This window comes from Lytechinus variegatus, chromosome 13, assembly GCF_018143015.1.
Source record: "Lytechinus variegatus isolate NC3 chromosome 13, Lvar_3.0, whole genome shotgun sequence".
Taxonomy (NCBI): domain Eukaryota; kingdom Metazoa; phylum Echinodermata; class Echinoidea; order Temnopleuroida; family Toxopneustidae; genus Lytechinus; species Lytechinus variegatus.
This window is the reverse complement of record NC_054752.1, coordinates 4,691,759-4,763,847: the sequence shown is the minus strand read 5'-3', so window position 1 is coordinate 4,763,847 and position 72,089 is coordinate 4,691,759. Positions and strand designations below refer to the sequence as shown.

Genomic DNA, 72,089 nt, shown 5'->3' with positions numbered 1-72,089 from the left:
AATGTTCCCCTTTTATTTAATCATGCCGGTTAGAAAAATCCTTTTAATAGTATTGTTTAACTTTGTGAGCAGCCGATTTAAAAAATTCTCAAACCAAGATGAAACATGTGTACAAGTGCATGTATTAGAACTAATAAACCCTGAAAACAACCATTATTGAGAATGAAAGGCTAAAACTACAAGGCAAACCCCGATTTTGTAAATGGGCGTCTTATAGACGCCTAAATAGTACACGTAAGTGTATGGGATGAAATTAAGATGGTGTTTCCGGTCACTTTATATTTCAATTTTTGAAGCACTAAATAATTATTTTTGAACACAATTTTTTCTGGGCTTCATTTTTGCAACATATCACAGACACAGGTGACAAGTGTGACCTTCTAGCTCAGATTTTTTAAAAGTCAAACCAATGTTAACCAATCACTTTAATAGTCCATCGCGTGTATTATAGCTACCAAGATATTATCATGCTAATGAAACAGTAGTTTTTACTCTAAATAAATGTTCAGTGGTATCTTGATTCATTAATCAAAATTAAAATTACAGGAAGCGCTATATTCCTTTATAGATTGAAACTGTGTACTTTTGACTCATTTGAAAACACGATATATTAACCATGTAAAATCATTATTATTCTCATAATATTGTTGCGATTTTAGAGAGGGTCGCGGTCTCGTTTGCTGTTACTCGATGCGCATTACATCTAAAAATTGCTTGCTTGTTTGTATATTTTCACTTCCAACATCAGATCAGCATAAACCAATAAAGTATTTCGATGCGACTACTTACGAAACAGCCCCTTGAATGATCTCGACCACGACATGATATAAAACTGAATTTACCGATAGAGGGGGCTGTTACAATGATTACGATACGTTTTGGTAAATTGCATTTTGTGCTCTTGCCCACCCCCCCCCCCCAAAAAAAAATGCATTACACATAATATGAAAGCAGAGGGACTTGGCAACCAAAATGAACCAGTATAGTGCACATTTACCAAACGGGATCTGCTGTTACCGTAGTGCGCATTTGAAAGTGGTTTATCACATTTTGGTCACGTATAGCTATGTTATATTTTCTTAGGTCCATTTACAGGATAATGTTTTGCTTATTGCTTTTAAATCGAATTACTATATTAATAGGTGATTCTGCAAGAGTGAAACAGAAAAAATTAATAAAATATGATGGCTGGTTTGATTTCGTATGTCCATGTTCATAAAGATTGCTTTTAATTAACAGTTGCGTATTGTGATAATTTTTTAACACGTTTCATTCAAGTAGGCCTATGCCAGCAACTGTTTTGCTTGCAAGAATGTTCATAAAATTTATGTTCAATCATGATTTAGTTGCCGACGCATTAGAAGAATAACTGCAATTTGTTGGATATCTGAAATTTCTATTCTAGCGAAAATGGCTTTAATATTGCCTTGTGTAATCGAGACCGTTTTGAATACATCTTTTCTTCTTAAGAATCTAAATGAATATATGCAAAAGTTTAACAAAAAATGTTTCGCTGATGTCTTGTCGGTTTTTACATCAACACATTCAGATAAAGATTGATTCATTCGCTTTAAAAACATGATCAGTTAGATGTTTGTGGTAGACTGATGTAAATACGATTATTTCAATACTATATCAGGCAGTGACTGTTTTGATGGAAATTTATGTTCAATTATGTATAAATGACACGGACGGAGGAAATTGTGTATTCGCAGGCGCATTTATTATAATCACCTATAAGATCTAAAATCGGTTAGATTTCTTTCATTTTTCATGCGTACTGAAGTTATTTCTATCAATGATTTGTTTATTCAACATTGTTGTGACTACAACTTTTCATCTATAAAGAATGTAAATTAACTTGATTGGGAAAGACGATTAAAACTTAATGGGGAATATGGGATGTTTGCCAAATTTGTTGTTTTATACACGATTTGTTGTTTTCATGTATCACATTTTACTATTAACCAAAAATTATAGAAAATCAATTGTACATACTACAACTATATCATTTGAATATCTAAATCTACTGTAAAAAAAGCCATGGAAACATTTTTAGAGTTATGTATGATTTGGTTCTTTACACGGATAATGCTTTACTAATATTTAATCCAACTTGGTAGATTTAACAGGTGATTTTGCTTTAATATATAGTCTAAAAATATATTGATTGCTGCTATATTTTTTTTTTAACATGGACATAATTTTTTTAACATAATATTGTAGATGCATTTTCTTAAAGGAGATTATTTTGCCGCAATTGTTGCATATTTTTTTTTGCAAATAAGATAAAAATGCAAAGAAACATAAAATGTGAGTAGATACACAATCAAATGCGTGGCTTTCCATGAGGTTATGAAAAAATCTGTAAGGCTGTGTCGCCAAAACATGACAGTATGAAATATTGTGTATGAAATTTCAATTTTCAAATATGTATAAACCAATAAGAAAATGATATAGTATTTTTATACTGTGATTATGATGATCATACATGTAATCACATAGGGGTCCTGAAAAGGTTCGTTTGTAATCGATTAAATTCGTTTCATGTTTCGTACTAACAGGTGGGTGTTTCATAAACATGTTCGTAAATTAAGAGCGACTGTAAGAACGACTGGTGATCCTTTCTTTTGGTAAATGTTATTCACCATTGGCGATGGTCTAGCGCGTAAGAAAGGTTCACCAGTCGTTCTTAGAGTCACTCTTAACTTACCTTACATACGAACAGCTTTATGAAACGGCCCCCTGTAATGATTTTGTATTAATACTTAGGAGTATAAAATGAAAATAGGATGTTAGCGCTATCATGGCTATAGTCTGCTAAAGGGGTTGTAAACGCTTTCTGAGATCGCATATTGTTGTTTTTATGAATTATATTTTTCTATTAACCATGAGTTAGCAAAATATTTGCATATACGTTATACTAAATCATTTCAATACAAACATGTATATTTGTATTACCAAAGGAGATTTTTAAAGTAAATTTGGGATGTTAGCTATAATTGGAATATATTTTTTCAAACACAAATCCAAACACCTTTTTTATTATTATTTTCATAAATTATCTTTACTATTAACCAGGAGGTAACCGATTTACTGATCATTAGCATATTCTTCACACTACTTAACTTTAACATCTTTTTGATCTGCTTTCAACAGATTTTCTAAATAAAGTTAGAATATTAGTGAAGGTTGGAAAATAATTTTTTGAACGTATTATCCGATATTCTTTCCTTTTTTTGCTGTTTGAAATATATCTTTTTCATAAACTTTATATTAGATAATTATAACATCTAAATTTGCTTAAAGGAAAAGTTCACCCCAACAAAAAAGTGGATTTACGTAAAATAAGAAAAAATAAACAAGGCAATTGCGTTCAAGCTGGGTATTGTCAAATCTGTGACCATTGAAAATTGTAAAATGTCAAACGATAATAAAAGAGAACAAGTGGGTGAGGGATATCATTGACTCTCTCATTTGCATATCACTGAGTTATTATTTTACATGTAAGCATATGACTGTCTTCGGAAAAACTGAGAAACTGTAACATGTCATACCTTTTTTTTATTTTTTATCCGATTTTGATAAAATTTGTAAGCGTCATGCTTGCTTGACTTTTTTATAATGATTCAAATTATTATTTTGGGTGGGCTTCACCTTTAAAAACAATTGATAAAATGAAAATGGGTGTCTATCATTGCCATGCTTGGGTTTCCGCCTTAATAAATTTCATCGCTCCTCAAAGAATCCTGTACTGCTGTAAGACTAATTATTTCAGAAGTTAATATGTGACCAATAAGAATCAGCAAGAAAAGAGATGTGCAGAGAGAGCTAAAGAGAGGGAGAGAGAGGCGGGGAAACAAAGACACAAGCAGTGAAAGAGACAGGAAAGGAAGGGAAACAGGGCAGGAGGGGACGAGAGAGAGATACAGAAATAGAGACATATGAAGCAAAATAGAGGGGAGACGGAAGGGAGACACAGAGAGAGAGATGAAGAATCGGACGAAATTAATTCAAAGAACGAGGCAGAAATAAAGTAAAATAGGGAAAGGGGAGATGGCAAATGAACATTCAGAGACAGAGAAGGAACACCAGAGAGAGGGGGGGGGGGGGGGGTAGTGAGAGAATGTGACAAGCAGAAAGGGGAGAGAGACGGGAGAGGGGGGTTGTAGTGAAGTTGACGTATTTTTATTCTCGGATCATCATCAAACCAACTTGGTCTACCATTAATGTGGTCTGGTATTAGTTTGGTACAACCATCCCTTGGTCTTAAATGTCATCTAGTATAATGCCCAGATTGTACTTACATAATGGAAATGTGATCCATAATTAATTCATATAATGATATACCATAAATGCTGTTAGATCAAGTGGATATATAAGACGATATGGGAATGGTCAAACTCGACATTACACAAAGTGCTCGATTTTCTAAATAATAACTCAGCCCAGAATGGTTATTTATACGGACTAGTGATAACACATTGAAGTATGAAACGCCTTGCAACTTGATTATGTGCTAAAATGATAGCGAAACCCATTGCTTTTTTTTTTCTTTCACGAATTTCGTAAACAGTAGCGGAAACCCCAAACAAGAATACATTTTGGGAAAGCAAGGTAAAACCCCATGATTCTTCATACTGTATTGTGACAAAGTCTAACCTGAATAGGATAGTCTGTGACGTGAGTAATGTTTGTATAAGAAAAATTAGATCACATATTCCAGGGTATTTATTCTCTTCATGCTAGATGATTTTCATGTTTCAATAAAAGCATTCATCTTTCACAATAGAAGCCGCACAATCTCGTGATTTCAAGAGTAAAAATACTGTGAATGATTTGAGACGATGAGAGAGGGAGAGAGGATGGGAGAGAGATCAGTGAAGAGAGGGAGAGAAAGGGGGAGTGAGGGGGCAGAGTAGTCCAGTTTGGACCTTGCTGTTTGGAAGTGCCCTTTCCTCAAAGCTAACATAGAGGGCACATGTCTCCCAATCTCTAATCAGCGCCAAACCACTCATCTTCCCTCCCCACCAAGGTGGGGAGGGAAGATGAGGGGCAGAGTGGCAAAGGGTCAGAAAATGCGAGAGGCAAAAGGAGAGAGGGGGAGGTGAGACACATACAGAGAGGCGAAGACAGAGGGGGAAATGAGATAGCAATCAGTAAAATAAAAATAACAACAGATGGGAAAACAACACACAAATAGAGGCAGAGTGGGTTGGAGCGAGAGTGAAATTAAAGGGATAATCCAAGCTGAAGATATAAATCTTCATTTAAATAGAGTCAAATTCACAAAGCAAAATGCTGAAAATATGATCAAAATCGGATTACAAATAACGAAGTTATTGAATTCTAACGATTTGCATTAGTCGGGGGAAACGGGCATGTCTTCATGAATATTCATTAGGTGGGGTGATTATCCCCATTTGTTCTTTTGTTTAAGATTAGGATTGTGTGGTCTAGTGGTTAGAGCATTGAACCCATAACCGCAAGTTTGTGAGTTCGAATCCCAACTCTGCCACTGTTTCCACTTTGATAAAAAGGCCCGAGAGTGATATCTGTCAGCCTATATAGACGTAAAATGTTTCATAGGTTTATTCAAATACTTTCTACCAGGAACTAAAACAATTGAGTTGACAACTGATCAAGTGCTTTAGATTTATTGTTGCAACTTATTTCAGCATTATGGAGACATGCACGTCATGCAATTTATGGCAACATTTATGATGTGACATCATCAGTCTTGTGGGTTCAGCACCCCCCCCCCCCCACCCCATCCGACCTTCTTTTTTTTCCAAATCAATATTCATGTACAAATTAAGTAAAAGTGACCATGTTATTATTAATAAAGAACATAAACTGAAACAAAAAAAACATGTTATTTTATATTTGCATAGCCAGCTCGCCCCTCCCCCACAAAATCTTTTGGCGGCCCCTGCAATTTCCATGTATTCACAAATCTTTTTCAGATTTCCCGTGAATGGTGGCATCACAGGTCGCCAACAAAGGCTACATTTTACTTGTGTATTTCGTTTAAACTTCTTTAGAACTTGGAAGCTATTTGCATGTCGTTGTCACTCCATTCTTGTTATCTCCATGTTTTTACATGAATTGTACTCATTTCTAAATGATCATCAATAACATCGATAGATCATCGCCAACAACATTGCGTTCAAGAGGATATCATGATCGCACTGAAGAACAATAGAGAAGATCTCAGCATCCTAAAGAATAGGGCGATTGATAAATCAGAGTTATGTCGCATCTATGGGAATGAGATTCATAAGACCAGACACGCCAAAGACGAACATCTACAAACTATTCAGAATGATGTTGATTCCGAAATCGAAAACGCGATCGAAAGAGACAGAGCCAGGGAAAAGGAAGATGCTGATAAAATCAATAGCGAGATTGATGGGGAAAATGAAGATTTTCAAGATGAGATTCGAAAGCTCCAGGAGGAGATTCGAAAGCTCGAGGATAAAATTGAAAAGAACAAGGAGAAGAGGGGGAAGCGGCATGAGGAAAATCGTTCGATTGCAGAGAAAAGACGAAAACCGATAATTGATAAACAACGCATTCTTCATGGTGACATTCAGAACATCGCTCAAATGATCGAGAGAAAGATTGGAGAGCTTGAAAAATCATGGCAAGACGACACCAAATCAGCAGAGAAAGCAAAAGAGACACTGGACAGAATTCTTGAAGATGATAAAAATATTGTCATAGATGGACATCGTGTGCATGCATCAGTGAGTGAGGAACTAAAGAAGCAACTGAATGAGGGTGAGGTGAAAGAAATAAATCGTGTTGTATCAGGTGTGAGGTTTGTGAAGGGTGTTGGGAGAGAGAAGTATGATGGAAGAATTGATGGGTATGATGGAGAGTGGAAGCTCATTGATACAATCAACGTCACAGATAAAATCACATACCCGCGTATTGCTGGATGTATAGATGATGATAAGGTGATGATCACAGATTTTACTATTGGTGGAACACATACCTACATGTTAGATTTGAACAGTAAAACCACACAGAGAGTGATCAACGGTAGTGATACATCATGGATAATCTCATGTGCAGTACTGAATGATGACAAGATAGTATGTGGTAGATGCATCACAGGTTGTACAGGAGACAGTCTACCTGGGTGCATCAGTGTATACGACAGACAGTGGAATCACATCAATGACGTCACAATACCAAGAAACACGACGCGTACTGATGCAGGGGTGCGCGTTGCAATCGATCAGGATGGGATGATCATCGCTGTTGAAGGGAGTCAGTCTATGATATACGTCATCAACCCAGCTAATGATGAGATTATCAATACCATCACGTGTAAAGAGAAAATAGTAATGCGCGATGTGCTGTCATCAGGTCACATCATTGCTCTTCCCCATAAAAGAGATCGCAGAGCTCTCATCTTGAATGTGTGTGTTGATTGTATGACAGACGACCTCTACATCGTGACATCAGATGATGAGTACAAGACGTGTGTGATTGATCAGGTGATGAGTGAGGGTGATATGAAGAAGAGAAGAGTAGCATCATTCCCTTTATCAACTAGACCGAATACATATAATAGATTCAATCAACTTGTCTTTTCTCGAGTGATGATGACGTCATCAGGGAATATGATTGCATGTGATGGAGATAATATTCTCATATTCAAAAAGCGATTCATCCTCTAGATTCATGACATGATATTACTGAACAGACAAATGATATGGGGAATGTTGCTACATCTTACCATTATATGCTTTCAAATTGAAAAGAAAAAAAGACGCAATGAAAACGCATGATTCATTGTAATCCATGGTTTCTGTATGGGTAAGCTTCATAGTCATATTGAAAACCTATCAGGGTAATGCTCTTTTATTGTACACGTTGTTTCAGAATATCTTATACCAGACTACGCCGTCGCTTTGTTGGCGTGAGTAAACATTAATATTAAGTGTGTCTGCATAGAAGCTCTAAATTACTGTACCCGTGCATATTTCATTTGAGTTCAGTTCCATATGTTAAATTGAACAGTTAGAATGTTCCTCAATATGTAATCATACCGGTTAAAAAAAATATCCATCGCGTGTATTATAGCTACCACGGTCTTATCATGCCAATGAATCAGTAGTTGTTACTCTAAATAAATGTTCAGTGGTATCTTGATTCAGTAATGAAATTTAAAATTACACGAAGCGCTATATTCCTTTATAGATTGAAACTGTGTACTTTTGACTCCTTTGAAAGCGCGTTATACATGTTATATGAGACCATAATTGTTCTCATAATAATGTTGCGATTTGGATCGTGCTCACGTTTGCTGTATCTCTATGCGCATTACATCTTAGCATTGCTTGCTTGTTTGTATATTTTCACTTCCAACATCAGATCAAGATATCCCAACAAAGTATTTTTATGTGGCTACATACGAAACAGCCCCTGGAATGATCTCGATCATGACATGATATAATCACCTGGATTTACCGAGAGAGGGAGCTGTTACAATTATTACGATACATTTTGGTAAATTGCACTTTGAACTCTTACCAAAAAATTATACATAATTATGATAATATATAAGCATTAGTGTATAACTTCACAATTTGGACTTGGTAGCCAAAATGTACAAGTATAGTGCATATTTACCAAACGGGATCTGTTGTTGCAAGAATGCGCATTTAAAAATGATTTATTACATTTTGGTCACGTATTTAGGATAAGAGTGAACTGGAAATTTAATTAAAATGATGACTGGTTTGATTTTGAATGTCCATGTGTATAAAGATTAAATTGCTTTTAATGAACAGTTGCATATTTATGATATTTTTTAATACGTTCCATTCAAGTAGGCATATGTCAGTGACTGTTTTGCTTGCTAGAATGTTTATTAAATTTATGTTCAATTACTATTTAGTTGCAGGAGCAATAAAATGATAACTGCAATTTGTTGTATTTCTTTAATTTTTATCCCACCGTAAATGGTCTTAATGATGGTTAGTGTAATCGAGACTGTTTTGCCTACATCAGTCTTTTCTTCTTAAGAATCTAAACAAATTCTGCAAAAGTGTAACAGAAAATTTGTCGCTGATTGCTGGACGGTTTTCATGTCAACACATTCAGATATAATGATCAATTAATTCGCTTTAAAAAAAAGATCAGTTAGATGTTTGTGGTAGACTGGTGTAAATACGTTTATTTCAATACTATATCGAGCAGTGACTGTGTTGCTGTAAACATGGTAAAGATATGTTCAATCATATAACAGAGGAAATTATATTTTGTCAGGCGCATTATTACGATCACCTAAAGAACTGATATTGGTTAGATTTGTATCGTTTTCCGTGCTTACAGAAATTATTTCCATCAATTCTTTGTTCATTCCAGATTGTTTAGAATACATCTTTTCATCTCAAGAACCTAAATGAACTTGATGTTAGAAAGATGATCAAAACATTATTCAGAATTTGTTAGCGATGTAAGCGATAGTTTTTTTACGCGATTTATACAATCATATTTTTTTGTTTCATGTATCATATCAATATTAACCAAAAGTTATAGAAGATCATTTTTATATACTACAGCTATATCATTTGAATATCTGAATCTACTGTAAAAAAACACCATGAAAACATTTTCAGAGATGTGTATTTTTGGTTCTTTACAAGGATATTGCTTTACTTATATTTCCATTTACTCTAACCTAGTACATTTAACAGGTGATTCTGCTATAGTCAAAAAATATATTGATTGCTAGTATATTTTTTGAAACACATGGACCATATTGTAGATGAATTTGCTTGAAGGGAATTATTCTGCCGCAAATGGTGTATAAACTGCTGTAAATATGGTTTTTGTTTTCTAAATACCGCCTCAGACTCTTTATCTTGTCTAACTGAATATATGATTTAAATTTATAAACTTCATTCATTTGACACGAATATTTTGTTTTATAATACATACTGGGTCGCCAAAACATGACAGTATGAAATATTATGAATGAAATATGAATTTTCAAATATGTATAAGCCAGTAAGAAAATGATGTAGTATTTTTTATACTGTGACTATGATGAACATACATGTAATCACATAGGGGTCCTGAAAAGTTTCGTTTGTAATCGATTTAATTCGTTTCATGTTTCGTACTAACAGGTGGGTGTTTCATAAAGCTGTTCGTAAATTAAGAGCGACTGTAAGAACGACTAGTGATCCTTTCTTTTGGTAAATGTTATACACCATTGGCGATGGTATAGCGCGTTTCCATACATACGAACAGCTTTATGAAACGGCCCCCTGTAGGAGTATTAAATGAAAATAGGATGTTAGCGCTATAGTCTGCAAAAGGGGTTGTAAACGCTTTCTGAGATCGTCTATTGTTGTTTTTATGAATTATTTTTCACTATTAACCATGAGTTAGCAAAATGTCTGCATATGCGTTACACTAAATCATTTCAATACAAACCTGTATATTTGTATTACCAAAGTAAATTTGGGATTAGCGATAGTTAGAATACATTTTACTCAAACACAAATCCAAACACCTTTTTTTATTATCATTTTCATACATTATATTTACTATTAACCGTGATGTAACCGAGTTACTGATCATTACTTAAGTTTAACATCTTTTTTATCTACTTTCAAAGATTTTCTAAATAAATTTAAAATATTAGTGAAGGTTGAAAATGTTTATTGAACGTATTATCCGGCATTCTTTCTTTTTGCAGCTGTTTTAAATGTATCTTTTTCATAGACTTTATATTAGATAATTTTAATATCTTAATCTGCTTAATCATGTTAAAGGAAAAGTCCACCCGAACAAAAAAGTAGATTTACGTAAAATAAGAAAAAGCAAACAAGTCAATTTCGTTTAAGCTGGTTATTGTCAAATCTGTAAACATTGAAAGTTGTAAAATGTCAAACAATAATAAAAGAGAAAAGTGGGTGAGGGATATCATTGACTCTCTCATTTGCATATCACTGAGTTATTATTTTACATGTAAGCATATGACTGTCTTTGGAAAAACTGTAACATGTCATACCTTTTTTTTTATTTTTTATCCGATTTTGATAAAATTTGTAAGCGTCATGCTTGCTTGACTTTTTTTTATAATGATTCAAATTATTATTTTGGGTGGGCTTGATCTTTAAAAACAATTGATAAAATGAAAATGGGTGTCTATCATTGCCATGCTTGGGTTTCCGCCTTAATAAATTTCATCGCTCCTCAAAGAATCCTGTACTGCTGTAAGACTAATTATTTCAGAAGTTAATATGTGACCAATAAGAATCAGCAAGAAAAGAGATGTGCAGAGAGAGCTAAAGAGAGGGAGAGAGAGACGGGGAAACAAAGACACAAGCAGTGAAAGAGACAGGAAAGGAAGGGAAACAGGGCAGGAGGGGACGAGAGGGAGATACAGAAATAGAGACATATATTATGAAGCAAAATAGAGGGGAGACACAGAGAGAGAGAGAGAGATGAAGAATCGGACGAAATTAATTCAAAGAACGAGACAGAAATAAAGTAAAATAGGGAAAGGGGAGATGGCAAATGAACATTCAGAGACAGAGAAGGAACACCAGAGAGAGAGGGGGGTAGTGAGAGAATGTGACAAGCAGAAAGGGGAGAGAGACGGGAGAGGGGGTTGTTGTGAAGTTGACGTATTTTTATTCTCCGATCATCATCGAACCCACTTGGTCTACCATCAATGTGGTCTGGTATTAGTTTGGTACAACCATCCCTTGGTCTTAAATGTCATCTAGTCTAATGCCCAGATTGTACTTACATAATGGAAATGTGATCCATAACAGGCGCGTAGCCAGGGGGGGGGCGTTGGGGGCGGTCGCCCCCCCCCCCCCAAAAGTCCCCAAAAAGAAAAAAAAAAGGGAAAAAAGAGAGGAGAAAAGGAAAAGGGAAGGGAGGAAAGGGAAGAAAGGTAGCTTTGTGTTTTTTTTTCTTTTTATTCTTTATTTTTTTCTCAAAAGAGAAACTCCTTCACTCTTCTTGCTCTAAATTCATATATGAATTTTGCTTCCGCGCTGTGCGCGGTTAAATGACAATATTGAAGTTCTCCATTGTTCCCCACCTTTTCTCTAACTCTGTTTTTCCACCTCAGCTATGTGTTTCTTGCCAGTTAAAGTTAAAATTGTATACATTAGGGCATGAATTTGAGTAAGGTTAGGCTGAAGTAAATATATGAAGTTATCTTTTTTTTCAATTGATCGCGCAACTTCGGGTCTGGTCGGCTCCGAGCGGGTAAAATCTTTATATCAGTTTCTGCCGTCACCTCCATAAAGTCAGCTTCTCCCGCTTTTCAGCTCATTACTATAAACAACCATAATTTGGGGGCAAACAGGTTCCTAATTTAAAAAGAGGAAGGTATGGAATTCGTGTCGTATTAAATAAAAAAGTACAATATTTTTTATCAAATTGTATTAAACTTCATGTCATTTCCCTGTATACATTCATCTCCTGTCCTGTTTTGCGCCCTCAGTTTGAAATTTTGAATGACACTTAAGTTTCTTTATATTCAAAATGAAGCGCTTCAGGATAAGTCAAAAAAATTAATCATCCTTTATTATATAGATAGATAATTTCAATAAATCACAGAAGTTTCAACTTTATGCGCACTATTTTCCTTGTAATGAAGTTCAATAATCTTAGAAAATCAATTGAATTAGAGACGATTGGGTATTAGAGATATCTACATTTGATGAAACGTCCGCCCTTTGAAATTTCAGAGTTTCATTGCTCTGCACGGGGAGGAATATCTTCCTCTACCAATCTTCTCCTCTGTTTTGGGAGTTAAAAATATGCACTGATGCTGAATTGTTTGTAATCAAATCTGATCTTTCTAAAGAAAGTTTCAATATATCTTTAAGAATACCCTTTTCTCGGGACCCTTTTTATGGCAAGAAAAATTGATAAAACACTTTAGCTTCCGCGCTTCGCGCGGAGTTATCATTTTAATTTCCTCCATTGTATACCTCTTTTGTGCGTTCACAATCACTTTTGAAAACAAGGTTCAAAATCGCAATATAGTCAACCGAATTGGAGGTACCAGAGACAAGAGAAACTGCTCCTTTTCATTTTAATTTATGAAACACTAAAAGCTTCGCGCTTCGCGCGGGAGGGGGAAACTCCCCCTCCCTGCACCCACCCCCTAGGGAGCGCGCTTCGCGCGCTCTGTAAGTGTTGGCACGCTTTGCGTGCATTTACCGCCCCCTCCAAAATGAAATCCTGGCTACGCGGTTGATCCATAATTAATTCATATATATGCCATAAATGCTGTTAGATCTAGTGGATATATATAAGACGATATGGGAATGGTCAAACTCGACATTACACAAAGTGCTCGATTTTCTAAATAATAACTCAGCCCTGAATGGTTATTTATACGGACTAGTGATAACACAATGAAGTATGAAACGCCTTGCAACTTGATTGTGTGCTAAAATGATAGCGAAACCCATTGCTCTTTTTTTCTTTCATGAATTTCGTAAACAGTAGCGGAAACCCCAAACAAGAATACATTTTGGGAAAGCAAGGTAAAACCCCATGATTCTTCATACTGTATTGTGACAAAGTCTAACCTGAATAGGATAGTCTGTGACGTGAGTAATGTTTGTATAAGAAAAATTAGATCACATATTCCAAGGTACCCTCTTCATGCTAGATGATTTCCATGTTTCAATAAAAGCATTCATCTTTCACGATAGAAGCCGCACAATCTCGTGATTTCAAGAGTAAAAATACTGTGAATGATTTGAGAGACGATGAGAGAGAGAGGGTGGGAGAGATGGGAGGTCGAGGTGACTGAGAGAAGAGGGGAGGGAACTAGAAAGCGAGAAATGCATTCATTGAATTATAAGTACTAGATAATAAGTGATTGAAAGAGGATAATTGAAATAGAGAGAATGGGAGAGAGATGGGTGAAGAGAGAGAGAGAGATAGAGAGAAAGGGGGAGTGAGGGGGGCAGAGTGGCAAAGGGTCAGAAAAAGCGAGAGGCAAAGGAGAGAGGGGGAGGTGAGACACATACAGAGAGGCGAAGATAGCAATCAGTAAAATAAAAATAACACACAATACACAAATAGAGGCAGAGTGGGTTGGAGCGAGAGTGAAATTAAAGGGATAATCCAAGCTGAAGATATAAATCTTCATTTAAAGGGGAAGTTCACCCTGAAGAAAACTTTGTTGTAAGAATAGCAGAAAAAATAGTAAAAAATATTGGTGAAGGTTTGAGGAAAATCCGTTAAAAAGTAAGAAAGTTATGAGAGTTCAGAGTTTTGGATTTGTGACGTCATAAACGAGCAGCTTCCCCGTGTGTTATGTAATATAAAATGCATGAATTTCAAATTTTGAGTGGCTCCTGATTCCTTAATTTTGTTTTCTATTCATGATCGGGTGTGAAGTGATTTGTATATTGATATACAAAAGGTACAGTGAAAACCAATTTCAATTTTTTGAGAAAATGACTTTTCATTGATTTTTTTACCATTCGCTATGTAGGAATGCTGCTCGCATATTACGTCACAAATCAAATAAATGAAATTCTAATAACTTTTTAATTATTTGATGAATTTTTCTCAAACCTTCGGCAATATTTTTTATTATTTTTTCTGCTATTTTAACAATAAACTTTTTGTCAGGGTGAACTTTCCCTTTCAATAGAGTCAAAATCACAAAGCAAAATGCTGAAAATATGATCAAAATCGGATCACAAATAACGAAGTTATTGAATCCTAACGATTTGCATTATTCGGGGGAAACGGGCATGTCTTCATGAATATTCATCAGGTGGGCTGATTATCCCCATTTGTTCTTTTGTTTAAGATTAGGATTGTGTGGTCTAGTGGTCAGAGCATTGAACTCATAACCGCAAGTTTGTGAGTTCGAATCCCAACTCTGCCACTGTTTCCACTTTGATAAAAAGGCCCGAGAGTGATATCTATCACTATCTATAGACGTAAAATGTTTCATAGGTTTATTCAAATACTTTCTACCAGGAACTAAAACAATTGAGTTGACAACTGATTAAGTGCTTTAGATTTATTGTTGCAACTTATTTCAGCATTATGGAGACATGCATGTCATGCGATTAATGCCAACATTTATGATGTGACATCATCAGTCTTGTGGGTTCAGCACCTTCCCCCCCCCCCCACCCCATCCGACCTTCTTTTTTTCCAAATCCATGTTCATGTACAAATTAAGTAACAGTGACCATGTTATTATTAATAAAGAACATAAACTGAAACAAAAAAACATGTTATTTTATATTTGCATAGCCAGCTCGCCCCTCCCCCCCAACAAAATCTTTTGGCGGCCCCTGCAAACGCGATGTATTCACAAATCTTTTTCAGATTTCCCGTGAATGGTGGCATCACAGGTCGCCAACAAAGGCTATACATTTTACTTGTGTATTTCGTTTAAACTTCTTTAGAAATTGGAAGTTATTTGCATGTCGTTGTCACTCCATTCTTGTTACCTCCATGTTTTTACATGAATTGTACTCATTTCTAAATGATCATCAATAACAAATATAGGATTCCATGAAATGTATGACTGTGGCCTATTGAAAATGAAAATGGTATGCAAAATAATACGCAAATCAAGTGTCATAACGTGAAGTCACGGGATTGCATTTTAAAATTACAGTGTCTTTGCCTGTCGGTTACGTACGAGTATATAGAGCATACATTTCCGATAGGATTCGATGAAACTTGTGACTGCATGGGACCCACTCTTTGAAATTTAATTTATGCAAACTTTACGCAAATCATGGAGTTGTAGGAGAATAATGTTGTATGTTTCAACCGAACCAAGTATTTAATATAACCATTCACTAAAACATCATGATCAAGGTGGACAAAATTGCTTCAAAAATTGTATGATTTGTTCCCATTTTTTCCAAGAAGTTTAACGTTATAGATCTGACAAATATAATATTAAAAAAAAGTTAATTCCGTCCCTCTTTATACAATGTGACGTACAAACATTTGCATAAATTAGCCGATAAAGCATCAAGTTGTAATTTCCAATAGTACTTTCTTTTGGAGAAATCGAGTATTTGATAAGATAAAGAAATGAGTATTGTCTACACCATTTAAATGCTCATTTACACGTATATGCATACACTGCTCATTTATATGAATTAATTTCTTAGAGCATATTTGAACTTGAATACAGAGATATATCTTCAACCATTAGTTGTATTGGTGTTTTGGTTATTACATTGAAATATTGATTTTATGCATGCATAAATTACAATTTAATTGGCATACATTTCTGATTGAAGATCCATTTTTTAATATTTCCCGGAGATAATTTGAGTTATTGATCTGGAAGAGATAGTTTCACCACTTTTTTCCATATTAAAGTATGACATTGAATTGATCATCAATTTGGTATTTTTCTACATGAATTAAGCCCTGGGGGAAGGGGCAGTCAAATATATTGCTGTACACACGCGTGACCCGCATACATTTGTAATTCCGAAGCTTTGTTATTCCGAAGGTTCGGATATTCCGAAGGTTCGTTATTCCGAAGGTTCGTATTTCCGAAGGTTCGTAATTCCGAAGGTTAGTTAGTCCGAAAACGAAATGAGGTTCGTAATTCCGAAGGTTCGTTAGTCCGAAAGCGAAGTGAGTTTCGTTATTCCGAAGGTTCGTTAATCCGAAAAAGAAATGAGGTTCGTAATTCCGAAGGTTCGTGGGTCTGAAAACTAAATGATTAACTAACCTTATTTCGTTTTCGGACTAACGAACCTTCAGAACATCGAACCTCATTTCGTTTTCGGATTATCGAACCTTCGGAATAACGCCGCAAATGCTCGGATTAACGAACCCTTTTTCGTTTTCGGATTAACGAACATCGAGGTATATAGGCAATTTACGTGTTTCGGAATTACGAACCTTCGGAATAAAGAACCTTCGGAATTACGAATCTTCGGAATTACTGAGTGGAACCTGCGCGACCAAAAAAAAAAAACGCGTTTGAAGGGGTGTTTTTTCAGTTTTCGACGCGGTCCGCGCGTGGTATAAAAAAACACTGATTTTCAAGAAACATGGTGGTTTGAAAGACTGGTCGATGGTCAATCGCGGGGTCAAACGTATTAAGGGATTGTTTTTTCCCCTAAAGCTTATTTTTTAAGACTAACGTGTTCAGGGTATGTTTTTTCCCCAAGCTTTTTCCCCGAGGTCATATTTTGGCGACATCTTAAATGAAGCCCGCGAAAAACTTATTTAGGGGGTTATTTTTCACCACACAAGAGAAAAACTCGTTTAGGGGTGTTTGGAAATTTCTTCACGCATGTGTACAGCAATATATTTGACTGCCCCCTCCCCCGGGGGGGGGATTAGCTTCACTGTTCAAAAGAATGATTTTTAAGGGACTGATCTGAAAGATCGATGTGTACATTTAAAACTACCGTCCTTTCCAAGTATTTGATATTTTTACTCAATAGGGATGCTTTATGCACTAAAAATACAAATTTTTGCATAAAGACTCATTTTCAATATCGTGTTCTGGAGAAGAAAAAATGAGCTGTTTGACATTGGTTTGGTGCCGGCCAGTGTAAGCTCTATTCCCCAACCTTAAAGGGATGGTCCGGGCTGAAAATATTTATATCTTAATACATAGAGTAGAATTCACTGAGCTAGATGCCGAAAATTTTATCAAAATAGGATAAGAGGTAATAGAGTTATTGAAGTTTGACGTTTAGCAATATTTTCTGAAAACAGTCGTCATGAATATTCATTAGGTGAGCTGATGATGTCACATCTCCACTTCACTAAATAAATAGGGCCTATCTAATGCACTAAATCAGTTGTCAATCCAATTTTTCTCGTTCTTGGATAAAAAAAAAATTGAATAAACCTAATTTCATAAATACAAAAGAACAAGTGTGACATTATCAGCCCGCGTGCACCTAGTGAATATTCATGACGACTGTTTTCAAAAAAAAAAAATTGCTAAAATTTATAATTCAATAACTTTGTTATATGTTATCCGATTTTGGCATTCTACTCTATTTATTAAGCTATACATATATTTTCAGCCCGGACCATCCCTTTAAATTATAGCGAGGCCTATCTGTGTAGGGATCGACCTGACCATTGATCCCGGCAACTGTCACTGAACGCCCACGCTAGGATCTGAGCAAGGCACTTATTCCCTAATTCGACTCTCAATCGTGAATAAATTATTTTCAATCACGCCTCACTATCCTTAAGCACAACCTTTTCACTGATGTTCACCTGTAAAAGAAAACATTTATATACTTATAAAACATACCTGTTTCAAGGGGAGCACCAAGCTTCGACGGCAAGACAGCACGGACGGTACTTACTGACGAAATGTGCATATTCACTCACTCTCAAGACTCCCTCTCGGTTCAGACCGGCCTCGAAGAACCCCCGAAGAACTCATCAATGTATCTCCTCCATCTGAATCCTCTTTGCTCTGGGGTTGCTCTATCCTCTGTCATCACTTCGTCGCCAAATCCATCCCGAATATAGTCCACGTCCTGGACGATTTTTACTGATTGGGCAAACCATAACCAACACACACACGCCCGGGCCCGCGCCCTCCACTGATTCACTTACCCCCAGTGATTCACCTTACCCACTGATTCACTTTCCCCGACTATTCAGGGTGTGTGTATGCGTGTACTGTTATGGGGTTGTAGTGTGCTATGCTGGGTGTTTGGTAGTCGTGTCGTACAAAATAACAACAGTCCAGGAGGTGGACTATCCCGAATAAGGCGTCCGTACTGTGCTGTGTCGAACTCGGTCAGTGAATTCCAAGCTAGAGTTAGGAATTCAGACACTCCTCTCGCAAGCATTGTTATGCAAATCGGATACCTCTGCTAAGAAAGAAAATATATTTATTCCCTAATTCGACTCTCAATCGTGAATAAATTATTTTCAATCACGCCTCACTATCCTTAAGCACAACCTTTTCACTGATGTTCACCTGTAAAAGAAAACATTTATATACTTATAAAACATACCTGTTTCAAGGGGAGCACCAAGCTTCGACGGCAAGACAAGCTAACAATAGCTCTGCTCCCTACATCCCTATGTCAGTCAATCAAAGAACGGGTAAACAAGAATACAAATTAGAGAACACAATCATTTCAATTTTAGTCAACGTTCGATGTATATTGATTCATAATACAACATGTCTCGTTCAACCGTTGAGAACACCTGCAGTCCATCTGTAACAAGACACATGTATAATCATACTGAGGCTAAATTGCCTGGTAAATTTAATTCTAAATCCTCGATATCATTGAAACTTAATCAGATGATCCTTCAATTTATCCTTATAATAAATGCATTTTCCGAGCTCCATCTACCATGTTTCTTGAACAACCTATCAGGAACACACAATTTTGCTGCTGCTGTGGCTCCACCAATTCGAAGACTATGAATGCCAAAATATTTGGATTAAACCCTCCTTACGTCAAATATCTCTCAATAATGCCAAAGTCTAGTATACATGTAGGACAACTATCCATCTCTTACCGTATAAGTATTACTTGATTTACTCTGCAACCAAAATAATTTTTCTCCCATGCTAATACTGGGCAGGTAGGGGTAATGCATAGCACCTCTATATAAGAACCCAAGCTCCTTGCCTGTAAATATCGGTTGTACTTTTCATGATGAAAACGTTCACTTGAGACAAATACAAGTCTAAGTCACATCTACTAAAATGTATCATTTCATCAATCGTAGAAAGTCTGCGTAGGAAATCAAACTCATAGCACATAATCGAATATCTAATAGACTGGTTGAAGACCCATACTTCTCAACAACTGCTTGCAAAACGTCTTAAGTTATAACTTGCTTCTTAACCATCGGTTTGTTTAGTAATTTATTCAAACATTTAATTCAGTATGTCTGAACTTGCGATCACATGGGCTAACATTCCTTGGATTACAGTCAAGTGCCACTTAAAGGCGTAAAAAGCCGACTCTATCCTAGCTACGGAGCTTCTCTTTATGCAATTGAATACGACAGCCCGGTATAAGATAGTGACTACTGTTATGACTGTCTTCCGGTTTTGCTGAGTTAAGTCAGAATAAACCTCATTTATCTTCACCAATCATTCCATGCTCTCAACGCTTTGTTGTTACTCAGTTCTCGAAGCTGTCATAGCCTTTAGTTGTTCAAGTTATATTACCTGTCCTGTATTTCTGGATATTTAGTGCGAACAAGATAAGCATAATTTTTATACAAGTATATTTCAATCCAATATCCATATTCAAATTGGGATAAATTTTCAATTTCAATCCTTTTATCAACTTCTCCATATTTCATAACTTCTATGATGCTCTATAGCTAAGCAGCTATACTCAACCCAAGTGGTTTTATATATTAACTCAATTTTTAGTAGGGTATTCATTAGATAAGCATAATTTTTATACAAGTATATTTCAATCCAATATCCATATTCAAATTGGGATAAATTTTCAATTTCAATCCTTTTATCAACTTCTCCATATAACTTCTATGATGCTCTATAGCTAAGCAGCTATACTCAAACCAAGTGGTTTTATATATTAACTCAATTTTTAGTAGGGTATTCATTGGATTACGATTTGATATCGCAATTCCTTCAAATCGTCCTGAAGGCATAAACACGACTGTAAGCTTTGGTATTAATTTCGTTTAAGACAATATTTATTTTGCCTTGAAAACAACAAAAAAATAAAATAAAACTTCCTTAGAAACAATTTGTTTTCAAGAATCCTGTATATTCAAGACTTTGAATATTTCCAACTATCACCAATTTCCTCATACTTCCTCATTATGGCCGGCTTCGCCTTTAGTAAAATATAACTAATTTGAGAATGAATCTCAAATTAATTCCATGTCAATATTCATAACGAATATCCTTCAACATAATCATCACGTTCTCCAATTGTCATCACCACTTATTTGCTCTGCAGCTAAAGTGGATCCTAGCTATGCAGCTATATGCCATGCGGCCGTGTAATAATGACAAAATGTTACATTCCAACAGCAGTATTTTGAATTAACCTCCATCAAATGGATAATAATTACATACCAATATAGTGTGTCAAAAATAAACTCTTATGTCATGAAGGCTTAGACATAATACTGGGCTTTGGAATTTCTTTGTCCCCAATATGGATTATCTATTTTGAAGTGTTTAGAAACCAAGGAACGAAAATCACTATGGTCAGAGAAATGAATATGGCCAGAAGGGTGCTGTGGGCCAAAAGGGAACAACCAAGCCCCCTAGCAAGAATCTTGACATGTTGATCAGTACTTACGATAGGTGGAACTAACCACTAAGTCTCACCCGACCAATCACATGAGAAGGAATCAACATGAGCTGTTAGGGGACACCAATATTTAGAATTAAACATCTTAATTTTTAATCAAAATCGTCCGCAGTTCTGCCGACAGTGTGGGCCCTACGTTTGCTTATGGAGCTATTAGCTCTATGGTTTGTCCCAAAACCCGAAATTCTCACCTGACACACCCAATCATCAAAATCAATGTTGCGACTTAATACAGTAGTGCATCTGCACAACAATTCTCACTGGGAACCGAATAAACATGAAGACCAATATGATTTTCTTTACACAACTCAAAAATGTGCAAACTCAACCTATGCAATTCTGCAATAAAACTTACTTTATTCACAATCGATTCTACTCCTTTATTATCACAGCAGACCTTGACGGTTTTATGTCTAAAGTGAGATGAAATTCCAAGTGGAGCTATTAACCATTTCAAACTCAATCCAATCTCATATCATTTTCATGCCTGCGCACTCAGAAACCCAGGCCCAGCAGCCTGATGGACTTGCATCAGAATAGATGATAGTCTGTGGAACTGAATATGCAGAAATAATGTTTGCGTTAAGAATATGCAATTTCTTCTCCAAAAAAAAAGAACACGAATATTAAATAATTATCACTATTGATCACATGTCCTATTCAAATGTACCCTCCGGATGATTTCGTGTGCATACAATGTCATCTGGTTTTAATTTGAGTAACTGTACCAAACACTGGATCTTTCCAACTACAACTACGATCTTTCGATCGTGCTGTAACCTCAGGCGATTCTGCTTCACATGAATCTATACATAACTAAAAATCCTATCCTTCTTTCGGTAATCTTTAAAACAACTTTCCCATTGTAATTCCAACGAATCCAAACACTGGACATGCGTTCATTGAGATATTTCTCAACATTTGGTATCAAACCTGCTTCAAGTAAGTAATTTTTCACCGTTTGACCATAGTTCATATGAATCAAGGAAGTCGCACGACCCATTCATCTATATACAAACCAATGAAAGTACAATCTCTACGCCAATGATTAATAAGCTTGAAAACATTAAGAGCTGTTGCCAACCCCGGTTGCCGACCCAATGGCAAACCTTCAAAAGAGAAAAACCTTGTACCACTACCAAATTCCCAATTAAAGCCTACAATATTTCATGTACTTGAAAAATGTCATAATTATGATAACCTTGCTTAGGTTCAAAGGAAAGCATAAATTTTCCCTTTTTTAATAAGACGACTACATTCCAGTCTTCAAGTATAATAGTGTTCTTCCACAAAATGTTAGTAGACATAACGTAAACCAATAATCAGACTCTTTTTATATCTGAGCCCTGAATTGAATCTGGAAGGGGCTTAACATCAAGGGGCGCAGTGGTGGATTCAACAACCTAACCCTTTTTAAATCTTTGATGGGTTCAGAAACGAAATCGGGGTCGATATGTCAGTGCTGAATATCCTATTGTAAGGTAAGTTGAAACCGTGTTCAGTTACATCTACCACAATTTGCGATGCATCAGTTTATTTCCAATTTGTAAGGAAGCCTTCAATCTACCTTTAACCAAAGGTGCTGAATTTCATTGATCATACTCATAATTTCTCAAATAGAATTCTTCCTCCTACGTATACCCTGCACATCTTGACGAATCAACACTAACGTTACTCGGAGTTTCCCAACCGAAACAAATTCAACAATGCTCTGTTTCTGTATTTCTTAATTTAGAAGGCCGGCCCGCTATAACGGACCAGGAGTAGTCAATATACTCCAGATTGTTTGATCTGTACGTGTCATATCTATGTCTCGCTTCATTAGTTAACATGGTTAAAGCTGTAATTTAACCAATAGAACACATCTTTTCTTAACATATAATTATGGACTAAGTATCACTCAAGATAGATTCCTTTGCTACGAATTCTGATCATTCTACTCTTTAGTTTTCAATTACCACACTTCGTCAAATACAGAACAAAACTGACATTTACCTTGCTCAGTTTGACCATGATACATGGATCCCGATACCTGGGCAACTTCTCCTCCAATACCCGTGTCTACCACAGGCAAAAAATTCGTCGGTGGTCTGGGGCCACTTGCATACCCGAGCCAACTATTTTGTACATATAAGTTGGCGACAGTGCATGCCAAGCGAATATCGATTTCTTGACCCAAAGGCTACGAAAAAAGTTGTCGGTAGTAGAAGAACCTTGAAAATTTTCAACATTCATGCCCAATATAACTCTTGTTTGTTGAACGAAAAGCCTTACGCTTTCTATTTACACAAGCATGAGCTTGCCTCATTCTTTTCTCCCTCTTAAGAGTCGCATGCTATTAAGTCATTCAAGTAGTGCGGACCAACCTAAATTATGATTATGATCTCTGTATATTTATTTGATTTATCTCCCATAATTAAGTCATAAATAATTCCGCTGAAGAACAAACAACTTTCATTAACAACATTAGGCCATATCTATTATGTACAACCGATCATAAATTTCAAATTTCTCACTAACCTGCTCAAGATTCATCTGCTTTTCTGATATGCTTCTTCCTTTTATTATATCTGCAATACTTTCCTTCAGCAAAGCAAGGGCTGCTCCCGCTGCCTACCTTACTCAAATAAGGCAAATTTCTTCGCCAACTCCTCCTGGTGGCTAGAATCATATTCATATTGAACCTTATTACCTTTTGAAAGACATCTCAGACGCCCTTTTTTAGTTGTAGAATCTCCGCTGACCCGGGCAATGGAAGAATCAACATGATCAAACAGCCAGCCCAATATAAACGAGCCAATGCTTTCTTTGTAGCATTGCTTTAAAAAAAAAAGGCGAAGGGACTCCAGATTATTGAGTAGAATTTTCTGAAACTGCCTTTAATTTGTTGCCTAACCCGAGGTTAATTTCTTGATTCGCCAATATTTCATATTGAACATTGATTCCGAACGTAGATCTATATACGATAAGGCCTATAGAGTTTAACACGTGGAAGAGGCGTTGATAAAAAGGCGTCCGTACTGTGCTGTGTCGAACTCGGTCAGTGAATTCCAAGCTAGAGTTAGGAATTCAGACACTCCTCTCGCAAGCATTGTTATGCAAATCGGATACCTCTGCTAAGAAAGAAAATATATATATCGACAGTGCTCTTATATTAAAATCCATCATTCAAATTCATTCAAATAAATTGAAATATTATATGTGTGTACTTAAAAGAAAAAAGGTTTAGAAAAAAATATTGAGCCCATTTAAAGAATGACAAGCATGTGAATACTATTTAGAGCTCCGTATGGCCGCATGAAATCACAAATCAATAAATGAAACCGTATTGTGACTGCATGTATGCCCCATTGAGTTCCCACTAGTATGTTACGTGCCAATGCACGTGTACGGCCCGGTGAACGAGCTAACACGAAATTAATTGTAAACCTGAATATACATGTATATATACGGTATACGGGTCATGACTTTGTACACTACGGTTCGTTTACTGTATGCTTGTTGTGAAGTTGCGTTCCTACCAATTTAAAGACACTTATTTTTGTCCCATCGGTACGTACCCTGGGTCTGCACTTGTTCGGAACTACGTACAGTACAGAGTTCGCTCTATAATCGGAGGTGTCCCAGGGAATTCACACGATAAAGATCCCTAGCTGCATGCCCTGATAAGACTCAGCAAGGAGAAAAAATGTCATTGCGAGTGGCTGTGGTGAGTTACACTTACCAATATTATGACCTGTATACCTATTCTATTTCCCATATCGAGTACCACATATGTGGAGGCTTATATGGCACGAATGCCCTTTCCGCATTGTACAATGTAGGCTACATGCTAATTGGAACATTGTCGTATATTGTGCTTTTATATTATAGTGATCGTTTTTAGGTGGGAGTATTCCACTGATCTTCGATAGGGGAGAGATCGGGTGGGCCGGTGCGCAACATACTGCGCGGGTAATTGACATTAGTGCATGTATAGGCCTAACTCTTATCCAGTGCTTGGTCGTTTTGATTTTTTTACGTCTCGAAGTAAAAGTATTAGCCTATATACTCTTGGTTATTAAGGCAAAACCTTTCTTTTCCACAGAATGCACTAATAGGCCTATAGCATGAGATGTTTTATTTATTTTTTTTGCTTGTCAAATTCTTTGGCAGACGAATCCCCCCCCCCCCCGGCCCCCCCCCCCTGTGGAAAATCCTAGGTAATACGCCACTGATCACAACGTTGATCTCGTACCTTTACTCAGTGGGGGTCCATGCTCAGTCAAAAACCAATCTGAATTACCAAATCTTACTTTGTCCTTCAGAATATAAAGGGAATAAGGGATGGTCCGCCCTGAAAATATTTATGTTTAAATAAATAGAGTAAAACGGAGTTATTGAATTTCAAAAGTTTATACATATTTTGGGAAAACAGCAACATACACATAGTCATGGATATACTCGGTGGGCTGATGATGTCACATCCCCATTTATTTTCGTATGTTGTTACATGAAATCAAATAAATGCTTCATTTAATTTTCATACATTTGGAAATGATGTGTCTGCGTTATGATGAAATAAGTTGCGGTAATAAATAACTATTGCACTTAATCATTTGTCAGTTCAACTGTTTTAGTTCTTGGTAGAAAATTTTAGAGTAAACCTAATTTCATGTGATAAAATACAAAAGAACAAGTGGGGGATATGACATTCATCAGTTCACTTAATGATGAATATTTATGATGACATGCATGCCTAGAACTGTACGTTTTACCGGAATAATCCAACTCTCTGAAATTCAATAACTTCGTTATGCGATTTTTATCAAATTTTCAGCACTTTGGTTTGTGAATTTTACTCTATATTCATTGAGATAGAAATATCTCCATCCTGGACCATCCCTTTAAGATAAGGAGTTCATTTTGCCGATAATAGACAATTTTGTGTCATGCTGGATGCTATTCTTTATGTAAACTTTTATTGCTTTATAGTGATTTACAGTGCTTTTAAAAACATATTCTGCCATTAAAAAGTTAACCAAATTATCAAAGTTATCATGATTATAGGGGGGCGAGAGCTTTGTTTGAACCCCTTCCCAATATTTCCATGAAGGCGATCGCCCCCCCCCCTTCCCCAGTAACCACGTCTCTACTCTGACGTCGTGAAATGATTTTTATTTTCTTCTGATTGTCATGCAGGTAACGGGCGCAAACAAAGGTATCGGTCTGGAAATCGTGAGATCACTATGCCGCCATTTTGGACAAGATGGCGTCGTTTACCTGACGGCGCGCAATGAAGGGCGTGGCCTAGCAGCCTTAGAGCTCCTTCAGAAAGAGGGTCTCAATCCTAGGTTTCATCTTCTTGACGTCACTGACCAGAGTAGTATCGATACACTTAGGGATCACCTGGAAAAAGAACATGGCGGACTCGATGTGCTTATCAACAATGCTGGCATTGGTACACCTGTAGGTTGAGCAAATAGAAGAAGAAAAATATGAGTATTGTGGAAAGTGATAACCGACTTTACAAATACAATGTTGAATGAGGACAATCATTATCAGACTCAATTTTAATCTCTTCCAACTTCACCCCCCCCCCCCTTCCGTACTCCCTCCAGAAGAGGTAGATTTAGCTCTGTGAAAAAAACCCAGTTTTTTTAACAGTGCATTTCCTTTATTGCTCCCAAGATTTTAAATACAAGAAACAGTAGAAAAGTATACTGATCATTGATTAGATGTATTTTTTCTATCCCTCCCGCTGGGCTCCGTAACGCAAATATTAGCGATCAATCGCTGATTGAACTGACCAATCAATATCAATGTTACACGCGTACTAGGTTTAATACCTTGGTCACATTTGTTCTACGGCGGCCGTACGGCGAGTCGAAAACAGTCGTTTTATTCATTTTCATTCAGACCACCTATATGAAGCTGGTACAAAAAAAATGTTGAAACGGCTGTTTTCGACTCGCCGTACGGCCGCCGTAGAACAAATGTGACCAAGGTATACGATACTGACAAGGGACCGGGGGCCCGTTTCATAAAGCTGTTCGTAAGTTAAGAGTGACTTTAAGAACGACTGGTGATCCTTTCTTACGCGCTAAACCATCGCCTATGGTGTATACCATTTACCAAAAGAAAGGATCACCAGTCGTTCTTAAAGTCGTTCTTATCTTACGAACAGCTTTATGAAACACCCACCAGAGTTCTTTCATATTTTCTATTCATCGCACATCTTTGTGTTGTGGAGCCCAGGAAAGAATACAGTATGTGTTCCCATAGTGTGTGTCAAGATGGCACCCACCGTTAAAAAGCTGACATTCGACAGTGTGAACATTACTTAACACTGTGGAACCTTTAATAATGAACTATGTGAAAAGGGGTTCACCTTCAACCGATGCTTTCATATTGCTTTCCACACTGTAGACATTCTGGGGCATGCTGTGAAACACAGAACACACTGGAGTACACTGATGGAAACACTGTGGTACACATTCTAGATCACACTGTGCTACACTTTTGTGGAGCACACTCTAGGGCACACTATCGAGCACTATGCTATGCACTGTGGAATGCACTTTGGTGCACACGGACACTTTGTGGAGCACACTATTAAACACACTGTGCTACACACTGTAGAGCACACTGGTGCACACAGTGGAGCACACTTATTGAACACACTATGGCATACACTGTGGTGCACACTGTCGAACACTATGCTGTACACTGTGGTGTGGAGTACACTGGTGCACACAGTTGGAACCCTTTGTGGAGCACACTGTAGGACACTCTGTGGAGCGCACTATTGAACACACTGTGCTACACACTCTAGAGCACACTATCGAGCACTATGCTATGCACTGTGGAATGCACTTTGGTGCACACGGACACTTTGTGGAGCACACTGTAGGACACTCTGTGGAGCACACTATTAAACACACTGTGCTACACACTGTAGAGCACACTATTGCACACTGTGGAGCACACTAATTGAACAAATTTTGGTACACACTGTAAACACACTGTGGAGTGTACTGTGGTGCATACTGTTAGTCACTGTGGAGCACACTGTTTAGCACGCTGTGGGACACTGCATACATACTTTGGGACACTCTGTATACACAATGTGGAGAAAACTGGGACACTCTGTGCTACCCGTTGTGGAGCACGCTATTGAATACACTAAACACACTGTAAACACACTATTGTACACACTGTGGAGCACACTGTTGGACAATGTTGAACACACTGTGTAGCATACTTTTGAACACACTATATACACATGCACACGGTTGATCACACTGTGTGGTACACACTGTTGAACATACTGTGGAGCACACTGGTGCAGTCGCTGTAGAGCACACCGTAGGACACCGTGCAACACTATGTGGCGCACACTGTGTTTTACAAATTGTGGAGCACACTATTGAACACACTGTAAACACACTATGCTACATACTGTACATGGTGCACGCTACTGGACACACTGGTGAACACATATATGGAGAACAGAATAACATATTGTGGTTCACAGTAACACACTGTGGTACAGACATTGCTGAACACATTGTGTGGCACATTTTGGAACACACTGCAGTGTGCCATGTAGTACAAAGTGTAAACACACTCATACTTTCCATTGATAATTACTTTTATTCCATTTTGATGTTCGATTTCATTCCATTTTCTCCACAGTCGATTCAAAACTACTTGTATAATTGAATAATCTGTTATATTTTGTGTTATTTTGCTTCCCTTTGATGTAACTAAAATTGTAGATATGTTTTGTATTATTTTTATTGTTGTTTCGATCACAATATTGTCTGATGTCAATGATGTTCCAATTAATTCAATTCAATTTACACTCTGGGACACACTGTGCGACTAAACACTTTGCTACACACTGTGGCATACTCTGTTTGACACATGGAGCACACTGCGGGACTTAGCAAGGCTTTCTATATCTCCATATTTTGTTTCACTAGTCATTCTTTTAGATTAGTTTTGTATTAATTTCTTTTTCTTCTTTTTTTTCTTTGCTTTTTGTTTAATATTTGTTTTGCTTCATAATCAGCTTTCTTGAACAATCTTTGACCACGTTTACAGAAAGAAGATATTTCGCTGTACGAGAAGTCATCACGGGTGATGAACACGAACTTCTTTGGACTGCTTAATGTCTGTCGAAGTCTCTTTCCTTTGGTTCGTTCCTGCGGAAGGCAAGTTATTCCTGAAATAATAAATTTTACCTATATAGAAAGATAAACAGGTTGGAACCATTTCCGGTCACCTATTGACCGGAATGGCCATTTGCTCAATACTACTGACATCTGATGAAAATAGATATCTTTACCAAACGCTATTGCCTGACAGAATCATCCATAAGTATCGGAAGGATTCCCCATGCACCATCGCGGAACATTTTTAACAATTTTTTTGTATGGCCAGGGGAGCGTTTCATGAAAGGACTTGTCGGACGTTTTATCCGACAAGTACCACTTTATCTGACAGTTACCATTGGAACAGTGCCTCTCAGCCAATCAGAATCAAGGAAAGATGTCGGATGAAAACATTGATGAAACGCTCCCCTGAAGTGACTAGTACATTTTTTTACATTCCCATTTATCTTCCAAAATGTTAATCAACGCTCGATGTGCCAGTCGAATATTAGTTTCTCGGAACGCTTATTATTTGTCTCTTCAGAAACAAAATCTCCCCCCCCCCCCCTCTCTCTCTGTCAAATTCAAACGATTATTTAATTGTTCATGTTCTTTTTTTTACATGTGTCTCGTAGGATTGTGAATATGGCAAGCACGACAGGTTATATGGTGTTTAGGGGTCAAATAAATGATGACGTCAGGAACAGATTCAGACAGGTGAAAGAAGAGCAGGATGTTGCAGATCTCATGAATGAATTTCTAGAGTAAGTCTCATTGGATTACCTTGTCGGTGTAGAACTTGTGCAGCTGGACTAGCGTAAATGCCGTCTCAATTATGTATCGCTCCTGCAGAAAACCTTTTGTTTTACTTTTGTTTCCCTTTGGCAGTCAAACTGGACTTGTACTGTAGACATCCTTGTTCCTTCCGCAGCTTTGTATTTGCTTTGGAATTTGTCCTTTGTTGAAATGCCGAATAATAATAATATTATTAATAATAACAATACTAATAATAATGATGAAATTAATACTAATTATGATAATAATAACGATGATGATGATAATAATAACAATTATGATAATAATAACAATGATGATAATGATGATGATAATAATAACAGCAATAATCATAATAATGACAATAAAATTTTTGTTCAATAAAACCATTATTGTCAACATTTACAAACTTCATGTTCGCAGGTGCTGCAAAACCGAATGCAACGCGGAAAGGGGGTGGTGCGAGTGGTCTTATGGAGTTGGTAAACTCGGTGTCATCTTACTTTCCAGGATTCAGGCTGATAGAATATCACAAGATGATTCCAAGCACGGTATACTACTCAATTCGGTAAGTATAGAACACAGTCACACCGATGCGACCCCACCCCATAAATGATGAATACGGGGGAAAAATCTGCCCGCGCTATGCGCGCGCATAAATTGTTTAAATTAGATTCCCATTTTCTCGTGGTTACAAAAAGTGCTAAGAACGTCCTGTAATCATCTTTTCTCAGGATAATAATAATTTTAAGCTTGCACTTCGCGCTCGCATTATTTATTTGGTGAGATATCATCTTCACGACTTAACACGTAAGTCGTTATAGGGCCTATAGAAATAGCTTGCGATATGCATTCGCTATTGTGAAACAGACCAAAAAAATCGTGTCCGCCAATGCCCCTCACAAACTGGTTTTTGTCCCCCCCCCTCGCTCGTTTGCCCCCTTATTCTAAAATTTGTGGTGCCGCTACTGCCACCAACGTCATTTCCAATGGCATACCGTCGGATGGTTTGAAATCGGTTTCGTTGGTGTGACTATAGCATAAACAGTGCGCGGAATATATTTTATTCTGTCATCAGGAATTAAATGGAAAAAAGTGGAAATACGATGATTCAATTCCGTTTGAAGATGATGATGTATAATTCTGTAAAGTAGTGATTTGAGTGCATTTTATTTGTTCTATCGCATTATGCATTCCGATAGAGCGATGATAAAAATGCCTTCAAGTGTATATCCAATTGGGGGTTTTGTTGAGCTGGAATGTCCTTAGATCTACTCTTTCCCAAATGTTGGTTGCTAAAACATTATCAAAGCAGAAGGATTTATGTGTGACCAGTGAATTAATCCGGGTTGGAGGTGCTCCGGTGAAGACCAGACAGAAGAGATAAGATAAGATTTATTTTATTTATACACGGTTAAAACCCAAACAGTTCACAGACTGATTTCCATTGGGGCCGTGTCGAACATTGACAAAGTAAACATTTTAAAATCATTGATTAACGAACAATATATATGGAATAGAATTAAGCATCAATTAAATATTACAAGGCAATCATTGAAACGTGAAGAGGAGGGGAGAAGAAAAAAAGGAAGAAGAAGGGAAAAGTGAGAGGGAGAAGAAAAAGACAATAGAGAAGATAACAGAAGAAGAAAAGAAGAAGAAGAAAAAAAAGAATGATAATGATAGTAAGAAAAAGACGAAGAAATTATATACCGTTATCAAAAACATCAATAACTTACAACATGAAAAATCTATCTGTAAATTGGAACAAAGCGGTGCATACATGGTAACAGTAAATATGTACATGGTAAAGTAAAATGTCAAAGTAAATACATGTTACATACAAGAGGAGAATGTCATTACGCAGTCTTGTCGCTAATCTCTTCTAAATGTTTCTCCCCCCCCCCCTTATTATGATCTTTATTGTTTGCAGTGTTGTCCTGGATTCGTGCTTACCGACATGACGTCAGACCTCCCGGACAACAACTTCGGAGGCATCAGGGTTTCTACCGTAGAGGGCGCCGATACCCCTGTTTTCCTTGCTCTGCTACCTTCCAAAGTGACGGAACCAAACGGAAAGTTCTTATTAAGAAGGAAAGAATATGATTTTGTGAACACCGACGTGTTAATGCAGATATGAACATTAGAATTTATAGATCATGGTGAATTAATGCCCTATTTACAATAACTACTCCGATATGAAGGCTACTGTGTTTCAGGTTCATTGCCCTCGTTTTGTGTTCCATCATCTCAGTATTTCTGTCAGTCTGTTGTGGGATCCCAGTCCAGCATAGGTCTAAAGGCCACCGCACACCTTGACGCCCGTCACTGTCTACGACCCGATTTTTTTTTCATTTTAATAAAACGTCGTGTATGCATTCGATACGAATTATGTTGATAAGGAAATCGTACTGTGCAAAGTCATTAGCCATCGTGCAAATATACTTTGTTCAAATTCATAACTATATTTATGGCACTCTCCTTATTAGCATAAAAGCGAATTCAATATCTAATCTCAATGAGGCACCCATATGATCGGCTATGATAAAATAAACTCTCGCAATTTTATTATCCGAATTGTACATATTTGTATTAAATATTTTTAACCTGAAATAAACAAATATATTCAATCATATTTTCAGGAAATTTCAGAGTACATTTTTTTCAAAATCGGATCGTAGACCCATTTTGTACTGTGTGCACTGACCTCTATACTCTTTGCAATACACTACAGGAACTCTGGTGTTGATGTAACACCAGCCCGGAATCTATATGTCCACACCGGAGAAGTGTAAATAAACTACATCAGTTAACACCAGATAAGTGTTTATACAACACCAATGAGTAGTAAAACAACATCGGTTTGATTCCAAACTGGTGTTGTTTCAATACTTCTCTGGTGTGGATTCCGGGCTGTTAAATCAACACCGGAGTTTTTGCAGTGTAAATGAAACAGGAGATATATAAGATATATACCAAATGCGCACATCGATGATAATCTCCTGGGCATATCCCTGGTGAAAAACAGAGAAAACTCAGCGATTAGGAGATTATTTGGCAGGTGTTTTATGTGTGATTGCCATGTACATTGAAATAAAAAAAGTAAACTATATATTTCTCATCCTTGTATATCGTTTTTCCTATTTTGTTTCCTATTGCTCATTTTTCAATTACACCTCTCTCCCTTCCCTTCCTTCCCCCCCCCCCTCTCTCTCTTGATTATATATTTTCCTTGATCGCCTTTAATTCTTGTTTATATGAGCCTGTTGTTATGACTTATGACAACCACACGCTTTGCTTTTCGATGCTTTATTTTGCACTTCGCATTATCATGTGAGGAACCCAAAGGGGCAAACTATAGATGACACGACGTTTGCTCCGGCGACAATTGCTCCGGACTTTATTTCGTCTAAAATATGAGGCTAGGTTAAAGGTTGCAATATAGGGTTTCATGCTTGGTTTAGGGTTAGGTCTAGGATAGTGTACAATTTAATGCCAAGATGAAAGTTGGTTATTCCATTAATGTGTGGAATCTAAAGCGGAGCAAATGTCATGGAACAAAATATTGATATTGCTCGTTAGTAATAGCTACATTGCTGTCAATGCAAAACAATTGTTTACATGGTGTGTGCATCTGTTTTAAAAATAATTAAAGACAAATAATATATATCAATGCGCTTGTCTCTTCTGATTACATTTGTACTAGACTAGGGGGCAATGCCATTACAAGCACTGGCGGATGCAGGGTGCACGTGTCCCCCTTTGAGAAGCAAAATTAAAATGTGTAATGTAAAAATGCCATTAAAATAGAGGTGTGCTCCCCCTATTGAAATTTAAGACCTTTTTTTGCTTGTCAATTTTTTTGGGGTACGAAATATCCTTAATTTTAGGTTGAAAACCTTTTAATTTCACTTTTTTTTGCTTGTCAATTTTTTTTGGGGTACGAAATATCCTTAATTTGTGGTTGAAGCCCTTTTTTTTGCTTGATTCTGGATCCGCCCCTTGATCACTGTTCTCACAAAGGAATTTTTAACATGTTTGTATTTAACGATCGAGCTACCGGAAGATATCACCCTGAAGAACAGTTTGTTGTAATAATAGCAGAAAAAATATAATGATTGATATTGGTGAATGTTTGATGAAAATCCATCAAAGATCAAGGATTTCTTTTTTAGTTTCAAGTTTTAGGTCTGTGACGTTAGCCAAATAACTGATTCCTGTTAGAAGACATTTCCAGTTACTCAACTGGTTCCAGTTAGGATTTCCAGTTACTCAACTGTTTCCAGTTAGAATTCATTTCCAATGAAAAGACATTTCCAGTTACTCAACTGGTACGTACAGTTAGGATTTCCAGTTACTCAACTGGTTCCAGTTAGAATTCATTTCCAATGAAAAGACATTTCCAGTTACTCAACTGGTACAGTTAGAATTTCCAGTTGCACGACTGGTTCCAATCGGTTTCAATTGGAAATTGTTATATTGTTTTTATTTTGTGTTATACCATGTAGACACCAGCCAATGTGGAAAACCTCTCGACAGAATTTTCAATTCTTTTAGGTGATCCCCAGGCATTGGCTGGTGCTCAATTATACATTTCTTTTGTAATGTTTTCTTTCCTGGAAATGAAATAAATAAATTATATTCCAGCTGAAACCAATAACTGAAAAAAGTTGGAAATCCAACCGGTATTGGATTTTGGTCCTGCATGGGTATCGTGAAGTGAACTCAAATACCCTCACCTACATGACACCAATCGGGGTCTGGTGGGTATTGTAGATGAAATGGTTATGAAAATCATTCTCAAGCATTTAGAACATGTCAGTTTTCGTTCTCTCGCTACGCTCCCTCATATAATGTTAAACAGATTTTGAGGTCCAGGGGCTTGTCCGCCTAGCTGCTTGACCAGAAATATACTCTGTCACGTATGCTGCCTCCCTTTTTGTCATAAAATGTTTAACAAACCTTTAAAAATGTCGCTCTACGAAATGGGGGTAGACCAGACTATAGCAAAGACATTTAACAGGGGTGCCCCCCCCCTCCTTGGTTGTTATCTTTTATAGTAGATCAGGTGTCGAATTTTTAAAAAGTGAAGCTTCCCCCTTTTTTTCTTTAAGCTTGTCAAATTTCTCGAGAAGAAAATGACCTACAATTAGACCTTTTATAAACCCCCACGTTTTTCTTGTTAAATTTCTCTGGAGCAACCTTGATCTTAGTCAAACCTAGAGCCCAAAGTCCCCATGTAGGCCTACCTCGACATTTTTACTCAGCCCTGCCATAATATAGGCCTAGTACTGTTATTATTATTATTATCATCATCATCGTCTAGTTCATCATCCTTATCATCATTATTATCATTATTATTATTAGTTAGTTATCCAAAACTTACCCTAAATTAATAGGATTTTTTAAATGCATAGGCCTATGATCTATAGAAAGGGATGCGATTCACATTCCAAACATGTCCTTTCCGAGAAAACCCGCAAGAAACTGGGGGAAAATAGGACAAAATATATATTTTTTTATTTTCTCTTTGTAAACTATCCAACTGTGAAAAATAAAAAATAAATACCGACCAATGAAATATAAAAATTTGTGTGATTCCTTATTCAATAAAAACAGAAATGCAAAGAACGAAGAGGGGAGTATATGGGGAAACGGCTAAATTTACAACAAAAAACAGCGAGGAAAACGAAAAAAGAAAGATCGCTGACTTAAAAAAAAAACTCTCATCTGACCAGTCTTTTCCAAACAAGAGAAGCATGAAAAGCTTCCCTTTCCCAATTCTGTTCAATATTCCTTTCTTCTCCGACTTTGATTGTTCCTTAATTGGTTTGCCCTGGGCAAATGCCGTCATTTTCGGCCAGGACATTGCCATATTGAACCAATTATCGCGATCTATAGGGCAATTATCTTGATTATGAGTAAAGTTTATTCAAAATGGGATTTGAATTTGAATTGTCTCTATAATAATCGTCCTTCATTTTCAAATGAAAGCCAAGATATCTTTTCAGGAGTCAGGACTAACCAATTATCATTTTTGTTTGTTAAGATGCATGCCCCTGCCAACCTGAACTAATCATTCAAACGATTCTGACCTATATCATCTGTTTTTTTTTCTCTATTATAAAAGTGTATGCAACTTGCTTAATGTAGGCGAAGTACAATGAATCGCAGCACACGAGCAGATATAGAATCGGAAGAAATTATCACGCTTACCATGCTTACTGTATAAGATGAAAGTTCCAATTGCTAGTACAGATGAAGTACTCCTATCCTCCAACGAATGGTATCATCTCCCACAAAGAGTAGCTAATAATGAAGCATTTCATACATTTAAATCAGCTCATTTGTGAAAGTATCTCCAATTAGACACTTGAATTATCGCTATACAATTATAGTACTTATAATAAATATTTTTTTTGTCTTCATGCTGTTCAGTGTAGTTCATTTTGAAATTTTGCCTTTTTGTATTTATCGGGGTATTTCTTGTTTCATGTGCCATTGATACTCTGGGATGCATGCAAGAGGCCTACTTATTGGGTTTTCTACCTTGTTGGGGAATGACATGTAAATATTTCATTTTATTTGTTTGAATAAATTCAAATCAAATCATATGTTTTCCGTCGAAAGAACAATCTAAAAAATATTGGGTAAAAATGCTTCGTGAGGTGCGTATTACGTGTGCAACGGTACCAACATCGGGCATTTCCTTTGGGAATTTTTATTTATCCAGTGTGATTAAAACGGTCCATTCTAAAGTAATTGCTTCTTTTTTAAACCCTTATGGATTATGCTTCTATTGGGTAATATAATGCCCAAAATTGGTCGGACACAATTTCTTTCATAATTACCCTCGTACTGGTTAAAATTTTACCCGATATTTGTTTACAGCGAATTAGTATAGGCCTAAGGCTTTGGGTGATAGAACAGTCCTATAATAGTAGGCTATCAAACTGATGAAAAAAATAATAGGCTTTTCATGGTGTAAGCATCATTACCGGAGGTAGACCAGGGGAGCGTACTTTCATGTGACAGTTACTATAGCAACAGTGCTTCTCAACCAATCAGAATCCAGGAAAGTTGTCAGATCTGACAACTTGTCGGGACGAACATTGATGTTCACACCCCCAACATGCCCGAGAGCCCCCCCCCCCCGTCTTTGATCCGATCAATCGAAACTCACGGCGCCAGCAACGTCAACACCTAAATGCATGTTTGTTCAAAATATTTTCTATCAATGATTGTATATCCATAAATTAATTGATTTATTGACGATTTGGGTGTGTTCTCCTTTGTTAACCCAAGGACATTGAGCAAATTTCCTGAAGAAAAAAAAATTATGACACTGATGGATTTCCATAGAGTTTCGATTGATTGGATCAATCCTTTGTAACACGGGGCTCAGAAGTTACTGTACAAAGAAGCAAGATTTTCCTGCATTATCTCAATTTTAACCAAATCTAACCCCCCCCCCCGCAGGCGCGTAGCCAGGGAGGCGGTGGGGCCGGTCGTCCCCCCGGCCAAACGTCCTTAAAATAAAAAAGAAGGGAAAAAAGGAGAGAAAATGAAAAGGGAAGGAAGGAAAGGGAAGAAAGGTAGCTCTTGTTTTTTTTATTCTTTATTTTTCCTCAAAAGAGAAACTCTTTCAATCTTGTTCTGAATTTATATATGAATTTTGCTTCCGCGCTGCGCGCGTTTAAACGATAATTATGAAGTTCTCCATTGTTTCCCCCTCCCTTTCTCTAACCCTGTTTTTCCACCTCAGTATGTGTTACTTGCCAGTTGAAGATTAGAGCATGGAATAAGAGTAAGGTTATAGGCCGAAGTAATTTATATGAAGTTATTTTTTTTTTAATCAGTGATCGCGCAACTTCTGGACGGGTCGGCTCCCGGCGGGCGGGTAAAATATTAATATCAATTTCTACCGTCACCTCCATAAAGTCAACTTCTCCCGCTTTTCGGCTCATTACCAAACAACCATAATTTGGGGGCAAACGGGAAGTTCCTAATTTAAAAAGAGAGGAAGGTATAAAATTCGTGTCGTACATATAAAAGTTCAATATTTATTATCAAATTCTATTAAACTTCATCACATTCATCTCATGTCATGTTTTGGGCAGTCAATTTACTCTAAAAATTCTCATGTTAAATCAACATTTGAAAGGTTGGAGGAGTGACAACATTTTCCAAAATGTTACATCCAACATTGTACAGAGGTGTGGCCAACATTTTAAGTGTTGGGTAGAACCATTTAAAGTGGTAAATGCAACACTTAAAAAATGTTGTCACTCCTCCAACCTTTATGTTAAGTAAATTTCTTGTTTTTTATATAGAGTGTTTGAAATTTTGAATGACACTTAAGCTTCTTTATAATTCAAAATGAAGCGCTTCAGGATAAGTCAAAGAAATTAGGCATCCTTTTTTATATATATAATTTCAATAAATCACATTACAGTTTCAACTTTTTGTGCACTATGAAAGTTCAATAATCTTAGAAAATCAATTGCCAGAGCTTTCTGCATTTGATGAAACGTCCGCCCTTTGAAATTTCTGAGTTTCATTGCTCTGCGCGGGGAAAAATATCTTCCTCCCGGCATGCACTGTCGCTAAATCAAATCTGATTCAATATATCTTTGAGAATATCCTTTTCATGGCGATAAATCATGAAAAAAAAACGCTTTAGCGAGCATCTGCGCTTCGCTCACATACATACAATCACTTTTGAAAACAAGGTTCATGAAAAAAGGTTCAAAATCACAATATTGACAATTGAATTGGAGCCTGGTATAGGCACTAGAGACAAGAGAGATCCCTCATTTTCATTTTGATTTATGAAACACCAATAGCAACTACATCTATTAACTATATTGCGAAATTTGATGAAATGTAACTGAGTAATAATAGGCCTATAGATCTCCTGAGGTTTAAATTAAAATACTAAATTCTCTGCGCACTGAACTTTGAGCTGTTAGCAAAATATTGATTGATTGATTGATTTTATTTGGCAAGTCACCATAACATATATACAGTAGCATTAAAACAACAGGCTTGCACAGGATGACCCACGAAAGCTCGAAAGCTTATTTCCAGTGGGGTCCTGAATTAAGATAATAAAATGGTTCAATTATACTATTTACATATTAAAATGAAGGAAAAAAAATCAGAATTTAGTATTACCAATAAATAATATATATAGACAAGAAATTAGATATATACAAGAATATAACGAAGAAGAAGAAGAAAAGGAGAAGGAAGAGGAGCAACAGAAGAATAATGGGGACGAGGAGTAGAAGCTAGGAGACGGAAGAAACTGATAACGAAGGAAAATAAATAAGGAGAACAACAGCAAAAACGTTGACGACAATAACAACACGAAGAGGAGAATAGGAAGAGATAAAAGAAATAGAAATAGAAGAAAGAACATATCGAAGCTTCAATCACACTATGTAAAATACATAATAATACCTGGTAGAGAAGAGAAAAGACCTAGGTCAGTATTCAGGCTTAATCAACCGTATAACATATCATTTGCATCTTCTTTTTGACTCTCAAGTGAAAGATATTCTTTCAATTTCCTCTTAAAATGCAAAAAGTTTCCTATTTCCTTTATATAATTGGGAAGGGAATTCCAATGTTTTATAGCATTGTAATAAAAGGAGTTACCAATACTCCCTATCCTTTCTGGTAAGCAAAAGTTGAAATGGCTGTTTCTTGTATTATAGTTATGTATTTCGGTAACGAGATTAAAGTTTGATCCAATGTAATGGTTCGATCTATTGTGATAGATTTTATGCACGTGGTGCAAAATAAGCTGCTTTGATCTTTTGTTGACTTCAAGAAAACCTGCTCCAGTGAGTTCGGTATAGCCAACATGGGTTCTGGGACCAGAACAGTTAATGAATCTAACAATTTTATTCTGTATAATTTTCAACTTCTTTTTATCGAGTTCGCTTATGCCACTATACCAAGCAGGGTTAGCATATAGTCAAATAAACTCTGAATAAGTGCAAAACAGAGAATACGCCTTGCTTTTTGAGCCATACAACTTTGATACCTGTACAAAAATTTCAAACGGGCATTCGCCTTTTTTACGATTGATTCTACTAAAGATGAAAATGAAAGGGAGCTAGTCAACTCAATGCCTAAATACTTTACAGATTCTTTCCTCTGAATTATCTTATTATTGTATGATACTTCAAATTCAAATGAAGTTTTATGATTACTTTTAGAACAAAACAGAATGCTTTCGGTTTTGCCTAAGTGTAACGATAATCTATTATCAGTCATCCAATCGACACATGTAGACAGCTGTTCGCTAAGTTTTTCCTCAACAAATTTTGGGTTGGAATTTGAACAAAGTAGTACGCTATCATCTGCATACAATAATAATTTACATCCAGCTTTTATACAAATAGACATGTCATTGATATAAGTTGAAAATAGGATTGGGCCTAAAATACTTCCCTGTGGAACTCCACACGTTATAGGCATAATTTTGGAACGAATATTGCGAATAGCCACTACTTCATGTCTATTCGACAAGTAGGATTTGAACCATGCTACAGTAGCCTGGTTAAAACCCAATATTTGTAATTTTTTTAATAAGATGCCGTGATTAACTGTATCAAAAGCTTTTTGAAGATCTAGAAGTACCATACCAACGAACTGTCCCTTAGAAATATTTGTTCTCAGATAATCAGTCAAGTGAATAAGGCATGTCTCGGTCGAATAGTCATGTCGAAAACCTGACTGATATTCGTAAATCATATCAGTTTCTTTTAAAATATTTTTCGATCTGAACACATACCGCCTTTTCAAGAATTTTGGATACTATGCTTAAAACACTGATAGGTCTATAGTTTTCAACAGCAGTTTTATCTTTCTTCTTATGAATAGGAGTTACTTTTGCAATTTTCATATCCTCTGGGAAAGTGCTAGTAAAGATAGATAGATTTATCAAGAAATTTAATGGTTTGTACAAACTCTTTGCTCCTTCTTTTAGAAATTTAGCAGGTATATATCAAATCTAAACCAGTGCTTTTTGATACATTTAATTTACGCAACTCATTAAAAATGAATTGATCACTAACAGGTAATAATTCAAATTTATCTTGGCTTATATTTTTTTTTCATAAAATTCACGAATCTTTTCACTGTCTGCACTAAAAATGTCTTTGCAAGATGGAAGTTTATCTACCAACGTAGCTGCGACATTTGTAAAATAGGAATTGAATTCATTGGAAATAGTTATCTTATCATGACATAATTCTCCATCAATTGAAACGACTAATTCTTGGTCCTTTCCATTTTTCTTTTTTAATCCCAAACTTTTTAGATTCTACCAAAGTCTTTTAGAATCATTTTTATTTTCTTCTATTTTATTTTGAAGGTACTCTAATTTGGCCTTTTTCACCTCTCTTTGAACCATATTTCTTAATTTCTTGTATCTTTTGGAAAGCGTGTCATAATCCTGATCGCTTAGATTTTTCTTCATTTTTCTATACGCCACATTTCTTTCTCGAATAAGAGAAATAATATCTTTAGTCATCCAGTTTTCTGATCTCTGTTTAAATCTAATCAGTTTTTGAGGCGCTATCATATTCAACGTTGAAATAAAAGTATTTTGAAAAATTGACCAAGCCTTATTTACGTCAGTGCATTTACGTCAGTGCATGGGTCAAAATGCAAGCATATGGACCCATGTTAATATTTTCATATTTTGAATATTCTGGTGCTAAAGTACCTATGCGCAAAGTTTGGTGAAAATGACATGGATTTCACTTAAATAGCTGTGCCTGTGGAACTTTGTTCAGACGTGCAGGAAAATAGACCGATAAGAGCGCAGTACATGTATGATCCATCCATCCCGCGTTTGGATCACGTGACCCATTAACACTACTCTCTCGAAGCTAAGAAAAATGGCAGCAGTGTGATACTTCATTGCCTCTGCGCAGGTAAGTAATTTCGGACTCTGTGCTCTCTGTGATTGATTTTAGTGTCGATGAGTAGCCTTTGAATCATACTGGCCAGCGACACTCACATTTTCCTTGAATTCCGAATGTGTCGATGCCATGGTTCTACAATTATGGTGAAGGTAAATGTGTGTTTCTGTTTTTGTTTTTGTTGATCAGCGACGGCAGCGGCTAGCCGACGTGAAAGACTGATCAGTGATGGGCATGCCACGGCCACGGAGTGCACCCGTGTGGTGTGCGTAATGTATTAAAGGGCCCTTTAAATTTTAAAGGGCCGGATCGATCGGATCGGTTCAAAGTCAAACCATGAATCGTGTAACACTTTCTGTGGTTCAAACTCCCTGATATGACAAGTTATAATGTATCGGCATTATCGTGATATAGGTAACCAATTCACTTCATACAGCAGCGCTTTATTCAGTCGCACGCACGGTTCCCTATTTCCACCTCCATTCACTTTGTAGTTTTGTACACAAATGCGCGTACACAAATCTATGAGTGGTTTCCAAAACCACGATTTGGCCAATGTATCTACATAGTTTACGTTAGATCTATTGTAGGGTGTCTGGAGAAAAAAACAATTCTTATATCAAGAAAATACCGGTAGGCGCGGCGGTAGCCGGGTAGGCCTAGCCTTGGAGGCGTCTGGGGAGTAAAAATCATCTACTTTACGTAGGCTTACTCCCCTAACCCCTGGCTCGGCTACCTATGCCTGGGTGTAAAGGCCAGGATTACCCATGGTGAACCTAGACCTAAATCACCAGTTTTAGTTTTTCGCCCAAAGTTATGTCATGGGCAAGTTTTATGTTTATGTTTATGTTTACCCCCATTTAATTACATTTTTCTTACTTTTCATTAAATAAATAGTCGTAAAATTGAAAGAAGTTAAGAGCAAGAGCGTTCACTTACCCCGTCTGTTTATTCGGCCATTTTGATTTCTTTTGTTATGATACCTAGATACACATGCGGTAGCACGCGGGCAGAGCTGCAACTTAGATTTTAAAAATACTTGCATTTGTCAATAATAATCGCGATTCGTAAAATATTTGTTTCGGTTGATAAATATAAAATAATTTATATGATATTTATCGACAAAAAAAAATATTTTGCGATTCCTGATATCTATCGGCAGATGCAAGTATTTTTTTTATCGATAAATGTATAAATTATTTTATGTTATTTATCAACCGAAACAAATATTTTACAAATCGTGATTTTTATTGACAAATGCAAGTATTTTTTAAATCGAAGTTGCAGCTCTGCACGCGTGCTACCGCGTGTGTATCTAGGTATCATAACAAAAGAAATCAAAATGGCCGAATAAACAGACGGGGTAAGTGAACGCTCTTGCTCTTAACTTCTTTCAATTTTTATAATGATTAGAAAAACGAAAAGTGGAAAATCATTAACCAAAAGGGAGTAAACATAAAACTTGCCCATGTACATAACTTTGGGCGAAAAACTAAAACTAAAATTGGTGATTAGGTCTAGGTTCAACACGGGTAATCCTGTCCTACACGGAAAGGCATGTACAGTGAATCCAGGCGTTAGTGGGGAGTGACTCCATACGTACAGTATATAACTTTCACTCCCCAAAACGCCCCAGGCTAGGTAGGCCTATAGACCTCGCTCTATCACATTTCACATTGTGAATTTGAAGAGCAAATGGGCTTCAGAGTCAGACTGAGTCACTGACAGAAATGTATGATGATTGATAGGCCCCAAGTCTGCGCACCTAACAATTTGATTTTGAGTTCAGATTTAACATGGATTTCTTCTTATTTCACAAAATTTTTTGGTTAATACTAGTGTTCCTTATATTATTAAGAATAAGTGTACCAAATTTCTCTTGAAAAAATGAAACTTAAAAGAAAATATTTTTTTGAAAAAACCTTCCGGCAGTCATTTTCAGATTGAAAAAAAAATAGTACCTCATGTCTGCGCACTCATTCACTTTGCACACAATTCAGGGATTTTGATGACAAAGGCTGCATTTTGAGGCCATCACATGAAATGCCCTGAATTCATTATTTTTCCACCATTTTGAGTCAGATTTCTTTATGAATACCTGTTTATGTATTGCATGTGTAAAGTTCCTGCTTGTTGCGTATCTTCTTTTACTAGAATTGCACAGATACGCGGGTGTGCAGACTTGGGAGACCGCGCAGACATGGGGGAACTGACCATAACAATTTTGAAAAAAATCCAATTACCGGTATTGGCTGCAAGAAAGAAGAATGAAATTAGGTCAATTTTCAGCATTTCTCTGCTATAGACTGTGTAGTTAAGAAATGGACACACACAAATCCAAATTTGTAGCTTCAGAGAGCTGTTATAAATATATTATTAATGCCAAAAACTTGTCCAAAAAGAGTCCAATAGGATTTTTTACGCTCTTTCTGATGGTATGATTTTTATATATTTTTTTCCACATTGTGCTGCACTCGACCCAGGTGAGGTGAATGGGTACCCGGTAGGATTTTTCCTTGAACGCTTTAGCGCCTATTAATATGGCGGCTCAGCTACAGCCGGGGTAATAATATGATACCAAGTATCAAAGCGTAGTTGAGTATATGCACATAGTAACTGCGCTATATAAATGGACATATAAAGATTTTTAAACCAGATCACAATGAAAAATTGCGACAATGTGACAAAAATTGTGCAAAACAGAAATTTCATTTTCCCATATGTAGAAAACGCTTCCATGTGGAAATGGCAATCTCATCACACACACACAAAGGATTTGCAATTTATCTCTAAATCCTTATTTATGATGATCATATAAACTTGTCCTTACTGTCAAAAGAAGCCCCTGAATTTTCTCGTTCTATACATGCCAAACACAAGTTAATAATTCAGATCACATTTTTCTAGCAGCCTGAATTCCCCCCCCCCCCCCAAAATGTGCCATATTTCCCCTAAATCAGCCTGTTTTATGCTGACACTTTTCAGTGTGGCTTCAGACACCTGGAAAAATAAAGTAACAGTGGCAGTTGGTTGTTCCTGCAGTCAACAATACATGGTCAAGTTTTCAGGTCTAATATGGTGGTTTCAAACCGCCTCGATCACAAGAATCCCCGTTAAATTACGAGAACTTTTTTTGGCTAAAAAATACCCATTATTCCTGCATTCACACCGCCCCGCGACGTATCCTTCGGGGGTAAGTTCCCAAAGTTACGAGCATGCGCAGTATGGTCTGATAAGCAGGCAAGGCGCGAGATTCAAATTCACTAGCCCAGGAGCCACCCACGCCGCTGCGCCCAACGACACGCTGGGCTAAAAGTTCCTGTAATTTGCTTTCACATTGCCAAAATACCTGCGACCTTGGAAAAATCCCCGCGAAAGTTCTCGTCATTTTGCCAAGTACCTACTATTTAGCGGGTATTTTCTTATGGGGAAATTACGCATAGTTTGCTTTCACATTACCAAAATATCGGGGTAAATTTCCCGATCAGAGAATACCTGGAACTGGCGAACTTCGAGGCGGTCTGAAACCACCTATTGTCTTTCTAGCTTGGACATGTTGGATAAGTTTGAAAACTGAGTTTGTGCTAGTTGTGCAATGTGCTGTGCCAGTGTATTGAAATGAAATCCACATGACATGGTTTTCAAGGAAAAATCAATTCAAACTATAAAATGCAATGCATTTCTGACATATGATCCCGTTATCCATATTTAATTATTTTGGTATCAAATCAAAATTAAAAAGAATAAAATGCTCCAAATAGCCTTAGTTTATGATTGGTTACTACTTAGATAGCCTTAGATTTGTACATGAATGTGACTAAAGTTATGTTTAAAATCAAATGTCGTTAACACAGAGTGGGAGTACTTCTCAAGTGCTTGAATTTAAGATTGCCAGTAAACTGAAGGGTTCTAAGAAGTTCTCAAGACATGAATCTTATAAATAAAAGTTTAGAGTAGAGTAGAGTAGAGTTCCTTGAAAGGAACCATTTCGTGAAAAAAACATTTGAAAGCTGCCATTTACACTGTCATCTATGGTAAACTTGAACACTATTTGGGCATTAAAGGGGAAGTTTAACCTTGCAAAAAGTTTATAATTGTAAAAATAGCAGAAAAAATGAAAAGTATTGCCAAAGGTTTGAGAAAAATTCATCAAATAATTTAAAAATCATTAGAATTTCAATTATTTGATTTGTGACATCATATGCGAGCAGCATTCCTACATAGCGAGTGGTAAAAAAATCAATGAAATGTCATTTTCTCAGATCGAAAATTGTTTTCACTGTACCTTTTGTATATGAATAGACCAATCATTTCACACCTGATCATGAATAGAAAACAAACTTAAGTTATCAGGAACCATGCAAAATTTGAAATTCATGCAATTTATTAATCCTGAGTCATATCGATTATTTTGAAAACCGGTGTTCGACAGCTCTAATTCGATCGAACATCGATGCATCGAATATTGAAGGCGGGGAAAATTTAGTCTTTTTTTTCGTCGATCGATGCGATGCGCTTTGCATATATGCACTACGCACTGACGGTATGCGCTGGCGTTGGGCGGGTGAGCGTTGCACAAGCAGATGACAGAGCAAAGTTCGTTTGTATTTTCCATGATCACAAAACACACAAAAAAGGCCGGGGACCAAAGCAGAATTCTTCCCAAAATATCTTCAACAATGATATTTGCAGATGACAACATATAAGTTTAAAATGAAACAATAATAAAGACATGAATCACGCAGAGTCGATCCGGATGATTTTCGGTCGACTAGCATTCGCAGTCCATTCACCAGCCCCGTCCGCAGCTCCGTACACTCACTCTCCCGAAACGACAGGCGTGCTTGACGTCAGCGCCAGCAAACAAGTGCAATCAACGGAGAGCGCTGTAACTTGCCTGAGATTGTGTAGTTGGATCCAAAATGAGCTCCAAATAAATTTATGGGAATAAATACGTAATTTTCTCTGGATGGTCATTTGAATTGCTATTCAATGCTGATATAACGATTGTGAGGAAAGATTGTGGAATATGAGTTATGACGATGTTCGAGAATTAATCCTGATGACAATCCAGTTTTTTAGACGCAATTGAGCATGCGATCAAAATAAATACGAATGTTTCGAATCGAGCCCTAAATTCATCTAAATTATTACGATTTAACAAGATTTTATGGTCATACTAAGAATATTGACGATGTCAGCAAAGTATGTTATGTTCATATGGAAGAAATAATACTGGGATTATTTCTATTGTTATTCCATCTCTGGACGTCTCCTCCATCAGCTCCGAGAAAATAAGCACAATGCGCATGCGTGTTTGATGACGTATGACATATTTTCCCATTCATGAAATCAGAGCCCAAAGTTGGGCACAAACTAGCTTCAAATTGATGGGAAAAAATATCAAACGCAATTTTCTCTGTTTTGTCATGTAAAATGTTATTATATGGTGATATTACGAACTTGAACAGAGTTTTTGCATGTAGACAATGTTCGAGAATCAATCCTGACGTGATGATTATTTTTTTTAGACAAGTGCACTAGCTCGACTCAAGAAGTCGAGTCGATCGTCATGAGATGTCCGCCATTGAAAATTGAAACGAAATACAAACGTTTCACATCAAGCTCTAAATTCATATTAATGATTATCATATGCAAATTATTGTTAAATATTACGATTAAATAATGTTCTATGGTCATGATTTTAATATTGTTCATGATTTTACGTTGATCGCGTCAATTTCCGGCCATTTTCTGGTTTGATTAAAGAACAGTACTGCGCATGCACGATCGATGGCCATGACTTCCATTCATGAATTCATCGTGCATAAATTATCTCGGCACGAGCAGACGAGTAAGACTCGAACTATGATCGAAATAAACTTCAAATTAATGGTGAATAGCATCATAATTACTCATTCGGTTTCATTTTGGGGGCAACAGAAATCAAGTAAGTAGTAGTAAAGTTGGACATTACTGATATTTTGATGATTGATTGTGTAAACCAAACGAATCGGCCGGCCGACGTATTTTTTATTTTTTTTTTTTCCGATGCACCGATTTTGCAAAATCTGCACCGGTGTTCGATGACATCGATCGAACACCGATTTTAAAATCGATTCGACTCAGGCTTACAATTTATATTACATAACACATGGGGCAGCTGCTCGTTTGTGATGTCACAATTCCAAAACTTTGAACTCTAATAACTTTCTTACTCTTTAACGGATTTTGCTCAAACCTTCACCAATATTTTTTTACTATTTTTTCTACTAGTTATTTTTACAACAAAGTTTTCTTCATCGTCATCTATGGTTAACTTGAACACTATTTGGGCATTAATGCTAAAACTAATGTGATATTTGGTTAATAACCTGTATGGAATGAAGGGTGTTGGTACATTTACCTGTTGTACAAGGCCTGTGCTGTGAAGGGGAAACCCTGTTTTAGTAACAGGAGAAGTGGCTTCGGCCCTGGCTATATTTGGTTTGGGTTGACTGGCCATTCCATCTAATTAATTGTCACATTATTCAATGATGGTTTATGTGGCAGTCATGGGCCATATTTCATCATTTTATGATGGCAACATCAGGCCCAAAGAACAATCAAAAAAAAAAAATGAAGGTCAAATAAGACATTTTCATTAATCAGTACCCTGTCCCCATTGTTTCTCTCTTTCAGAACCATGGCTGTGAAGGAAACTTAATCATCCAGTAAAGGGTGCTTGAAATAAGAATATGTCACAGGTAACCACATCCAAGATGTCCGCACCAAAGGTCAAGAAATCAAGAAGCAAGACCCCACCCGGTCAGAATGATGCTGGGCCTAGCATTGATGGGAAAGGTTTGTGGCACTTTATCTGCTTAAGGAAGGATTTGATTATTTTATGTTTCTATCGATAAAATCAATTTCATAGAATCAAATCTGTTTTAATATGGACACCATGATTGGTTTCAAGAGATTGTGAATATGATTACATTGGCGCTATCAGTGGAGGAGATTCAGAAAATTTACCATTCATTTTGCAAATCTTGAAATATCTCTAAATGTGCAATATTTCTGTTATAAATGCGACTCAAAGGGAAAACAGCAGCTATTAGAGGGGTAATTACTGTAGGAGTCGTTGCATACTGTACGTCAAGGAAAAAAAATTGAAATCCATAATTGTTTATAAACTGTCTATGCAATGCTTATAAAGGTATAACAGAAAATAATTACACAGGGATTTGGGGCGATTTCACCCTTTCGCCCCCAATATGGTCAAGAGAGCCCTGGAAAAAAAAAGAGCCCCCAAAATTCTTTCATTCGCTGCAATGTTAAAGCTCAACCAACACTGCTAGTCAGGCAATTCATTGTGAATAGTAGCTCCCCAAAATAGTGAACAAAAATGTTTTGCTTGTTTTCTAACCTCGCTTTTTTTTTGCATCCTTGATAACCTCTAGACCAGCCAAGGCAACGAGGCAGGAAGCTGGAGTTTGCTGCCAAGAAACCCCTGGAAGGAAAAAAGTTTTACCTGGAACTAACGGGCCCAAGGCAGAAACATCAGTTGTCCAAACTCAAGGAAGACATCGAGGAACTAGGCGGGGTAAGTTCATCCAGGCCCAAGTTACACAAAGCTTAGCACCTGTTCACAGGGTTGATATTTACAATCCATTGTATTGACTATTATGTGCAATAATTTGTACTATGATCACTTCCAATGACAAGTGGATATCATGCGTGACCATGGGGTGTCGAAAAGCACCCTAAACAAGTATTTTCCATGTTCTGAAAATGCACCCCTTAACAAGTATTGGAAACAAAGCGGTACCCATGACAAGTATTTCCTGAATTGACCCTCTATCTAAACAAGTGCAATGATATGTTAATTGTTATCTCACAAATATGATCATGGATGTCGACTTTGCCTTTACTTTCATTGGGTTTAGGACCATTCCACACACCTCGCTCAAATCGGACCCTAAACATGTAGTGTTGGGGCAGAAAGTATGTCCTTCATAAAGTATTTATTTTTATACCCTCGCAAATTGCACCGTAAACACATACATGTAGTTTTCATAGCAAAAAAATGTACCCTTTTTTCATTATTTTAGTGTTTTTGACAAGTCCACTATCTTAAAAAAGAGATCCTTCTTACATATTTTTTGTTCATGCATGGTAACCATTTGTCAATGGGGCTCAGTGAATTTGCCCATGAAATGCGGTGTGGAACCCTTGAAAACTAAAAAAGAGCCACTGAAATTCACATAGAGTCCAATGAAAAATCTTGATACAATGTGGCAAATTTGGTCTAATCATCTAATTAGCTCAAAAGTATTCCCAGAAAAAAAGAATGATTCATTTTGCCTGTCACATTGGGCAGTAATTTTCAATATTGCTAATTTTGGTAAAATTGAAATATCAATGACACTGCATCTGCTCCAGTGACAAGTGCTGTGGGTATTATTTTGTCTAAGATATAGGGTTAGGGTTGCTTCAGGGTTTGTGTTGGGTTCAGGGTTCAATCCAGGGTTTAACCTGGTCATTCCTGTAGCGAATGGAATTAACAGTGGAGCAATTGTTTCCGGAGAAAATTAATGTCATGGAAGCAAAATATCGCCCATCACTAGTGGTTGGTCCAGCTATTACTGCAGACCTTAATTTTTGATGAGCGCTAACGCGCCGGCGCTCCTACCGCGCTCCTAAAAAAAAATTAAGGAGAGCAAAAAATTGCGCTCCTAAAAAAAAAATAAAAAAAAATTGCTAAAATTTCACATCTTTAATTCCATGAAATGGCCTTTTTTCCATAATTCCTTGAAATTACTTTAATTTAGTTGAAAACTATCAGAAAATGAAGAATATTCATCTCTTTCCCGACTCTGATTTTAATTGAAACTTGGTCAATATTACAGTTCCATGTAGTCCCATATGTAGATTTTTATGGCAACACCATGGAAGTCTACATGTGGGACTACAATATTTATCAAGGTAAGTTCAAATCAGAGTCGGGAAAGAGGTGAATAATCTTCATTTTTCTGATAGTTTTCAACTTAAAGTAATTTCAAGGAATTATGGAAAAAATAAGGCCATTTCATGTATTTAAAGATGTAAAATGTGAAATTTTAGCATTTTTTTTAGCAGGAGCGCGTACGACATCTTGTAAACGTACGTGACCCAGGCCTAGTTTCACCACAGATTAATTAATAACTAACACAGCTATTGCATATATACAATGTTAAGAAAAATCTACAATTTATCATACATGTATTGTAATTAATTGATTTAAGCTCCTCACGGAGAGAGATTCTGAAGAGCTCAATTGAGCTCCTCAAAAATAAGGAAAGCGATTTATTGAGCTCCACGAAATTATAAACATGAAGGACTGTTACTGTATTCTTTTTATTATTGTCACTTTAAATAATCCAGGTTGTGGAGCAGTTTTTATCAAAGGACCTAGCGTGCGTGATAACAAACAGACTGGAAGCTAAGGATGTCGAGAGGAAATCTAAAGGTGTTCCCTCAGGTACCAGCCCAGCTGTATCAACCCCAAGCCCTTTCCATCAAGGCAGAGAGTAAGAATTGTCTTCCATTAAAGCCGATTGAAATCTTTGCTTTGATAAGGGTCAATAATTCTCAAAGACAGGGGGCATCTGTTAGAATTATCGTTGGAAAAGTCTGAAATGCCCAGCTGTATCAACTCCCAAGTTCTTTTTTTTTAGGCAGAGAGTATGAAGTATTATGTTCCATTATAGCCAATTGAAAGTTGAGAGCGAAGTTGGCTCAGTTGGTAAAGCGTATGCCCGTCGAACCAAATATCGTGGGTTCGAGTCCACCTGGGCGGATGACTGAAGCCATTGCGTTAACGTCTCTCCCCTTTTTTATAGATGCAGGCTATGTTAGAGTGGAAAACACTATGTCCCTCGGATAGGACGTTAAATGGATGCCCCGTGTAGAGGATAATCACCACCTTTGCACATTAAGAACCCACTGCACTATTCAAAAATGAGTAGGGGGGAATCTTGGTAGTGGTCCACCTGCATTCCCCAACCAGTTATCAGGAGGAGAGACCTGCAGGTCACAGTTCTGTGTGCGCACCCTTCTTGGCGACCCAGATTGGCTGTCTCCTCCTCTGATGAGCCTTTGAATGTCTTTGGCAGATATATGGCACTATACAAATGCTGTGCATTATCAACATCAAGTTCATCATGACAGTATGAATCACCTTTGATGAATGAGCCTCGTTTGGCATATGAAGACATATGTAATCTGCCACCCCAAAATCAACAATAAGTTGCCCAAAATGTTGTTTGTGGATTTACATTTATGATAAAGCACATCCTGAGCATTAAAATGATGTATAACTTGTCGAAATTGATCAACAACAACAAACACAAAACACTTGATTGAATGTGAAAGAAATTCAATGATAGCTTCAAAGAAGGAGAAAAAAAATTGAGGTTACTCAAGTGTGAGATAGGCACACTGTGTAATCCCTATGATATTTCCAAGCTGTCCAGAAAAAAGGTGTAAAAAACTCCAGCATCTTGACTTTACAACTGCAAATTTTCACAGTACAAAGAAAAAAATCTGCTCTTTCAGATTTATTTTCTAATTATTTTTTGAAGACAAAATTATTGTAGCTATTTAGAGAGAACCTTCCCTGGCAACTACTAGTACATGTAATTGTTGGTTGGGGGTGGCTGGTCACATGAAGAGGTCATTTAATTCACACTGATTAGAGAGATCTGGTGCAGTATAGTAATTCATTCTCTTGAATTTCAAACCAAGATCTTGGGGTTCAATTTTCATCCCACAAGTCTATATTTATTAGACCTTTGATACTTGCTTTTTTGTTCATTATCTGGATCTGAATCTACCTGGCATAAATGCAATGGATGGTTATTAGATGATAATTGATAAATTCTTTTTTCCTTTCCCCTCCCTCCATATCTGTTTGTCTTCACAAAGAAGTACGCCTGGTGCCACAGATTCGCCAGGAAACACCACCAAGGATTCTGGAATTGTAAGTAAAATGTTTCATCTTTCACCTTTTGTTGTAATTTCATTTAATTTTTCTGTCACCTGTTTCTATATAGGAGCGCCTTGAGCACCAAGCAAGGTGGATACTTTCACTATACAAATCCTATATTATTTATTTTTTTGACTATCTGTCTTTGTATGTAACCTAACATAACAGAATAATTTTTCTGATATCGCATAGCAATTTGCTCCACATTTTTGAAAGACTGCTATGCATAAAGTCTTTAGTATAGCATATTTTTACATACCTGTAGGACTATACATTACTTTAGTTGAGAGCTTTTCTCTTACATATGACCAAAAATGCTATTCAAATTTGTAAAGCAATATTATTCCCTGCATAATAACAGATTACAAGCCAATCAAGAGCCACTTAATTTTTTTCATTTGGTGAATTTTCTACACAATTTTTCATTTTTTATTACTTTTTTTGGCCTATTTGCAAACAGGTTACCAGGGGGAAAGCCATCGTACAAAAAGCTACCAAATCTCAGGTGAGAATCATGTAAAGGTTTTGGTTGTGTCTTTGCTTTAAAAGATAGTATCTGCTTGGTCTACCTACTGATGTGACGGCCTAGAGGAAAATTATCTCGGTAGATGTTGCTGTGTGGTTGTGTGTGTGGGGAGGGGGGGGCAGAGGAAAATGGGTATAATTGAAGGAAATTACACAGGCTCAGGGCGATTTCACCCCTGAAATGCTCAAAAGAGCCCGGAAATAATAAAAAAAAAAGAGTCCTGGAAAATTCCCATTCGCTGCAGGGGAAAAATTTGTTTTTATTTCAGCGGCTACTTTGGCTACTTTTCTCAACCTTTGGATAAATTTGCGACATTGAATAAGCTTTAACATGGCAATGAAAGGGGATCGTACAGAACTCTCTTTTTTTTAACATTTCAAAGGCAAAAGGAATGACCAAATTGCATATCTAAGCTGATCTTTGTATACATTTTGGCCTGAATTCACAAAGGTGGTTTTGAAAACCCATGGTTGAGTCCATGTTTTATACAGATTTCCTGTATAAATTACGCTTACCGCTTGTACTAAAAATGTCCAATACTGATGCCCATTTTTATCACAGTACACCAAATTGACCAAAACCAAAACTGTTGTGGTTATCCACCCTATTTTATTCATGAGTTCACTGCATGAAGAGTGGACTCATTACTCAAAACAGTAAACTCATGAATAAAAAAGGTATATAACCATGGTAACAGGGGTTGATTTGGCGCATTGTGACAAAAGCATGAATCAGCATTGGAGATTTCTTACACACGCGCCCAATACACGCTTTATTAAAGAGAAATTCCAGTAGTTGCAGTAAACACTGATTTCATGAGAAATTCTGTAAAACAAGGCTTAATTGTCAGTATATCATCGAGGATCTAGATCTGGTACATTTACATTAACTGGACTTTGTGAAATCTTGAAATCTACGCTGAAAGATGTTCACGCCGAAGATCCCCAACACAGATAAGCGCACTTGGGACAATGTATAATTATTGCTTATAGCGTCGGCCCGAAGCCCTACCCGAATCCCGTGTTTATTTGCTGATTTCTCAGCAATTACACAATTTCTTCCAGAATCCTTTGGCACATGCGTTTTATTTATACAAACAGACACTTTGGTGGTCATTTCGTTGGATTCTGTATGAACTCATTTTGATATCGTTACCAAAACTCGCATTTAGCTTTAAGCGTAATTTGTACAGGAAATCTGCATAAACCATGGACTCAACCGTGGGTTTTCAAAACAACCTTTGTGAATTCGAGCCTTTGTTTCTAAAATTACTTACACTGCACTGGTCCAGTTCTCATATCCCCTTTTGATGCATTGACTGTGCCAGATTATCCCAGGCATACATAATAACAGTAACATCATAAAAAAAATCTCAAAGGAAACATAAAAATATCCCTAATAAAATAATCAACAATCAATGCCTGGGGATTTAAAAATATACAAAACCATGTTTGATTGTTTGAAATAGAATTTAGAAGTAGATTGTCCTCCGAAAATTCATTTTACCCAATTGATCATGAGCCCGACACACTATATTACCTAAAAGAAATTATTATTTCTGAGCAGCGCCAGATCAACGTTTATCATTGAACGCCAAACAGGGTAGCAGCAACTGCCATCTTCTAACGTCTTTTGGTCTGACGTGGGTTCGAACTCCCAACCTCCCGGTTATGAGACGGACGCTCTACCAACTAACCCAACACACTAGTATTACCTAAAAGAAATTATTACTTCTCTATAAAGGCTCTTTTCATTGTTTAGTATTATGTTTATTGTTAGTATTATGTTTATACTTTCTATTGTTTTTGTTTTCTATCTGTCTGTATCTGTCTCACTCTCTTTCTGCCTCTCTCTCTCTCTCTCTGTTTCTTTTTCTTTTATATAGATGTATGGTACAACTGATGTGCTGACCAATGCCAAGAACTGGAATATTCCTGTCAAACACTTGGATGGTATCCTTTACATGTTTAAAGCCAATGTAATAGCATCCAAGCCCTTTGGAAGCACATAGGGACGTTATGACATAATGTGATATGCGCTATGCAAGAACTGCATTATTGTTTTTTACGTAAATCTGTTCCCTCTATTATTGCTTCAGGGTGTGACTTGTTGAACAAAATTTCTGTCAAACCCTTTTATGGAACACATAACCCTCGTGGGTAAGTTGGCATGCTGTGGACCAGCAACCGCGCTGCTTGTAGTCGCCAGCAGCACCCCAAAAATATTACACTTGCAATGTGGAGTGTGAGTTGAACTTTCCAAAGAAAGAAGGACCAAAAGTAATGAATAAGTGAATGATGAATGAATAATCTATTTCGTAGAGGCATGCTGAGCAAAGCAAAATCAATTAATTATTCTTCGTGTTGGATGATTATCACTTAAATCCAAAGAAACTGATGTAACAAAAGTTGGATTCTAGTTGGATTCAGTAATTCACCTCGCAGAGCTGCCAGCTATAATGTTGTTGCCATAATTATTACTCCACCATCCTCATGGGTTACCAATATTTGTATGGAAAATTCTGAGGTCACAAAACTTGTACTGTACAATGTGTGATGATCCATTCTGTCTAGTGATGTTTCCTGATTTTGATACTATCAGTCCTGATGAAGTACCTCAGTCGAGAGAAAGAGAAGCAAAAATTGAATGGAAAAGATAAGGTAAGTAAATTTTAATCATCCCTACCCTCTCACAGTCCAGTCCTTCATTTTTTTCCCCGGGCTCATATGTGGTATTGTATCTTACATTGTATTTTTACAGGCATAATATGCTTTCCCAAGCTTTTGCTTTGAGGGACTTGCCCCTTTTTTGTAAACAAACCTTGCATGAATGTATGGTGGAAATGAAATTTTGTGAACATGGAAGGAAGGAACATTGATATTCATACCAATCTACATGTAGTTTAATTTCATAGCATTCATTTTTGGTATTGGATATTTTTCCTGTGGAATTTGAAAATCGTGAACCGATATCTTAGGAAATGTTAATGCTTCCACCATTTAAAAGGGTTTTAATATTCAAACGGTAGAGTGGTGGTGTTTGATACGAAAGGATAGTAGATGATCACCCCCCGCCCCTGTGATTTATCAAGCAGTGAAAAATAAAGAGAACAATTAACAAAAAAATAATGATGAAGGATATGGAAGCATGAAGAGTACCACAAAGAGAGCTGGGCCCAGTCTTTCATAGAGTTGTGTTTGATCCGATCATCCACAATTATGGAAAGCCAGCAACGTCTACATTAATAACACGTTTTTTTTCCAAAATATTTTTTAGTTATCCTGAAGCTACATGTAACTTCGTTCGTTGTTCAGCAAATGTTTATCTGAATTGGTCATTTGTAATTATGTTACTATGCCGTAAACTCATTTTCTAATTACAAAGTTGTTTTACCCCTAAAAAGACTGGGGGGGGCTGATTCAGCCCCCCCCTCGACATTTTTCGCGATAAATCCGCTGTGCAAAATTTTTTGACCGCGTCGCTCGCTGACTTTTTACTTTCAAGTCTCGCGCAACTTTTGAGACCAAAATTGTGACCCCCAGGTACGCGGTTCCAAAATTACGCAGCATTTCGTAAGTGCATGCAGACCCAAAATTACTCAAAAACATGAATTTGTGTACAAATCCAATGCAAATAGTGTTCTTAGCCAAAATTCATAAATGTTTCATTATTTTTCCTTTTACTGCTTAAAATCAATTAATTTTATCTTGTTTATGGTCAAAATAAAGTCCCCAACAATTTCCATTGAAAAAACAATAAAAAACAAAAAGTCGAAAAACAAAGAAATACATAAGAAATTTAGAAAACAATAGAATACATAAGAAAATAAATTTGATTTTGAAATTTTTTTTAAATCAATTTGATCAGATGCCTATCTAGAGTATGTGAAACAAAAATTAGCATTTCAGGGGCATTATTTTATTAATTAGAGCAAACTTATGATTTTACGCATAAATTAGCATAATTAATGAGACATGAGATTTTTTGCCGAATTTGATGTTACAGTTTGTAGATAATGCCATGGGTAACGCGTGTGCCAATTTTCGTCGCGATCGCGCAATCAACGGCTGAGATCATAAGGGGGGGCTGAATCAGCCCCCCCCCCCAGTCTTTTTAGGCATCGAAATAGCCCAGTCTATTTAGGGTTAACTTTTTGACATAATTTGTGAACAGTTCCCTTAAAAACAATTTTTTCTCCTTATTTTCCAGAAAAAGAGCAGTAAAGAGAAGAGTGTTATGAAGGCTAAAGGTAAAGTATGAATATTGAACTTCAGGATAGAATATATTTTGGTTATTCTTTGCAATGATAAAGGAGAATGAAACCATTGAAACCAGTTGAATTCATATTAAAAGAGAAAAATCAAAGAAACAGATCAATGGAAGTTTGAGGAAGATTGAATGAATAACGTGGATTTTAATATTTTTATCATTGTTATTTCACAATTGTAAAGCTTTCTCATTAGTTTATTACACATTTCACTTAATATTTTTCCTTCATCTAGTCTATCATTAGAACACAACAGTAAAAGAGATGGTTTGGTACAAGTAAAGTATATTTTTGGGGTCCAAAGGGGGATAGTTGTACATGTGTGACATCATACAGGTAGATCTTTGTATTGCCAATAGGGAGATCTCTTTTGATAGCACGAGTGTTTTGGGCATTCAATGGTTCATGATTTTTTTATTGTTTGTCCAACTTCACTAAACCTTTGGTCGATATTCTTGCATATTTCTGCTTTCACACAAGATAATTGTTCCACAAGTTTCATTCCCCTTTAATGATTTTGCTTCAAGTTTAAAATGGAGAAAATTGTATGTATTTCAATATGAGGATATAGAGTATTTTTTTTTGTAAATTGTAAAGCATGAAATTGAAATTAACAAAGTTTTGTTGTGAGGAGAGTTGCGCCATTTGGTTTGTTCTGAAACTTTCACCATTGGCATTTTCGACAAGGTCAGCTTCATAAAATCTTATCAATAACTTCAAATATCGTTAGCATAAAGTCTGGTGTAAATGGATTCACGGCAGGAACTTTTTTCTGAAATGCTGAAGCACTGTATATGCAGCTGTGCTTAAGTCTAAGTAGTAATATGTAGCGCTTGTTAAAATAATTTGTATAATGCGGTATGTAAATGTTGATATTATTATTGATTATACAACTCCCAAGAATGTTCTGTAATCTGATTGGTCCAAATCGGATCACATGATTTTCAGCGAATTGCACGATTGCATCCAAAACGCTCTATCCTGCACTCTGACGTCAGAGTGCAAGGTCTGGAATTATCTAGAATTATCTAGAATTATGTAGAATTTAGATCAAATATAAGATTTGGTGCTACTTAGTAACATGGGGGTTGTATAAAATAAACAATGCACGCATTCTTGTGCATAGAGGATCTAAATAATGAACTCTGTGCTCGACTCGCCAAATGGATATACCGCACTCGGTCCTGCGGACCTCAGTGCTATATATCCATTGGCTCTTCTCGCACATCGTTCATTATTTGGCCCTGCATGCACGCGCTTACATGCATTATTTGTATACAATTGATATTTATCTCATTGTTTAATACATTGTGTATATTTTTTTCTTTGCAGAGAGACAGTTGACCAAGCCATACCTCAAGGTTGAAGATGTACCGCGGTAAGGCATAGGGCTGCATGATGAAACGATATTAGATTCCTAAAGAGATGATGTCATGAAAACCCTTTTTCCATTTCATGTTTTATACCATAGTTCAGTGGGGCATGATTAAAAATACCCACAACCCAAAGTTACATTGCCAAAGCCTTAGACCGGCTTTAAGCTTAAATTAAGTCTAATTGGTGAAGTGATGAAATCATTTTTAAATATGCAAATCCGTAACATTCATCAAAATTTTGCACTTGAATATACTTTCCATTTTGGATAATGCAATATACTCTTTTTCCTTTTTTTATCAAGCTATGAAAAATCAATAGAAAATTGACAATATTGTTTCCAATTGAAGGAGGAAAATGCATGTTAGTTATGTACCTCTATTGGTTGTATTCAAACCAGGTCGTGGGTGCGATCTCCAGCCGAGTCATACCAAAGACTTTAAATTGCACCTTCTGCCTTGTCAGGTGCTTGACGGATGAGAATGGAGAAGGGTAATAATAACATATGTCATGCAGGGCCTGTTGGAAGAACAGCTTAGAGAGGTGACCCTGGCTAAATAAGAGTTATTATCGTTATTATTCTCCATAATGCAGACGTCACCGGCCAATCACCAAAGAGTTTGGATCGTGGCCTCGTATCCTGTTGGACACCAAGAAAGGTAGCTGTCCCTACGACCCCAAGACTCGCAACGAGGGCCACGTCCAAGGAGCAGAAAGGACCCAGGATCGCCCTGATGCTAGCCAGAGGACACCTGATGTTAGGTAAAATATAATGTTCCAAATTTACCCTGGTGACTTTTATTGTACCGTGGTACAATACCATGGACTATGCAGGTTTTTGTACATAATTATCAGGGTTTCCAGCCCATCAGGGAAAATTATTTTACTGTTTTCCAGTCAGGGAAAAATCAGGAAATCTGATAAAAAAATACCTCAAATCAGGGAATTTTGATCAGCCCAAAAGTATGGAAGTCAGTCAGACTCTTATATTTTGTTGTATATCAAAACAACATCCATTGAATGACCGGTTATGGTGGTTCTAATTAGTTTTATAATATTTTTTTATCCTGAAAATACATGTAATTTACATGTGAAACTGGGAATGGGTTTAAATAATTATCGGGGAATTTTTCAACTTCTTCAGGGAAATGTCAGGGAATTTTGTTTTCCTGAAAAGCTGGGAACACTGAATTATGCTCATTCATTACGTACACTATTAAAAGTGCAATAAATGCGTGCTTCTGGCAAAGGGAGCCTATTCGAAATGTGGTAGTATAAAAAATCTGCACAATCTATAATTTTTTTACTGTACCATGGAACTATTGAAATTGAGAATTTGTGCCATAATGCAGGGCTCGACACTAGCGGCGGTCCGACGGTCCCAGACCGGTAAAAATCGCTGTCGGGCCGGTAGATTTTCAGAAATAGGAAGATTTACTGGTCCGACATGACCAGTAAAAAATATCATTGTCGGGCCAGTAATTTTTCCAAAAATAGCAAGATTTTAAGGGTCCGACATGACCAGTAATAAAAACCATTGTTGGGCCAATAACTTTTCCAGAAATGGTCAAATTCAGTGCAAAACCATTCCCCCCGATAAATTCTGTCATTCACACACAGAATGAATCGCACGTAATTGCTACTAGAGCAGATACAGTGTACATATGTAGCTAGCCAGCCACACAACTCACGTGGTAAATTCTTTACTGGCTGCGCGAACGAAGCTTGGCTAAACTCTGGCAGAAATCTCTCACAGAACTGTCAAAATTCGCGGTTCATACTCATGAAAGGCTCTTTAATGTCCATATTTCCTAAAAATTGGAGTAACTCTGTCATTTGTAAGCAGTAAAAGGATAAATTTTCACTTCTGTTTGGTTCAAACAGATCGGGTTTCGGGTGATATCGTCTGAATACAAGTTAGCCCCACATATGCATTTATGTGTGTGCTGATACACTTGGTTTCTGACTTTCTTTCGTAGCTATTTTAATTGAGCCAAAAAGAAATTGATAAATTATTTATGATAATAGTTTTAGCTTTCTTCCTCTGTTTTCTTCCTATCTTTCTTTTCAATCTTTCTTTGTTTCTTCCCTAATTTTTTTGTTACTGTCTTTCTTTTTTATTTTCCCTTTTTTTCTTTAATTCGTTCTTTCATTCTTTCTATCCTTTAAAAAAATATTTTTCTCTATTTCTTTTTTTTCTCTCTCATTCTTTCTTTCTTTCTTTCCTTTCTTATTTTCATTCCTTCTTTATCAAAGTTTATTCCTTCATTCCTTTCCTTCTTTAGTTCTTTCTTTCTTCCTTCCTTTCTTCGTTCCTTCCTTTCTTTCTTCCTTCCTTCCTTCCTTCCTTCCTTCCTTCCTTCCTTCCTTCCTTTCTTTCTTTCTTTCTTTCTTTTTTCTTTCTTTCTTTCTTTCTTTCTTTCTTTCTTCTTTCTTCTTTCTTCCTTCCTTCCTTCCTTCCTTCCTTCCTTCCTTCCTTCCTTCCTTCCTTCCTTCCTTCCTTCCTTCTTCCTTCCTTCCTTCCTTCCTTCCTTCCTTCCTTCCTTCCTTCCTTCCTTCCTTCCTTCCTTCCTTCCTTCCTTCCTTCCTTCCTTCCTTCCTTCCTTCCTTCCTTCCTTCCTTCCTTCCTTCCTTCCTTTCCTTTCTTTCTTATTTTCATTCCTTCTATATTCCTTCATTCCTTTCCTTCTTCCTTTCTTTCTTCCTTTCTTTCTTTCCTTTCTTTCTTTCTTTCTTTCCTTCCTTCCTTCCTTTCTTTCTTTCTTTCCTTCCTTTCTTTCTTTCTTATTTTCATTCCTTCTTTATCAAAGTTTATTCCTTCATTCCTTTCCTTCTTTAGTTCTTCCTTTCTTCGTTCCTTCCTTCTTCCTTTCTTCCTTCCATCCTTTCTTTGTTCCTTCCTTCCTTCTTCCTTTCTTCCTTTCTTTCCTTTCTTTCTTATTTTCATTCCTTCTTTATTCCTTCATTCCTTTCCTTCTTTCTTTCTTCCTTTCTTCATTCCTTCCTTCTTCCTTTCTTTTTGATATTTTTCTTTCTTTAATTCTATTGCTTGCGTATTTCCTTCCTTCCCTTCCTTCCTTTATTTTACCTTCCTTTATTTTACCTTTCCTTTATTTCTTCCTTAATTCCTTTCTTCCTTCTTTCAATCCTTCCTCTCTTTTGTCCTTTCCATCTCTCCTTTAACCTTTTCTTTTTTTATTGCTTCTTTCTTTCCTTTACTACTTTCTGGATTTGTTCTTTCTGTATTGCTTGCTTCATTTTTTTTTCTTTTCTTTCTTTCTTTCTTTCTTTCTTTCTTTCTTTCTTTCTTTCCTTCCTTCCTTCCTTCCTTTCTTCCTTTCTTTCTTTCTTATTTTCGTTCCTTCTTTATTCCTTCATTCCTTTCCTTCTTTAGTTCTTTCTTTCCTTCCTTCACATCTATCCTTTCTTTACCTTTTCTTTTTTTTTACTTCCTTCATTCCTTCCTTTTTTATTCTTTCTTTCTTTTCTTCCCTTTCCTTCCTTCCTTCCTTTCTCTTATTCTTTCTTTCCTTCCTTTCTTTCTTTCTTTCCTTCTTCGTTTCTGTCTTGCTTTCTTTTTGTCCTTCATTCCTTCATTTCATGGGGGGGATTACGAAAGGCTAGACAAATAAACTTGCACCTTTTCTTAATGTTTTCTTTATTTTTTGGGACCAGTAGATTTTAGGTTCGGACCAGTAAAAATTTGAAAAACTGGGTATCTACTGGTTCGACATGAATAGGTTGGACCAGTAAAAAAAATGGGTTAGTGTGGAGCCCTGCATAATGTTTTAATGTAAATATGTCAACTCTGAAAATAGATAATGAAATCAATTTTTTACAGAATTAAAGAAAACTTAACAAGAATTATGTAAAAATAATGATATCTGCCACAGATTTTTCAGGAAAATTTATGATGGCAAGGTAATGAGCAAATGAAGATCAGAAAAAATACTGAAAATATTGTCCTTCTGTTTATAGTGTGGTCCCACATCTTGTTGCTTGTGTTAGCTAAACCAGGAAAAGCAGGTAGTAAGAAATTAATATATTTTCAAGCAAGCAAGAAATATTGTGATTATGCTTTTTTTTTGTTGGGGGGGGGTAACAGGCTTCTGGCTTATGATAAAGCCTTAAGGATTACTTTCAACCATTTCCTCTCAGAATAAGATTTCTATACTAGAACTCAATCTTTGCTTTAATCATGACAAGGTAGAGTTGTTTGTAATTTCATATCATTGCTGTCGTGTTCAAGCCAAGTTTCTCAAAATGGAAAAAGAAATAGCTCAGCTCAGATAAAGCTTGATTTTAGAGCTATGACACAATCATCCTTCCTGTACTTCGAATGAGTTCTCTACAGGAATTAAACGTGGGGTTGCCTTCACTGCCATTTCTAAAAGTAAAATATGCCTAGTAATGAGCTGCCCTGAACAGTTTTATATTTTGAGAAATAACGTTCCAACACCCTATAGCCATGAAATTCAAACTTGCATCTCTGTTAAGGGCACTGTACACCTGACGACTGGTCCATGATCCGATTTTGGAACACATTATATTTTCCTCATTTTCTGAAATTGTGAATGAAAAATATGTTTTTTTGAGGTTCCAATCCATTGAAAGAATGCTAATATAATAATTTTGTATGATTAGAAGCCTTTATTTTTGGAGTAAAGGCCAAATCAGTCTCAAATCGTAGCCAATTGTACGATTGCTATGACGTCATTTATTACGACTAGATATGAAATTCACTTTTATTTTAATAAGTGCGATGGCATAGCCACAGATTTTATATAATATTACACAGTAAGATATTCTGTGGCTCGACAAAAGCATCAAATTTTACTGCGTTTTATTCTAAAATTGGGTGCCAGATTAATTGTAAGGTGTGCGGTGGCCTTTACATGTACAGTGGTGCTTGAAAATTATGTAACCCCTTCACAAAATAAACATTTTCATGCTGAGTGTTGATTGTAGACGACAACAATACAATGTAGGGCAAGCCCAGAGAAGCCAAACTTTATTGAATGTATTATTTTATCATGTGACTTCACAATCAAGTATCTATAACATGGCAGAACTTGAAAACTTTGAAATATTTTCATTTTCTGCTGCGGTTCAGTTACATTTTAGCACCACTGTACATTACATTTATCCATGTATGTGTTGCTCATTTACTTCCTCAGTCACCGGCAGAAGGAGCTAAGTAGAAGCCAATCTCTGAGCAAGAAGGCCATGAGTAAAGCAGCCAAACAGAGGGAAGCAACTGCGTCCAAAAGTAAACTTGCAGCCAAGAGGGGGTTTTGTGAGTTCTGCAATGTCAAGTACAGCAATCTGGAAAAGGTAACCACTAATTTTTGTCTCAAAAAGTGTTGTTTATCTCTTCAAATCAAGACTCTAATCAATTTTCCTCCGAAACATATTATCATACAAAAATGTAAATGTTACAGAAAATGTTCGAAAACATACCCTAATATAGAATTCAAATAAGTTTGACATGCCTCTGATATAAGAATAGAGTCATTTTATTCCATGTGCATGATTATTCTATCTCTACCTCATATTTCAATTCCTGATTTTGAATGAAAGAAAATTATCAATAGCTGTTCGAACATGTAGTTAAAAAATGAACAGTAATTCCCAGCTGATATACTGTACTCCATGGATGAAATCATTTAAATGTATTATCCCTATTATTTTTATTATTTATTGGTGTATTCATGCACATAATTATGAAGCTGACTGTCATATGTAGACATTATTTATGCACATTCATCTTGATAAGGGGAAAAAATGAGTTTAGGGAGAATTTGAGTTGAATCCCTACATGTAAATGTGAAATAACAAATGCTGATCATAGTGGAGATGGGTATATCTGTGTAATAGTTTTGACAAATTATTGTTTTAAATCCTGTACATTTGGTAGACAACTTTGCAATCATTTCATCTTACCTCATGAAGTATTCTGTCCATTGCACTCATAAACATTCATTATTTGTATACTAACTTCCGTCATATTTTGTTGTTCCCTAGCATCTGGATACGGAACAACACAAGCAGTTTGTTGGGGAGAAGAATAACTATACCAACCTGGATACCATGATTGCACAGGGACCCAATCTAGTGAGATTCCTAGAAGACTGTGTTAGGTTTCAGAATGTAGACCCCGAGTCCAGCAGTCAGCCGTCAAGTTCACTCGACGATGAGTAAGTGTAAATCCTTGTTCATTCAAACAATTACTGGGCAATATAAACTGCCTTGAAGCAGTGCTTCTCAGCCTTGAGATCTGCTTTGGCTATTTACATTCTTGTGAGAACAGAATCTGAGTTAAATATAGAAAATTGATAATGCCCTTCCTCCCCCCCCCAAAAAAAAAAATGTGTAAAAAGTTTTACTTACCAAGTTAATAGATACTTTTTAAAGTAGTACATATGCATCCATTTGAATGTAAGAAAAAATCATTTTTTTTTTCTTTTTGTAGTTCTGATGACTCTGGCACGGAGGATGAGGTACTACTCTTACCAGCACCAGGGACACCTGAGAAAGCCCGTCGTCGGAAAGATCCTGAGAAAGTCAGGAAGAAGAATGATCCACCAGCTTCCAGGAGAAGCAGGAACCTCGGCAAGAGTCCAAAGAAAACTGCAGAAAATAGAACTTCTGCAGAACAACCAGGTCTTGGGGAAATTCCCAGAAAGCACCTACAATCAGGACTTGAGAACAATGACAGTACTATGGAAAAGACTGCTAGTTGCAAACGGAAAGTCTTTGATCACCCTGCAGATAAGGGTCCTTTGGTAGGAGGTGGTAATGCTGCAGGAGTAGAGGATGCAGGACATCCAGGGGAAGACAGGAACATCGGATTGGAGGATAGGTTAAGTGGTGGGAATGGCGATGCTATGAACAGTCAACAGAATGCCAATTTCACCTCTCCAGGGATATCTACGGGTGTTTCCAGGGTCAGCAGTCCTGGTGTATCTGAAAGTAGAGGGAGGAACAGCAAGAAGCATCGGAGTGGTGGAAGGAGAAGTCTCTCACGTCAGCTCAGGGAAAGTAGAACTTTACCAATAGCACCGCAGAGTGCACCTGAAGGGGAGGGTGTTGCCCAAGAGGGCCAGGAAGCTTGTGTGGTTCTTAGAGGTGTTGCCGGTGAAGAGGAACCCATTAGGCAAGTAGGTGAGGAGTTTGTGATCACCAGGATAAGGAGGGAGGATACTCTTGAAGAGCCAAGAACGGTAGGAGAATGTACACCAGCAGCAGATGATACAGGCACACGGTCAACTGCACATGATCATCAAGATGTGGGTAATGCTGAACAAGTAAATGAAAATGATAACAGAAAGGTGACTGAGAAAGTGTCTTCTGTTGAGAGACTTGATAGGAGCAGTGTCAAAGATGGTTCCCAAACAGTCACTAGTCCAGGGTCTGCAAAGCAAAAGGTGACGAAGAAGAGGAAACGAGTAAGTGGTGGAGATGTTGATTCAGACGATGTGTTCACCAGCAATCCAACAACACCCCAGGTTGTCAATCCATCAACTATAAAAGGAAGAACGGGGAGGGGAAAGGACAGAGACACTGAAAGGCAGAAAAGAAAGTCGCGGAGGAGTCATGCAGATGCCCCTCCTCAGAAAGTAAGAGGAAGGAGTGTGCGAGTCGGTGGTGATGAAGAACGGCAAGTTGAGGATCATGAAATTACTGCTGGTAGTCCCTGCATCAGGGAAGCCCAGCCAAGGGTTCCTGCTATTCATGGTGATCAAAATTCTAGTGATGACTTCCAGCAAATATGTACCCCAGCTTCAGTAAATGCCAAAAGTGGCCCAGGAAGAAAAAACAAAAGAGCAAGGGGAAACCAAGACATTGAAAGTGCAAGTCCAAGAAATGTTACAAGAGGGTCCAAACGGAAAAATTCCTTAAGAAATCATGTCAGTTCTAGTCAGTTATCCACAGGTGATGGCAATAACTCTGAAACAGACTTCCAAGTATCCCACTCGTGCAAAAGCAATGGCAAAGGTAAAAAAGACCGGTCAAGCAATGCAATGGTTAACAAAGACTCCATTTCTAAAATACAGAAAGAAATGCATAAAAGTGGCACAGAACCTAGCAGTGTAGGAGAAGCCTCTCATTCTGGCCTTCCCTCTGGTTCTTCCCAAGAAAGAACTGGAGCAGAGGTTCAAGATGTTCTAAGCATAATAGAGAATATCCCTGAAAAAAGGGCACAACCTTCTAATGCTGTGAGAAATACTGAAAGAAATTCAGAACGAGACAAAAATCTTGACAGTCAAGCTGAGCAGTCATTGGAGTTGGTGTTCAGGAGTGACTTGGGCGCAGAGGAATCCAGCTTCCTTGGCTTCTCTCAGGACGATATTAACGAAACACTTAATCGAAGTGAAGTCTTTCAGCAGCAGAACTTGGATAAGGCTGCACTTAGTGTGTACTGCATTCCCTCCTCTGATCCTTGTCCTGATGAAGATAGAAGTTCTACTGGAAGCAATGACTTCACCATTGGTCTGGTCCTACAGAAGGTGGAGAATTTCCCGTCAGAGGGTTCAGAATGGGAAGAGCAAGTCACAGGTTTCATGAAGAGACTGGACACCCAACTAGAAATCAAAAGGAGGAGAGAATCGGAACTTAGTACGCTACCATCGCCAAATTTCCACAAGACTGTCTTTGGCTTGGAGAAGGAGAATCAAAACATCTTGCCAGGAGTCGTTGAAGATTTCGGACCAGAGCATTTGTCTGATGATGATGATGCACCAGTCTTCCAGGATGCCAGTGAAAATGTTGAAAACTATGAAAAGGACAAAAGATCAAAATTAAATACTAGACGGCGAAGTGCAAGGATTAATAGTTCTTTCAATGCTAGGGTTGCTACACGTTCAACCCCAGTGGAAAGTCTTTCTTATACAGGAATGTGCACATCCCCTTCTAAGAAGAAGAGGAGTGTTTCTTTGTCAAAGAAAGAGCAATTATCTGGGAGTAAGCCTTCAGAAACGAATGCACCAGCTGCTTTGCGAGAGTTGTCACCAAACCAACTTATGAATTCCCCACAGAAAAATGGAGAGAGCGTGCACTTCAGCACTCCCAAACGCTTCAGGAGAAACTTGCTGAACACCCAGCAAAGTCCAAGTGTAAAGCATATTGTGTTGCCACCAGGAACCCCTGTTGAAGAGCAAGAGGTCATTTCAAATAATTATGTGCATGATGACTCTGAGGCCGAGGTCATCTTCCCAAAGTTTTCAAGCCCTACTCAGAAGGGATCTATACTTTCTCCTGTGAAGCACCGAGTGCATAAACAGATGATCAAATCTAGGCGCCGTTCTGCACCTCTCTTGGGTCAGCGTGATGTACAATCATCACCCCTTCGTCCAAGCAATCGACATGACCTCCCACCATTTGCGTTTCCACTGTCATCTAGGAAGTCCTTATTCATGAAAGGACGTGTCAAGCGTATCAACATCTCGTCTCCTCGCAAGCGATCCAAGTCTGCTTCCTCGCCGGCCTCCAAATCCTCCCAATTCTTGACATTCCTCAATGAACTCAAAGCTGGCCTTTCTCCGATGTTCTACACCTTCAAGAAGCCGCACTTCTCGCTGCGCATCCTGCAGCCTTCTGCAGTACGGCGTAGACATCACTACCCGAGGATGTCTCGGTCTCTCCTTGCACTCAACCTCTGTCTCCCTTCGGATGCTGAGCTCAGGATCTACGAGTTCCATGATGACGACAGCATGGACGAAGAGGAGGACCTTTTTGTCAGCCCGCTGAAGAACGACTCTACAAGAAAGGAACTTCATGATCAATGCACACAGACTCCACCATCGATCCACAAGCAGCGAAGGTTAAGATCCCGCAGCCTCTCGGGTGGAAGGAATAAAAGCGCACCTGCTCCAAATGTCAATGGAAAGGGGAGGAAGGTAAAAGAAGTTGAACATGACAGTGTAAGAAAAGGAAAGAGGAATGTAAAAGTTCAAGCAAGTAGTCCAGAAATTGATTCTATCTTTGATATGCCATCAGGGTACTATTTGTAAAAAAAAAAAAAAAAGGTGGATATTCTTTACACTTGTTTGTACTTACATGTATGTCAGTGTTAATTTGACAGATGTTTCTTGTTTCATAATCAGAGTGTGTGAATGTATCACATTTTATAAAAACACCCAATTCTATGATAATCATTCAGGAGCTAGTGAGGCATTTGAGAACTAAATTTTAGAAAATTTTAAGAAGCCTGGATGGGATTGAAGTACATGTACAGCAATCAGTGGTTTGTTTCCTTAGGGCAAAGTGCAAAGTCTTACGTCCTCTCGCAAAACAGTATTTAAATCTACATGTTCATGTAAAGTACTATGTTGATCACTGGATGATTATGAAAATACCTTACGCTCTTTAGATTTATTTGTACTTTCTTTCGAAATGAGTTGTTCATGTTGCAACTAATTCCAGTCTCTTATTGCCTTTTGAATATTTTGCAGGTGAAGTATTCAGATAGAAGCTATAACCTTGATTACAATTTCCATTGCAGTCTTATTTATTTAAAGTAATTCCCATGTACATGTAGTACTTGCTTCTTTTGAAATATAATTTGTATTCATCAGTCATGCAGCGTTGGTCAGCACCACTGCTTAAGTTCTGTGCATTATCGTCAGTTTTCATGGGGAATCTGACAACATCCACTGCCCTGTCTTACAAGGAGATGCGATTTGTCTGGGGCCCGTCTTACAAAGAGTTGCAATTGATTGGATCAATCGCAACTATGGAAAGCCAGGGGAGCATTTCATGAAAGGACTTGTCAGACGTTTTATCCGACAAGTCCCATTTTATCCGACAGTTACTATAGTAACAGTGCCTCTCAGCCAATCAGAATCAAGGAAAGATGTCAGATCTGACAACTTGTCCGACAAAAATGTTGATGAAACGGTCCCCAGATCTACGTCAACATCTAAAATACATGTTCATATTCATACATTCACTATTTTGCTTCTCTTTGTTTTCAAAGGACATTGAGCAAATTTCCATAAGAAAAAAAATGACATTGATGGATTTCCATATACTGTAGATTGATCGGATCAATCGTAACTCTTTGTAAGACGGGGCCCAGATCAACCACTGTAACTATGGAAAGCCAGCAATGCATGTTTGTTCAAAATATATCTCGATATGATGTGTATTCCTATACTCATCATCTTCTTCGAAATTCATTGTGGTTCTCTTTGTTAAGGACATTGTGCAAATTTCCTGCTGTCCTAAAAATAATGACATTAATGGATTTCCATATAGATAAGATTGATTGGATCAATCGTAACTCTTGGTAAGACAGGGCCTTGATGTCAATTACCAGGGTGTCATGAGATCCGCAACCAACAGACACTATATATGCCTCTGGATATTCCGCCCTCTGCCTTATGGTAAAGTCATCGTAATTTTCCTTGTCTGGCATAACTTGTCGAAGTCCTTTTCCCCTCAATCAAGAAATTAACTTTTGCTCCATTGTGACACACCCCCTAAATCTCAATCATCTCCCTCGAAGCAACATTGTTAATTATACCTATAGATACATGTAGAATTCACTTTTGATTTGTATATTTACTGACCTGCAATCATGTGGATTTGCAGTGAAGAGGCAAATATGTATTCCTTCTTTTTCATCATTTTTTCTTTTTTCATCCTTTTCTTACCGTGTAGCTTTTTATACAGGTATTTTTTGAGCTAGTGAAATTTCCTATAAAGGTATAGAACGTATGTCTTCCCTTTTACTGATTGTCCCAGATGACAATTTTTCTTTTTGTACATGTATCATGTTCGCATTATGTAAGAAAGTTGTTAGATGGGAGAATCAAATTGTATTATTTATTGTCTGTAGGGGCGTTCTATAAGTTTGATAATGCTCATTTATTTCCCTTGATCATACTCTATTCAGGAATGTTTTATGATGTGTCTAATTCAGTACTTTGTGATATTCTACCTCCTTTTCGGATTACAAAATCAAGAGATGTTGACTAGTTTATTTGGCTTTTAACATGTCTTGTTTGCAACAACAAACAATTGACTTGGTTTCCTTTCGTGGGCTGTTGCGAGAATCTTGCAATTGATCGCAAGCTAATGTTTAATCCAAAATCAAAAGTCATGCATGTTATTGCAAGTTTACAATATATTGATAGTCTGCTTCTTGCATCAAAAAATATATAGTGATTTGCTCAATAATTGATCATGGTGCTGGCAGCCACTTAGCAGTGCCAGATTGACATCGCCCTATCCCTTAAATCGTTGAATGGCAAACGGGGTAGCAACAACTTATACCTTTTTAATAACGTCTTTTGGTCTGACGCAGCGGGGACTTTAAATCACAACATCCCGGTCGTGAGGCGATGACTCTATCGACTGAGCCAACACGGCAAGAAATATGAGATACATGTATCTTGCGAGCCTTGTAAATATGTTATCGCCAGTGGGCTATTAAAACATCAAATGACATTTAAAGGTATTATTTAACTTTGTGAGCAGCCGATTTAAAAAATTCTCAAACCAAGATGAAACATGTGTACAAGTGCATGTATTAGAACTAATAAACCCTGAAAACAACCATTATTGAGAATGAAAAGCTAAAACTAAAGGGCAAACCCCGATTTTGTAAATAGGCGTCTTAATAGACACCTAAATAGTACACATAAGTGTATAGGATGAAATTAAGATGGTGTTTCCGGTCACTTTATATTTCAATTTTTGAAGCACTAAATAATCATTTTCGAACGCAATTTTTT

At 37.0% G+C, this 72,089-nt stretch overlaps 2 protein-coding genes across 5 annotated transcripts; both read left to right on the top strand.

Annotated features, from left to right (window-relative positions):
- Positions 1 to 24,749: 24,749 nt before the first annotated feature.
- On the top strand, positions 24,750 to 32,405 carry LOC121426495 (carbonyl reductase [NADPH] 3-like). Of its 3 annotated transcripts, none has more exons than XM_041622824.1 (6): positions 24,750 to 25,029; positions 26,502 to 26,768; positions 29,409 to 29,518; positions 30,094 to 30,222; positions 30,656 to 30,800; positions 32,166 to 32,405. In XM_041622824.1, the coding sequence occupies exons 1-6, from the start codon at positions 25,009 to 25,011 to the stop codon at positions 32,370 to 32,372; spliced, it is 879 nt and encodes a 292-aa protein (XP_041478758.1). In that variant the 5' UTR covers positions 24,750 to 25,008; the 3' UTR covers positions 32,373 to 32,405. The 3 variants fall into 3 exon arrangements, with proteins under 3 accessions (XP_041478758.1, XP_041478760.1, XP_041478759.1); XM_041622826.1 differs by lacking the exon at positions 24,750 to 25,029 and adding an exon at positions 27,729 to 27,789 and having other exon boundaries at positions 26,622 to 26,768; XM_041622825.1 differs by lacking the exons at positions 24,750 to 25,029; positions 26,502 to 26,768 and adding an exon at positions 28,552 to 28,919.
- Positions 32,406 to 42,080: 9,675 nt separating this feature from the next.
- On the top strand, positions 42,081 to 70,110 carry LOC121426064. 2 transcript variants are annotated; one of them, XM_041622208.1, is made up of 14 exons: positions 42,081 to 42,186; positions 48,856 to 49,017; positions 49,617 to 49,759; positions 51,580 to 51,725; positions 53,122 to 53,176; positions 53,643 to 53,687; positions 55,594 to 55,660; positions 56,310 to 56,368; positions 57,918 to 57,957; positions 59,308 to 59,353; positions 59,944 to 60,111; positions 64,527 to 64,683; positions 65,374 to 65,546; positions 65,822 to 70,110. In XM_041622208.1, the coding sequence occupies exons 2-14, from the start codon at positions 48,912 to 48,914 to the stop codon at positions 69,360 to 69,362; spliced, it is 4,746 nt and encodes a 1,581-aa protein (XP_041478142.1). In that variant the 5' UTR covers positions 42,081 to 42,186; positions 48,856 to 48,911; the 3' UTR covers positions 69,363 to 70,110. The 2 variants fall into 2 exon arrangements, with proteins under 2 accessions (XP_041478142.1, XP_041478143.1); XM_041622209.1 differs by lacking the exon at positions 42,081 to 42,186 and adding an exon at positions 42,202 to 42,326.
- The last annotated feature ends 1,979 nt before the right edge of the window (positions 70,111 to 72,089 follow it).

Bases quoted from the DNA above. Each gene is read 5' to 3' on its own strand.
- LOC121426495 (XM_041622824.1), top strand. From the start codon at position 25,009: ATGTCATTGCGAGTGGCTGTG. The intron at 25,030-26,501 runs GTGAGTTACACT...ATTGTCATGCAG, and splicing joins TGTCATTGCGAGTGGCTGTG to GTAACGGGCGCAAACAAAGG. The intron at 30,223-30,655 runs GTAAGTCTCATT...TCATGTTCGCAG, and splicing joins CTCATGAATGAATTTCTAGA to GTGCTGCAAAACCGAATGCA.
- LOC121426064 (XM_041622208.1), top strand. From the start codon at position 48,912: ATGTCACAGGTAACCACATCCAAGATGTCCGCACCAAAGGTCAAGAAA. The intron at 53,177-53,642 runs GTAAGTAAAATG...ATTTGCAAACAG, and splicing joins CCACCAAGGATTCTGGAATT to GTTACCAGGGGGAAAGCCAT. The intron at 59,354-59,943 runs GTAAGGCATAGG...TCCATAATGCAG, and splicing joins AAGGTTGAAGATGTACCGCG to ACGTCACCGGCCAATCACCA.